At 35.7% G+C, this 70,732-nt stretch overlaps 7 protein-coding genes across 16 annotated transcripts in view; 4 read left to right on the top strand and 3 right to left on the bottom strand.

Moving 5' to 3' along the window:
• LOC117614936 (mannosyl-oligosaccharide 1,2-alpha-mannosidase MNS1-like) overlaps positions 1–4,398 on the top strand; it is a 7,401-nt gene extending 3,003 nt beyond the window's left edge. For all 5 annotated transcript variants that reach the window (XM_034343875.1, XM_034343876.1, XM_034343874.1 and 2 more), the window contains 6 exons: positions 816–881; positions 1,157–1,265; positions 1,345–1,443; positions 2,623–2,703; positions 2,780–2,950; positions 3,671–4,398. In XM_034343875.1, the coding sequence (XP_034199766.1) occupies positions 816–881; positions 1,157–1,265; positions 1,345–1,443; positions 2,623–2,703; positions 2,780–2,950; positions 3,671–3,910 (766 nt within the window). In that variant the 3' untranslated portion in view covers positions 3,911–4,398. The remainder of the gene's footprint in view (positions 1–815; positions 882–1,156; positions 1,266–1,344; positions 1,444–2,622; positions 2,704–2,779; positions 2,951–3,670) is intronic.
• A 15,531-nt stretch (positions 4,399–19,929) lies between these two features.
• On the top strand, positions 19,930–24,493 carry LOC117615277 (protein SMAX1-LIKE 4-like). Its single transcript, XM_034344334.1, has 3 exons — positions 19,930–21,539; positions 22,413–22,620; positions 22,773–24,493. The coding sequence occupies exons 1-3, from the start codon at positions 20,185–20,187 to the stop codon at positions 24,384–24,386; spliced, it is 3,177 nt and encodes a 1,058-aa protein (XP_034200225.1). The 5' UTR covers positions 19,930–20,184; the 3' UTR covers positions 24,387–24,493.
• A 4,304-nt stretch (positions 24,494–28,797) lies between these two features.
• Positions 28,798–40,908, bottom strand: LOC117638486 (protein TRANSPARENT TESTA 9). 5 transcript variants are annotated; one of them, XM_034373607.1, is made up of 21 exons: positions 40,692–40,908; positions 38,702–38,753; positions 38,536–38,612; positions 38,323–38,456; positions 38,112–38,208; positions 37,931–37,988; positions 37,405–37,513; positions 37,176–37,299; positions 36,897–37,092; positions 36,484–36,809; positions 35,578–35,666; positions 35,398–35,468; positions 33,251–33,367; positions 32,346–32,411; positions 31,703–31,840; positions 30,919–31,024; positions 30,768–30,839; positions 30,609–30,667; positions 30,206–30,365; positions 29,859–30,025; positions 28,798–29,556 (listed from the first exon to the last, which is right to left on the bottom strand). In XM_034373607.1, exons 1-21 carry the CDS (start codon positions 40,742–40,744, stop codon positions 29,227–29,229), a joined length of 2,601 nt encoding a protein of 866 aa, XP_034229498.1. In that variant the 5' UTR covers positions 40,745–40,908; the 3' UTR covers positions 28,798–29,226. The 5 variants fall into 5 exon arrangements, 4 of the variants coding, with proteins under 4 accessions (XP_034229498.1, XP_034229506.1, XP_034229504.1 ...); XM_034373615.1 differs by having other exon boundaries at positions 38,536–38,596; positions 40,692–40,727; XR_004587292.1 differs by having other exon boundaries at positions 29,440–29,556; positions 30,174–30,365.
• A 16,030-nt stretch (positions 40,909–56,938) lies between these two features.
• Positions 56,939–57,470, top strand: LOC117614735. Its single transcript, XM_034343634.1, has one exon. The coding sequence runs from the start codon at positions 57,049–57,051 to the stop codon at positions 57,250–57,252; it is 204 nt and encodes a 67-aa protein (XP_034199525.1). The 5' UTR covers positions 56,939–57,048; the 3' UTR covers positions 57,253–57,470.
• A 6,095-nt stretch (positions 57,471–63,565) lies between these two features.
• LOC117620876 (zinc finger CCHC domain-containing protein 10-like) lies at positions 63,566–65,144 on the bottom strand. 2 transcript variants are annotated; one of them, XM_034351148.1, is made up of 3 exons: positions 64,969–65,144; positions 64,818–64,883; positions 63,566–64,688 (listed from the first exon to the last, which is right to left on the bottom strand). In XM_034351148.1, exon 3 carries the CDS (start codon positions 64,603–64,605, stop codon positions 63,808–63,810), a length of 798 nt encoding a protein of 265 aa, XP_034207039.1. In that variant the 5' UTR covers positions 64,606–64,688; positions 64,818–64,883; positions 64,969–65,144; the 3' UTR covers positions 63,566–63,807. The 2 variants fall into 2 exon arrangements, with proteins under 2 accessions (XP_034207039.1, XP_034207108.1); XM_034351217.1 differs by having other exon boundaries at positions 65,020–65,143.
• A 1,907-nt stretch (positions 65,145–67,051) lies between these two features.
• Positions 67,052–68,750, bottom strand: LOC117627643 (60S ribosomal protein L7-2-like). The gene is made up of 6 exons (XM_034359816.1): positions 68,392–68,750; positions 68,195–68,292; positions 68,028–68,085; positions 67,832–67,911; positions 67,621–67,723; positions 67,052–67,518 (listed from the first exon to the last, which is right to left on the bottom strand). The coding sequence occupies exons 1-6, from the start codon at positions 68,572–68,574 to the stop codon at positions 67,303–67,305; spliced, it is 738 nt and encodes a 245-aa protein (XP_034215707.1). The 5' UTR covers positions 68,575–68,750; the 3' UTR covers positions 67,052–67,302.
• A 122-nt stretch (positions 68,751–68,872) lies between these two features.
• Positions 68,873–70,732, top strand: part of LOC117627637 (lisH domain-containing protein C1711.05) — a 4,954-nt gene continuing 3,094 nt past the window's right edge. Inside the window, exons 1-4 of the mRNA XM_034359803.1 lie at positions 68,873–69,245; positions 69,655–69,713; positions 70,401–70,441; positions 70,612–70,732. The exon at positions 70,612–70,732 is cut by the window's right edge and continues 598 nt beyond it. Of these exons, the coding sequence (XP_034215694.1) occupies positions 69,000–69,245; positions 69,655–69,713; positions 70,401–70,441; positions 70,612–70,732 (467 nt within the window). The 5' untranslated portion in view covers positions 68,873–68,999. The remainder of the gene's footprint in view (positions 69,246–69,654; positions 69,714–70,400; positions 70,442–70,611) is intronic.

Genomic DNA, 70,732 nt, shown 5'->3' with positions numbered 1-70,732 from the left:
GGAATCACAGGTTAGCCATGCCAGGCTTTATATGTGTGATCCAACCATTCTACTATTAATTGAGGCCTTGTAGATTCTGGGAAGAATTGGCTGTTGAACCAGAGTTTATGACTCTAGTTCAAGCTAGTGCTTACTTCCCTGACCTTTGATCCTGAAACTGTATTTCGTGAATTAGATTGAATTTTTGTGCTATTATTGGGATTCAACTGTAATGAGTTGAAATTGAATAATTATTTATAGATAATTTTTAAACAACGTTGATTGAAGTTGAAGGAAAGTTTTAGGTTATGAAAGTAAAACCATCAATTTTTGATTGATTTGCCTAGTTGAAATATGAAGTCAAATTATGGATTGTTTATTAAAAACTTCATAGTAGAAGACCATGACAGTCATGACTTTCACATGTCATGATCTCTAGAATTTTTTTCATGTTTCTCAATTATAAACAAATTACTAGGTTAAAGTATTCTGCTGTTGTTATTAAATATATATCTATCTATATCGTAAACTATCGGATCGGGTATTACTTAGATGTGAAACTTGCAGACCTCATTGGTTGTGATATTGATCTTTTGGGGGGAACGAAATCAAAGAATATATAGACTTGTAGAGAACCTCTATGTAGTTAACTATTAATTAATTGGACCTTCAAGGAACGAGCAGAGTACAAAAACGAAAGGTTTGAGTAACCCTCCGAGCTAGGGATATAAAAAAGGCTCCAAATTGAAAGCACATATTACCCAGTAACTTTCGGAGGGTTTATATCCATAGGTATTGCTGGCCAATTAATTTTCAAAATGTCTTTGTGGATGCAGCTTTTATGAATATCTACTCAAGGCTTGGATACAAGGGAACAAAACTGAATCTGTAACGCGCTACAGGTGAGAAGCTTTAGACATCAGTTAGTATGATGCATTAGTAGTATTTTGAATGACAGTTGATCCTGATGAATAGATGTACACAATTTTCATCATTTCACAGTTGGTAATGCTGAGACATGTCAGTCTTTTGCTTTTGCGCATGCCTGTTCATGTGTGCTCTCCTTCTTTTCTCTGATGAGTTATGACGATTTGTTATGACCTTTATTAATCTCATCTGAGGCAGTTAATTGAATCTCTGTTATGATAAAATCATTGCCTATCTATATTGGAATCAGAGAAATGTGGGAGACATCAATGAAGGGTCTGAAAAGCTTGATTCGGAGGACAACACCATCCTCATATGCATATATATGTGAGAAGACTGGAAGCTCGCTGTCCGATAAGGTAGTGTATGAATTAGCAGAATGTAGTGTTTGTCAATTAAATTGTGAACACTTTGGAGGGCTGTGCTTGGTGTATGCAGATGGATGAATTAGCTTGCTTTGCTCCTGGAATGTTGGCTTTAGGATCTACTGGCTATGGCCCTGATGAAGCTGAAAAGTTTTTATCCCTTGCTGAAGAGGTACCTTGGAGAAAGTATTTGAGTAGGCTCAGTTTATCCTCTTATGGATGGAAGTTTTGAAGCACCTGATTAATAATTGGCATGTCACCCAAAAAGAAAGAAAAAACGTATTAAATACTATAGTGTAGTAAACTGATGCTCCATAATTCTGATTAGGTACAGGGTACACTGATTTATACAAGGAGCGTAAGGAATAAATTTCTCCTCTGTCTTGCATAAAACATGTAAGAGTTGCTTTTATTTGAGACTGACACAAAAATTGAATAGAATATTCAAATTTCAGGGCCCATTTGGTAAACTTTTCGTTTTATTTTTGAGTTTTCATTTTTTGTTAGAGATAGAGAGGAAGTATATGGAAGAAAGAGAGGAATGAGGAAGGGTGAAGGAAGGGTGAAGGAAGGGTGGTGGGAGGGATGTGGAAGAAGTATGTATGGAATGCCATATAAAATAAAAACAGTTTTGGTTTGGAGTCATATGATGTTGTACAAAAACATTAAGTCAAAAAATAATTTGGTTTAACACAAATAAGTCCACAAAAGGCTGTGTACACAGGAAAATCAAACTGAACGTTTTTCATCATTTAAGGGGGAGATTTTCTCTGCAGAATCCCAAAGATTACCGCAAAAAATGATGTTATTGATAGAAAAGAAGGGGAAAAAAGCTGTTCTAGAGTGGACTGGAGATTAGAGGATTAGCAGTAGATACAGGAGCTCGAAGTGTGCATTGTCATACCTTACTACAGTCTACCCTAATGTCTTGGATTATCTTACCTTTAACTCTACCCTAATGTCTTGGTATGCAACCAAAATTGTTCATCTGTATTGATTTCAAGTGTTTGTAATGTTGCATCATTCAGATTCTATCAACCATAACATTATGGATGTGGATAAACCCTGCTCTTATTATTTCCAATTGTTTATGGATAACTTACCCTTTAGACTGGGGTAAAATTAAAATTTCATTTGCGAATGAAGAGGATTACTTAAAACTTAACTCATAGTGTCTATAACCACCTAAACTATACAGCGCTGCTTTCAGATTGTAATCTAATTTGGCTAACAAAGTTTCACAGCTTCTTAACCTTTACTATTCCAGTTTCGACAATCAATAAGCACAATCAAACGATAATTTTATCAGGTATCCAATAGCTTATGTCTTGAATTGCTATTTATCATGTAGCTTGCATGGACATGTTATAACTTTTACCAGACAACACCTACAAAATTGGCTGGAGAGAACTATTACTTCCCTGCTGGACAGGTCTTGTACTTCCATCCTTCTTATACTTTACACTAAGATGTTTTAGTAATTTTAGCTTGATATCAGAAAATTGCAGGACATGACCGTTGGAACATCATGGAGCATTTTGAGGCCGGAGACGGTGGAGTCACTGTTTTACCTATGGCGTTTAACTGGGAACAAAACTTACCAAGAATGGGGTTGGAATATTTTCCAAGCATTTGAAAAGAACTCTCGAGTAGATACAGGATATAGTGGACTTAAAGATGTAAGAACATGTCATGAAATGAACTTTATGTTATTTTCTTTGAATTCTGAGGTAGGTACTACATAGAAACACACGTATAATCAAGACTCACATGACTAAATGATTTTCATCATCTTGCACTATTATTTTCATTTTGAAAACTTCATTATGTTGCCTCCTGCTGCACCCTCACTACGTTCATGCAAAAAATAAATCAAAAGAAAATAGAAGGAAAGAAAGAAATATAAGGGAAGGTTACATATAAATGGACTGAAACCCTTTGCTACTCCTCACTCCTATGGTGTTGTAAGTGTCCATATATGTGCAATGTGGCTGGAATCTTTCCTAGACTGTGCAGTTTGGGATGGAGTTTTAGTTGCTTGCATGAATTGGAGATTGCAATTTCTCAGACTGGTTGGTTTGAATGAGAGTTCCCACATCTGAGTTGTATTTTCAGCATGTTTAAGAGTACTCTCTTTTCAGATATATGCAGCACTAAGTTAGGTTGTTGGTGAACTTAATATATGCCATGAACAAGAAAATTTTCTCATATTCCTTGGTGTGCTGCATATATGCCCTGAACCACTTGTATTTCTCATGGCATATATCTTGATGTGGTTGCAAAATAAATAACCAAATTGTTAAGATTTGGACTCTCTCCTTTTTTGTTTATACTGTATATGTTTAAATCCCTGAATACATTAATATTTATACTGAAGTATTTTAGCCAATTTTGCTCAGGTGAGTTCAGGTGAGAAAGACAATATGATGCAGAGCTTCTTCCTCGCAGAAACGCTGAAGTATCTCTATCTCCTCTTTTCACCTCCATCGTTTATCTCTTTGGATGAATGGGTTTTTAACACAGAAGCCCACCCTCTAAGGATCGCGACTCGACATGCTAATGGAGAGACTTATAGTACAATTGGACAAGATAGATTACAAGAAAGGTTCCATGGAAGGAAAGGTCGGTCAGGATCCTAATTAGTTCCCATACTTGATAAACTTCAAGTCCATAGGTCCCCATTTTCAACCAGATTTGAAGGCAATCAAGCAATTCAGTTATGTGGGGGTGATGGTGAACTGCTGTGCCGGAAACAGATGGGCTGCCCTTCAGCTCCTACTTGGTGTGTAACTATAGACTGTAGAATATTAGAACGGGTTCAATCCTCTATATTTCTATTCTGATGATGTGCTTATGGCCAAAATCCAGGATTTTGTTTCAGCCTTTCATTCTCTTTTCAGTATAAATCCTAAACCCTATATACCTCAAACCCTACGATTAAGAGATTTTGTTTCGGCCATAAGCATTGTATCATCACAGAAAATTTAAGTAGACTATATAGCAGCATTGTTGTAGTTGCAGAGGTTTACATCTTAGGATCAGAAACATTAAGGATGCCATGTAATAAACATTCGGATGATTCAACACCATATATAACACGTATTCTATGATCCATTGGATTCGATTAGATAGATTATGAACACAATGATCCAAACTTATGTCCAAAAGCAAGGGATCTTAAGGCCAGTTTCTCTCTCTTTTTGTCCTTTTTTTTTTTTTAATTATATATATTTTAAGATCATCACTCTCACCGGCCCCAAATAAAATTTGTAATGCTTGTTTTCTGTGAACACATGGTATATATCAATGATGTAGATACAGCTTTATGCATGGATTTTATGTGTATAAAGTTGTACAAGAATCAAAACTGTTGATTTGTAATCAGTACATAACTGAGTGACTGCATATTTCACAACTGTAACTGCAGCCAAAGAAGTCACTTTGTTTGTTTTTCTCCCCCTTTCTTTTGCAGAAAGGAGTCTCTTTGTGCTCATAAAAAAATTTCTACAAACAATCCCAGTTTCCGTATCATTATTAATGGTTTTGCAAGTTATGATTTCGAAGCCGAGACCTCTTTTTAACATGGAAGAAATTAAAATATCACTCACCTAATTAAGAGCTAGTTAATAAACCTTTTCATGAATTTTGGTCATCAAATAATGTGACATCTGACTTCATCATCACAGTATTTTGTTCATATATGAACAAATGAAACACAACATCATCAGAGAATGTTAATGATCAAAGGAATAGTTCCAGAGCAAATGATCAGAATTGTATATAAATAAACACTGCAAATTAATGATTAATTAATTAGATAGCGACAAGCAGAGCTTGTGCCTGAATGTTCCTCCATTTCACACACAGGTGGTCAAATCCAAGACAAGTGGAGGCTCAAAGATAAAATCGAGAAAATTTACAAGCCCAAGCAAAGAGACATTCCCTTCAACAACCCTACCAATACCAAAGAACCAAAAAAAAAAAAAAAAGTATGATCGAACAAAGCAAAAAGCAGCCCATCCATCCCCACCCACCTCACTTGCAATGATGACTTCAAGAGTGGGAGTGGGACTCTCTTATATATAAAAGTTCTTCAACTATCTATGCTCTCTATATATTATTGTATACTGACTCAAAAGGATCGATGATCACTAGCTAGCCCTTAAATTCCCATGCAAAATAAAAGTAGACGATATAATATATAATCTCTCTCTCTCTCTTTCTCTCTCACTCTCTCTCTCTCTCCTCACATAAGTATTTAAAGATGATGAAAGGAGAAAAAGTGTGATAATAGAATCTAGTACTATCTCTTGAGAGAGGTGATGGGTTTTGCACTGGCAAAGAGAATCCATGTTGGGAGCTTGAAAAGGTGAGCCAATATATACATGAGAGAGAGAGAGAGAGAGAGAGAGAGAGAGAGAGATATGGGCAATTTTTACATTAGGGGGATGTGTGTGTGTGTTTTTGTGTCAGCATGATAAGGCATGCGTTCTTCAAACTTCAAAGGGACCTTGTTTTGTTGTGTGGCATCAGAGACATTAAGGAATGTTAGGGGAATTGGGTTCTTTCCCCTTGGCGTTTTCCCACATTCCCTTCTATTCTCCCACATTCCAAAGGTTTATTTCATCTTTCTCTATAGTTGATTTATTATGTAACCTATAATAATATGTGCAATAATAAGGGGTTTATAATTGAAGTGGTTAAGAGCATTTACCCATGCATTTAAGGTTCTACATTCGATTTTCCCCCTCCCAATATCACTTGCATTTATAAAAATAAAATAAAAAAATAAAAAAAGTGCAGTCTTTGTGTTTAAAGTATAAACACTAAATTCAGTAACAATCCATACACGTTCGTGTTGATAATTTTCGAATAATCTCTATCAATATTTCGACGATTAACATTCTCTTTAAAAGTATCACATGCAAATGACACACAACTTTAAACCAAAAAATTGACAAAGTTAGATTATAAAATGGTACATTGTAACAAAATTTTAATTGATCTTTTACTAATAACCCTTCTTTTTAATTGCTTTGTCCTCTTAGTGGGAATTCATGTTTAAGACAGAGAAAGGGAATTAACATAGCAGGGAGAGCCCAATATATAGAGAGCCTCAAAGACATAAAAATGTGAGATACGGATAAAGCTTTTTTCGATTCGATCCTCTATCCAAGGATTTAAATAAAAATAAAACCGAAATATAATTATTATTTACTGAATAAAGAGATCCAAAAACAGATGTAAAAGGTGGAAGAAAACTTTTGACTATAATAGTGGTCTGTACACTTACAGTACCTTTTTGGTCCTAATTGAATAACGTGACCTCCAAAGCTTTTGCCTCAAAGTTACTGCCACACATATATATTAGGGGATTATTTGGTCATTAACCATTTTTTTGGTATAGTAGATCTTCGAAGAACTGTGTACTTCGGATATAGAAAATACTTCCCTTCTTTTTTTGTAAGGAGGAATTCTTACATTCCTGTCAATGACATATTGTGTAAAAGTTTTGTATTTTTTATTTTTCATGAATTAGTTTTGTACATGTATCAAACCGTAATTTGCAGGAAGGAAACACGCAATATCCTTTGAATTTACTGGACATAACAGTTTTAAATATCTTCTGAATTAGTTTGCTAATTGACCAAAAAAAAGAGTCTATTATTTGTATGTGGTTTATATCTGATTATGTAGTGCAATTAGTACAAGTTGTTCATAACAAAAATCCACTTTCTCTTTTCTTTCTTGCTTTCACTCTAACATTGATCACCATGACTGCTAGGGGTGAGTATGTGAGCTGGAAACTTCTGATTGGTTCTCTTCATATCTCCAATTATACCTAGCTAAAATTTAACTTGAAATACATTTAAGTCTTCTTGTTGTAAAACATACAGAAAATAGAATAAAATTGTGTTGCTCTTTTCTTTTTCCTTATCTTATCTTTTCCAAGCACTTAAATGTATGGTCCTTGAGAGGAGAAGAGGGGAAGAGGGTGCCATCATTGGCTATATAGCCTATAAATGTGTTGACTTGGCGACATATGCAATAGGTGTCCTTTATTCTGCCCCCAAAATGTTAACTGTGTAGCAATGTGATGTCTAGTAGTGTAGTGGCTGCAAACCATACCATCTCATAGTAATTAAGTTGAAACATCTTGAACTTAAATAGTTGGATATGTGTTTTACAACTTAAGAATTTCCATAGCTATTAGGTTCATGTTGTGCATAAGAATATTATAACATTTATGTTTTATGTCTTCATCTTAAAATAGTTGAAAGACTCGATCCTCTCTTCTTTTGATTCAAGGGAGGGAAAAATAAAACTTAAAACTTGAATTCTGACCAATAATGAGTGTGAGGAATAAGTACTCTACTCTTGGAATTGTATAAGCCCTAGATCGACTCCTCTATATTTTATTTTATTGTTTTTTTAGAATCAGCGATAAGTTTTATTGATGGGGAAAAGTAAACAAGTACAAAAACCGGACTATGTTCTACAGGATTAGGCTAATATCTCTACACATAAAAGTTCAGTCATCGGACTAAACAAGTGGTCTACCCTCTCGACCACAAAACAAGCCCTGATAGAGCACACCCCCCCCCCCAAGTCCCCTAGAATCATACCCGAAAAAACTACTTGTTACAATCCTCAAATAGAACATCTAAACTAAAATCATATGGTTTTTAAAACCAAATAGAAGGACTTTCGCAGTGCAGTGCAAACTTCATACGTAATGGCATTACATGCGTGGGTATTTTATTTGTAGCTTGATTCAAGGTTTTAATTACTACAATGGCACCAAACATTATTGTGATCGCATTAATCTATATTTCAATTGAAAGATGTTAATTATTTGCTTTAATTCAAATATTTCATCTAGTCAAAAATCTCAAGGCCTTCATTCTGTTATTTTTTTTATATTTAAAAAAAAAAAAAGGAAGAAAAAAGTAAGAACTATTGTATTACACTCAATCATCTTTACTTCTCATTTAAGGGTAAGAATTTTGTACCACGGGTAGTTGGTATCTCTCAAATCTTTGTCAATGTCACCCCGACTGGTCTGAATTAAATATAGGCATACAGGCAGTGACATGCAGATTTTTATTCCCGTTGAGATTTACTCTATATATATATGTTGTTTTTTTTCTTTCTTGACAGAGATGGATTGACAATATGTTGATGTAAATTTTATGGAATCTTTTCAGATTAACATCGTGTTCTTCTTGTCCCTTCAGAGACATCGGATAACGCCTTTGTTTAACTCTTCTTTGCTATTGACCAAAAAACAAAAACTCTTCTTTGCTTTCTTCGATTCAATAATAATATAATACCAAAAAATACAAAATGGCGAAGAATAAGAAGACCTAATTTTTACGATTTTGATTTGGGTCATCACCTTCTAATATTCTTCTTTTACTTTGACTCAAAAACGCTCTCCTTCCGTTAAAGTATGGGGTAAAGGCTGAGCAATGAGCTACATTGCCCGTTCATATTACCCCCTATATGCTTGAGTGGTTATGTGTTGTCAGTAGCTACAAGTTTGGAAGCTTTACTATTTTTGGATGAATCTAATATATTTGCTTAGTTTAATCATAACGATTATAGAATAGTACGGTAGTACGATTACATGGTACATCACGTCCGCCTATATTTAGTGAATAAATTTGATGACTCTAACATTATTATTAAGTACCGAGATTACATGTATATATATTGGGGTGGTCCATGTTAATTGTATGGCATGCAATGCAATGGGGGATTCATTTACGCAACATATACTGCTAACAAGCCCCGTGAGAAGTCTATTCCAAAGCTAGCAACTTGACGCACATTGTGGGAAAGGCCTAGTTTAAACCCATCACATACTTCTGAGCAGTGATCAGTTTGAAGGGTCTATTTTAAAACCAGCACAAGTCTGAGGCAGGTTTTGTTTTGTTGTGGCCTTTGGCTAGCAGCTAGAAGCTTAGACTTAGAGGGTACTTGCTAGCTAGGCTTTGTTTTGTTGTGTACATATATGCCATCCCAATGTCTACTTCTCTGCCTTTTGTCCTTCAATTATAAATGGAGGTAGCTAGCTCAGCAGATCAGACATGGAAGTAAGCTTTTGTCCATCAATTATTATCAGCTCACAGCTGCATATCGGGAGAGTTCTAGCTACATGCCTGCCTGACCATCTTTCTGTTAGCAATTTGCTTTTTTTATTTTTGTATTATTCCTAACTGTCAGAAAAATTGGAGAGAAAGAAATGCCCAAAAGAGAATAAAACAGGCTATATGTACAAAAATATATCTGTCCTACTGTCATGAATTTGGGAACTTGCTCTTTTTTTACTCTACTTTTTTTCTTTCTTTTTCTTTTTTTTTTTTTTTTTGGGGTTGACGTAGGAACTTGATTGTTTTGGTGTTTTACTTGCTCAGGGATTGTAAGTTTTAATAGGGGATCTGACCAAAAAGGAAGAAGAAGTTCATTTTAGGAGTAAAAGGCATTGATGTAGAGCAATAAAAGACATTGTCTCTCTCTCTCTCTCTCTCTCTCTCTCTCTCTCTCAACAATTTTTAGGTACTAAAATCTTTTAAATTTTTTTTAAGTTTCAGTCAAAATCAGGACATAAGGAATTAGTTTAGCGCTACGTACGGTTCTCCAATCGTAACAACAGTAATTTCACAAGGCCGGGGAGAAATCTTTCTTCATAGATACAAGACATTCGTTGCTGGTCTAAAAAAGATCTTATCCTGTGGGCGTTAGCGGACGTTTTTCATTCTTCAACCGGTCCTTAGTAGCGTTTCCAAAGTCAACCTAACCGGTTACTTTTTGTGGAGACGCTCTAAAACAGGCCTATAGGAGTTCATGCATGCAGGACCTCTACTAATTTTGTTTAAGCATATATTGATTCCACAAATGCAACTTTATAACTAAGACTGATCTATCAACTCCCCAAATCCTCAATATTATAACTAAAAACTTATCATCAATTTACAAAAGCTGATCTCATCCATTTGATGAGGAGATGTAACTGTGAAGCCATCTTTGGCAAGCTTGTTTTTTTTTTGGGTGTCAATATCTGTAAGACTATAGTCATTAGAATCTCCTTTTCCCTCATCGATCAAAGCCAAGGTGTATGATATAAGTGTCAGCAAGTTGTTCCATAAATTTTATGAAGTTCTTTTGTTTCTTTTTGGAGCAAAAAAGATGAAAAAGGGTGAGAGAAAATTCATGTTCAAACTTCATGGGGATTAGGGAGCAAAAGAAGATACAGTGGCAGTAATGATGATATGGGTTGGGCTGTCAAATATTTGTCTATCGGCAATCGGCATGCAAATATGCAAGAGAGAGAGAGAGAGAGAGAGAGAGAGAGAGAGAGAGAGAGAGAGAGAGAGAGAGAATTGAAAGAAACTGGAGAAAGAAAAAAAAGCAAAGAAGGGAAAGGAACATACTTTGATCAAAATACCTTTTTCTTTTCTTTTTTATGTTTTCTTTCACTTTCTTTACTTTCCGGTCACCCACTTTAATCGGTCTCTTAGATTTCAGTAACAAAAGCGTTAAAAACTATCTGCACTGCACTGCAGGAGGCCTCTCTTTCTCCATTTCCTTTACCCCTTTTTCCATGGCTTATTATTCCATATTGCAATCTGTCTAGCTATTATATTTTGACTGTAAATCACCAATATTCCTACCTTAATTTATATACTCTTTGCATGGATTAGATCATTTATGGAAAATTTTCCATGAAATTTAATTTAATTTACCATCTTATTTAAATTTTTTACCTTTCAAACACTCTAAACGTTGCCCCTTTAAACTCACTCAATTTTCGACTGAAAGTTTTGACTTCATTTATACTCAACTCATAGTGACATGTTACCTGATTAATCAGATGTTAATAGTGACATGTTAAGTTTTCTTATGTTCTGACTCGTTGTCTGAGATTGCGCATGCAGTCGCCGCTTATGTTGGAGAAAAACTTACTTATATCAGGGATACCATTGTAACGCTATCCTGAGTCAATCACTCATTGCCATATATTTTAATTTTTAGACTTGGCAATTCGTAATAGATTTAGGATACCGCCACGGTGTACTTTTAATTTAAGTTCTTCTCTTTATGTTGCTAGAAATAGTGGTTGTCATCAAGATGTAAACCTTATTACTCGTTTTTAATGAAAGTTTCCATCACTTTTAACCAAAACAATAATAATAAATTAAAATTAGGTGTAGTGCAAAGTGTAAGTTTGATTCGGTTAATTAGTTCAACATCCGGCCTATATACAACCATTTATTTATTTATGGTATTAAACCAAAATACTTGTTTGCAGTTCATGTCTTATTTCTAGGGCTTTTTCACCAAATGATTCAGGATATGATTTCTGGATCATAAAAATCATGAAAATCATGTCCCTTTGCTTCTCATGATCGATCAAGTTAAAAAAATTCAAGCACGTACCATGTTATAATTCTGATGAAGAAAAAGGTTGGAATAATCACATAATTATGCCACACGTGGGACTCAATTATTTCAGTCACAGTGGCTGTCTTCAGATCTCCATTCTAGACGTGCATGCCACATTATCAAGAAGGAATAAGTAGTTTAGGAAAGGGAAGCAATACAATATATATTTGTGGTGTGAGTATTAAAATAGGCCTTCTCAAGTATATTCGCATGAAAAAATTTCGGACGAAATTCTTTTATTTGTCTTTAAGTTGAGAAAACTTATTCTTAAAAAACAATTATTCATGCGTGGTTTTTTCTCAACCAATCAAGATGGAGTCAGTCTTGGTCAACTCTCCCTCTAGAGCTTTTCCTTTTCTTACTCGAGTGTTTTTTAAGAGAGGTGTATGTTTTGAGTCACCTGGAATGGCCAAGTGACAAGAGTTTCAGTTGTCAATCCTGCAAGAAGACAAGAAATGGTCACTGAAAAGTGGTGGTGGGAGAGCCACTGTCACTAGGGTTGTGCATTAAAATTGGAATATCAAAACCGAACCAAAATCATGCTAAATTATGCCAATTTCATGTTGCTTCGTTTGGTGTTGAAGTGTAAACGGGATGATATCGTGTCATCCCGTTACTATTTGACACAACATCGGTTCCATATTTTTGATCCCGTTTGGTGTCATACCGTACCGAACAGTGTTTTGAAGTTTTAATTCCCATTTTCAATTTCCTTCTCCCCCCATTCGTTGTGATCTTCTTCCTCCTTCTAATTCTTTCTTTCTTTTCTTTCTTCTCCTCTTTCTTTCTCATTTCTCGATTCCAAGGCTTGATTGAATCGATCGATCTTCTTCTTCTCTTCCTCTCTATCTATCTGGGAACTCTCTCTTCTACTCCTATCTCTCTCTGTGTGTGTCTGTGTACGGTGTACGTGCCCTAATTCTCAAATCCCCAATCGATCTCTCTCTCTCTCTCTCTCTCTCTCTCTCTCTCTCTCTCTCTCTCTCTCTCTCTCTCTCTCTCTCCTCCTCCATCAATTTGAACCCTAATTCCCAAATCCTCCATCAATTCAAAATTTGGAGCTCAACCCTAGCCCGAAGCCTAACCCTTCTATGTGAATGTATATATCATATAATTTGGGAGGTCTTGAATCAAGACTCTTGAATCTTGATTGTTTGTAAACTTTGTATCAGGCTTTATTTATAAAAATTGCAAGATTTCTGAAAATTTTGCAGGATTTTTTACGAATCATACTGGTCCTGTTTGGGTCCAGTATGGTTTGAACGTGTTCTCAAAAACTCTCATCCCGTGTCATCCAGTCCTGATTCCCTTATCTGGGATTGACACTGGGATGACCTCCATCTCGTGTCATCCTGTACCGTGCCCAGCCCTAACTATCACCCCCCAAATTCACACCAAATTGACTAAAAGAACAATTAAGTCAAACTCATTACATTCCTTATGTGTTTAGTAACATGTGCTTCTCGTATGTAACACATGAGTTTTGGAATGATTCAAATTCCTGACTTATCCTGCGTTAACTAACACATAAGGAATAAAAAAAAATTATGTGGTTTCCAGGTTCATAATCAAATACCCTCAAAATCTGGAATGAAATCAACTAAGAGGAGTCCAATTCCAATTCCTTGATTCCCTATCTAAGTTTCCCGATTCATGGTTTCCCCCATTCATGGTAACTAAACATACCCTAAGGCCTCGTTTGATTTGCTAAAAAGATTTTATGGGAAATAATTTCCCATGTCTTTTCCAAAGAGATGTGAAATTGATGATTCTTTTATCATATTTGGTAATGCTAGGAAAATAACCAGGAAATACCACTTTATTTTCTTTCCCATATTTGGTTTGCGTAGGAATGTAAACAAAGTTTGTTTAATTTTTCAATTATACCCATATGAAATCAAATAAAAAATAATAATGCATTTAATGTTATATTGTAATTCTAAATTGTTAATGGGCACAAAATGATCATGAAAAATGTGCATTTAATGTTGAGTCATTTTCCTATATTTTCCCATGTATCAAGTAACACTTACCAAACATGAGAAATCAATGATTTCCTATTCCCAAGTCTCATTTCTCATTAACTAAACGCACCCTAAAAGTAATGTGAGTATGATTGATAGAATCCATGATTGATATGGGATTGACGCATGGATAGTGTAGATGTCCAAAAATGAATTCAACTTAGGTGAGATGTCTTTAGCCTCAAGTATCCTTTTAGTTGGTGAGGCTGGATCTGAAAGGTATTGAAGGATCGATGAGGGTAATGATACTGGTTTGGTGAGAACCTGTTATGCTTATGTATAAGTCTAGAAGTAATGTGGTAGAGGAAGGGCAAGATGAGGAAAACGTACATGGGGGGCGATGCTCTATACATAGAGAAAGGGTGCGAGACCCTTTGTAATATTTCAATGTGGGATTATAGACATGGCACTAGGTGATGATACATTGAGTTCTTTGCTTGGGATAAAAATGGGTCTTAGGGGTAATCGGCCTACATGTCGTTGAGTTGGAGTGGGCGGCAAGGGGCTCCGCGCTCCTCATGTGGTGTCGTTCGGCAACACAGATGCGGGGCTCTAATGTGGTTTGTTTGACATGTGAGGTTGCTCGGTCGGACAAATCCTCCTGGCAAATGACAATCCAAATTTTCGAAGGGAAAAATATTTTTTGTCATGCTCAGTCAGCCAAATCTTAATACTGTATTATAGTTTAGAGTTATCTATATTGTAATATTGTAGTATGTATGCCCTCAAAGCCCTACCAATAATATATAGCATAATTTTGAGAATTTTCTCCATGACATTGGATTTCAGATTGGTTTTCTTTGTGAATCCAAGGTGTCAGCTCAGTTTTTAGTTTATATGTGATAGAAGGGCTTAAGCTGCTGCTTTGGCATTCACAATTTCTAAATAGTGTACACCAATTTTGACCATAATTTTGGCATTCAAAAGGAAAAGAAAAGGATAACGAAAGAGCTGGTCCTGAGGCAAGAGATACCACAAATTATTAACAGATTTCAAAAACAATACGACATATTTATTTATTAAGAAAATGAGAAAGAAAAGAAAAATAGATAAAGGAGGCAGTCCCCGAGGCAAAGGAGTTGGAATGTAATGTGAGTACGTAAAAAAGGGTGGGGAATTGGAGTTGGAATTGGAAAAGAAAAGGGAAAAAGCAAAAGATGGATTGAAGAGAGAGAGAGAGAGAGAGAGAGAGAGAGAGAGAGAGAGGCAGAAGGCAGAGGCAGCCATAAACATGTCATATGATAGGATTTGTGTCCGGAGACATTTATTGTATAAAGTTGCACGCTTTCTTTTCACCTCTTCAAAAATCTGTCTCTATTCCCTATTATTTACTTTTTCAGTCACCCACTCAGCTGTGACTCTTTGACTGGAATTGTACACATCTACTATGCTGTGCAAATCCCTTCCTCAAATATAAATATTCTACACAAACATTAACTTATTTATCATGCACAAACGTCTTGTTCAACATGCATTATTAGGGTTAAATGCGATTAGTATGTGATGCGACTATCATAACATGTTCACATTCAAATTAGGGTTTAAATCTTAAAGGTGTTAAATGTGACTATCATAACATGATTACTTTCAAATATTTAACATATTCCAAAATTACTTCTTACCAGATTCTCCGATAACATAATATATTTATATTATATGGTATAGAAAAATTTAGGAGAAGGAGAGGCTACTCCCACACCCAGAACCATGGCAAACCTGAGACCTAGAGCTAATTGACTGACGCAAGAAACCATTATCCCCCTCTGCACCCCGGTATGGAATTACAGAAGACATTTTCTAAATTACCCACCAACATGGGACTGCTGGCAATGAGTATCAAACTCGATTGGAGCTCAACTCACACCTTGCACCATACCAACTGAACGAACCCATGTTGGTCATAACATGTTTATATTGTCAACTCTAATATAATTAGTATAATTTGATAACATAACATAATTGATTGTTAAGGAAATTACTCTGGCACTATTCATTTTGCATATATATAATTTCGTGTTTTGCAAGATGCATTGTTCACGTGAATCAAAGGGTCCACTTGCTTTCCTTATCAAACACTGTCTATGTGTGACCCCATGCACCAACATTCTCATCTCTCTTTTTCTTTCTTTTCGTCACATTCCCATCTAGAATTCAGAAAGGTAGGGGGTTTATTTTTGTTCATCGGCTAGCAACAGCCTATGGCAATCACCCGATTTAATTTGTATTGTGTCTCTTCCTCGAAATGACCTTTGGCAATAAGAATTTTCTTGCATCATGCTTTTTTATAAAGCTATTATCTATTTGGGTGAGGCCCTCCAATTAGGTGTCTTAGGTCAGAGCCATAGCTATCCCTATCAATCACTTTTTTTTTTGGGACAAACAGATCAATTTAATTTCAATTATCAGGGAAGAGCAAGTTACTTGAATTCATGAGCACCATTGCTTTGCTTGTCAAGAAACCTAAAGAAAAAACAAAGTAAATTGAATTATAGTAGGGAACTGTTAATAGGCTAAGAGCTCTTCAAAAAAGTAATCCGGCACTCCTCTAGATGCAATTTTCCTCTTACGTTCCTCTACGAGAAAAGTGTAAAATGACTTTTTTAGGGTGCTAATAACAACTCCCTTAAAATATCATTGACCGAAAACTTCTGGTTACTCTCTTTGCATCCATAAAATGCTCAACACACCCAATTATTTTCTACCTCCATATCCTAATCATAAAAAATAACTCTTTTACTGAAACACACTCTAGCATATCCTCAAAGAACAGTTGAAAATAGGAAACATTTTACCCAAGCTGTTAATATTCCACTTACTTCCCCTGAAGATCAGTTTGTAAATTTGGGGCAATTCTTCTTCTGGGCAGTTTACTATTAATTCTGATACGAAATACTGATCTTGATTCGAAGATTCTTATATAAGTCTTGCAGAAACAGATACGGACTCCTTGGTCCTTAAGATTCATCATTGAAGATATCATGCACACCTACTACAAATTCTTGTATGTGGTTCAGTAACTTCCCGTTGGATCTACTGAATAGGGTTAATTTTGACTTGCATGAGTGTAAGATCCTGAGAGGATCTTCGTTGTAATAGTTTTTTCAGTACTTCAAAAAAAAAAAAAAAGGGAACATTTTACCCAGGTGGTAAATGGGTAAATGAGTTACCTACGTGGTGGTACACTGGCTTTTGGCATGTGGGCCAAAATGTTTCACATAGTGTAGCTTGTAATTTATACTTTGTTGCTTTGTTGAAAACGTGTTAGGGAAAATCTAAACCAAATCATAAGATGACGCATTCATACAACACACGAAATTTCGTAATCCCAATTAATCTCATAAAGGGATACCTTTCTTCAAACTAGAGCAAAACTCAATTCTCGCCACTTTGAATAAAAATAATGTTCCAATTATTTGGGCACTCCCTTTTTTCACTAAAAAAAATAATTAAAATTAATCTCTTAAATTTGGGGTAGGGGCATTGATGAACTATAACCCCACAATGAGCCTGTAATTATTATGTAAAGCATAATAATTGCATAAAGCTGCATATGATGAAGTGCCCCATTTGTTAAAAATATGTGGGTGCTCATGAAAACAGACAAAAATGCCCCAAACTCATCATATATTATGACATTTATTACTCACTGTCTTAAAAACTTTTTATCTTTATCATCACAGAATGAAAATCTCACACATGAAGTTTTCAATCATGAGATAGGATGTAAATGACAAAGAGTCATAAATTAAATATAGATAAAAGGGTATTAAATTAGTTAATTTGATTATTTTTGGTAAATGCCAACGGATTTTGCATGAGATTTTAACCCAGCTAGCTAGACGATATCTATGACTTTGACTGCAAAAGTGGTGCTCATTGTTAAACTAAGCTCAAAAGTTCAACTTCGATCTCATAAACCTTGTTTGATCCATATCTGCTTCTACTTTTTTGACCCAAAAAGTGCTTTTGGCTTATGATGAAGCTCCATTTCTCTTGCAGTGCTACTATTGTGTACACATTGCAATAGTAGTTCATTATCATTACTCTGATTTTGCTTGTAATGGAAAATTAATTCAGGGCAGCTATTTGAAATCTTAGCGAAAGACTGAATTTTTTTATCTGATGTTTGCTTTTCATGAAAAATTACCAGTTGAAGTTAGAATATTGGTACATTTCAATCTTTTATAAGATTGATTGAATATGCTTTCAAAACACTTTGAACTGAAGCTAGCTCTCCTGCCTTGCTAGCTAGGTGGGTTCAGCAAGTTTCCTTTGGCTCCTTTTAATGCAATAGAAACTGGGAAAATCACCCTTCAATATCTTCCTTTTTATCACCCATATTTAGATGCTATTCTTGAAATGCACGCCTAGTGCTCGACTATATATATGTCTTGCTTTTTTCTCCTTTTTTTTAAATTTATCTTTTTTGTGTAAATTACTGCTTCTGTGCTTTAAACTTTCAAAATATTTCAACCAGATAGATGGCAATATTACTGTTTAAACTAGCTTAATTAACATGGTCTGCAAAATCTCAGTAGTCATCAGCAGATCATTTTGTCTGTTACTAATTAATTCAACTAAGAGGTACAAAAGACAGTAAAAAAATTCAGACAGTTCAATTGGCTTCAAACTGGAATAATTTAAAATGAAAAATAAAGCAAGCACTATAGAACAAATAAGAGAAGGTTTTAAAAGCAAAGTGGTCAGTAAAGGGTGGTGAAAAGTTGATACCAAAAACCAGTCAAAAAAGTGACTAAGTAAAAGTTATCCGGTAAGTAAATTGTTTGCATGCAGGACATGTTTGTTGGTCGACGAGTATGGCAAACCAAAGGTTTTGAGTTGTTGTGAGTCTTTCATGAACAAAGAATGTGAAAACATCTTCTGGTTTATTAAAACTGTAGGTTCTGCTTAACTTCATTTAGTAAAACATGAAAGTTGATAAGTGAGAGGTTGGAAATGAGATGGGATTAAAACAAAAGGTAATTTTGCAGTTTGCACAGCAGACACAGAGAGAGAGAGAGAGAGAGAGAGAGAGAGAGAGAGAGAGAGAGAGAGGCTGAGAGCCTCAGAGCCTGAGAAAGAAGCAATAATGCTATGTAGGATAGCAGACAGAGGGTTGCTTTTTGGGTACTTGGGGAATAAAATGCTGTCTCTCTACGAGGATTAGCGTGAAGAGAGAGGCTCCTTTTCTTTTTCTTCTCTCTCTCTCTCTCTCTCTCTCTCTCTCTCTCTCTCTCTCTCTCTCTCTCTCTCTATGTTAAGATTAAGAACAAGCCAATATTTGTACATATCTGTCATGCATGTAAAGAACAAATGATAAACATGAGAAAGGAAAATTTGGAAGGGAAAAACAATGAAATAAATATAAAATAGGAGAGTGGCCTTTTTTATCTTTCATCACACACTCAGCTGGCTTCTTTCCACCTTTCCCCTTTAGTACTGTTTTTGAATTTCTGCTGGCTTTGTCTGTCCATTCAAAGGCTGATGTGTAAAAAGGAGGGAAGCTCTCTTTCTCTCCTTGTGCCATGATAAAAATTTGAATTTTGGGTCCCATCCCATGTAATGGACCCTTTTGATGAAATCCCATTTGCATAAAAATGATACCATCTTCCACAGCAGAAAGGGCTTGATACTGTTACTATATAGTATATATCCTAAGATTTTTTTATTCTTGTTGTGAATATTTATGAAGCACATTGATACTATTATCATTGAAGTAACAAAGAAAAAAAAAAGAGTGAGGGTCGGATTGAAATCTCCCTTTTGCAGCTTTTGATGATCATAATGAATGAGGGAAAAATTATTTGATATATAGATATATATAAGTGCATCATATGCCATTAAAACTTACCATGTATATTGAGATTTGCAAGTCCCAACAGATGAAAATGATTATAAAAAGTTACTTCTTTTATACTAATTGTCTCCAAAAACAATAATCTTAATGACATAAGAATGGGTGATAAAAAGATGGCGCAGTACTGTTAACTCTGAACAGAAGAGAGAGAAAGAAGCAATGGAGTGGAAATGAAAAGCTAACGAAAGCTAATCACAAAAAAAGAAAAGATAAATAGTAATAAAATAAAATAAAAACTCAGGAGCAGGGAGTATAAAGAAGGTGGCCTAGTCTAGCCTGGTTTTCTCTAAAGCTCAACTAAACTCCCTTCTATCAGCTGAAAGCTCTTCTTTCTAAAACTCACTCTCTCTCTCTCTCTCTCTCTACTTCTACTTGAGCTGGTGGTGTGATAGTAGTTTGAAGCCTTCCAAAGTTCCATTTTTTTTCCTTAGCTTCTTCTTCTCAGGTTAATAGTTGGTGGGGGTGGTGTTGAGGAAGAGGGGGATTATAAGAGAAGGAAAAAAGAAACCAAGTGATATTCTGGTTCTGAAGATAAGTTGTCACAAACTAAGGGGTGGGTTGGGGGGTGGGTTTTGGTCAAGTGATGCGCTCAGGAACTTGTGCGGTTCAGCAGACCCTCACAGCGGAGGCTGCTTCAGTTTTGAAGCACTCTCTCAGCTTGGCAAGGAGGAGAGGCCATGCTCAGGTCACTCCTCTTCATGTGGCTGCCACTTTGCTCAGCTCAAGGACCAGTCTTTTGAGGAGGGCTTGTCTCAAATCTCAGCCACACCAAACTTCTCATCCTCTCCAATGCAGAGCTCTTGAGCTTTGCTTCAATGTGGCTCTCAACAGGCTCCCAACAACTCCTGGCCCTCTGCTCCATGGCCAGCCCTCTCTCTCCAATGCTCTGATTGCAGCACTCAAGAGAGCACAAGCCCACCAGAGAAGGGGCTGCATAGAACAACAGCAGCAGCAGCCACTTTTAACCATCAAAGTTGAGTTGGAGCAGCTTATCATCTCCATCCTTGATGACCCAAGTGTCAGCAGGGTTATGAGAGAAGCTGGTTTCTCTAGCACTAATGTCAAGAACAACTTAGAGGACACATCAACCTCTTCTGTTTTTCAGTGTTATAGTAGCTCTGGTGGGGTTTTCTCTTCTCCTTGTTCACCTTCTCCTCCCACTGATCATCATCATCCTCATCATCATCAAAATAATAATATTCCTGGTAACTTTTGGCAAACCCATTTCTTGTCTTACACTTGTGAGCAAAACCCAGTTCTTTTTTCCCCACAAAAGACAAAACTTCCATTGATCAACCCCACCAGTACCACTACTACTTCCACAGAGCACTCTGCTTCTAAGGAAGATATCAAGTTGGTGTTTGAGGTCTTGTTGAGGAAGAAGAAGAGGAACACTGTGATAGTTGGTGATTCTATGTCCATAACTGAAGGCCTTGTTTCTGAGGTTATGGGGAGGATAGAAAGAGGCATACAAGTTCCTGAGGAACTGAAATCAACCTATTTCATCAAGTTCCAATTCTCACCAGTTTCTCTGAGGTTCATGAAAAGAGAAGATGTTGAAGCAAATCTTTCAGAGCTGAAAAGAAAAATAGACTCATCTCTTGCATCAGGTGGAGGTGCAACAGGAGGAGGAGGAGGAGGTGCTATCATTTACACAGGAGACTTGAAATGGACTATTAATGATGATGAGAGAAGAGATCAAGCCTCAAGTGGTTATAGCCCAGTTGAGCATTTAGTTGCAGAAATTTCAAGGTTGGTCTCAGACTATGAAAATAGCTCGAACTCAAGCTCAAAGCCAAAGGTTTGGTTGATGGCAACTGCAAGTTACCAGACATACATGAGGTGCCAAATGAGGCAACCACCTCTTGAGATCCAATGGTGTCTTCAAGCTGTTTCTGTTCCATCAGGTGGACTTGGTTTGAGTCTCCATGGTTCCAGGTAAATCATCATCTCTTGCTCTACTGTATTTAATATTATTATTATTATTATTATTATTATTTCATGTCTGTTATTGATAGATGATGCATAAGTCCTCCATAGATCAGTTCTTGAAGCTTTAATGTTTTGTACTATTCTGTTACATGGTCTGCATGAAACCAGAACCACTGAGGCAAAGGGAGACAGATATACGAACGAACCAGTGTCCTTTTCTTTTCTCTTTGTTTTGTCAGGATGTATATAGCTACTGATCAAAATTACAGTTTTCACTGATAGATGTTTAAGATGGAAAAAACAAAAAAAAAAGTTTACAAGGTCTGCTTTTTTTTTTTTTTTTTTCCCTTTTCTTTTGTTCACCTTTAATAAACAAAACAAAAACAAAAACAAAAAAATCAGAAACCCTGTTTACATTTCAAAATGAAGAACAGTTTCTGTTTATTTTGGTTGTCTTACTTGAAGGAATAGGACTCTGCAAGTTCCAACTTAACTAAGCAAACTATTTTGGAGAACCCTTAAGAGCATTATAGTTACTTAAAAGCAAAAAGTATATATTTTTTCAGTTAAATGAATTTGTCCTCATTGACAAGGGGCCCAAAAAAAAAAACTAACATAAAAGTACAAAGGTGTACAGATGTCTGAGATAATGGAGAAAGAATTCCAATAGCAATATAGCATTATTGAGTTATCCCCATTGCAGCTAATTTTTTCTCGAGATAATTGCATCTGTCCAATGTATACTATATTCTTTATCAAGCATGTTCTTCAAACAGTTATATTTTGTATTAGCAAAATAGAATTCTTTTTATTTAGCATTGATAAATGAAGCTGCTATTTACAGAAGCTGATGTGTGTTGCATTTTATATGTTTGACAGTGTCCATGACTCGAGAATAATCTTCTCTCAGAGCCCATCTGAAGTGCTGGAACCAAAACCATTCAACAGAAAGGATGAACAAGATCATAACATCACTTGCTGTGAAGAATGCACTTCAAATTATGAAAAAGAAGCTCAGCAGCTGAAATCTGGCCAGCAGAAATTGCCTGCCTGGCTGCAACCACATGGCACCGAAGCCCGTCAAAAGGTACCATTTCACATTTGTGAAAGAACTTTTTGACTTATGGATCACAACTTTAGAAAAAGAAAAAAAGAAAACCTAGTGATAACTGAGCCAGCAAGATTGATTTATTATTATTTTTCTTTAATTTAATTCTGATATATCATTATAATTTTCAGGATGAAGTGGCTGAGTTGAGGAGAAAGTGGAACAGATTATGTTACAGTCTGCAGCACCAAGGAAGGCATGCAGTTCAGAATCATTTGAGCTCTGCTAATTTGTACAACAATCAAGGCTTAGTTGGAAAGAACTACTCTTATGCTTCAACATACCCTTGGTGGTCTACCCGAAATGGGGTCTCCCCGGATTTGAATTCAATCTCCTTTGGTCATGATCCAGCTTCAGACCCCACCCATGGCTCTAATCTCGTGCCTCGATTCAGGAGACAACAATCGTGCACAATTGAGTTCAATTTTGATAATGGGGTCCAAAAAAATCAAGTGGCGGAACCAAGTTTGGATTCTCTGAAAAGCACTGAAGGCAAGGAAGTAAAGATCACCCTTGCTCTTGGAAACTCTGTGTTTTCTGATTCAGGGAAATCGGTGGAAAGAAAAAGAAGTGAAAGAACAATGCAGAGAGCTGACATGTGTAAGCTATTGAAAGAGAATGTTCCTTGGCAATCAGAATCCATTCCTTCAATAGTAGAAGCCATCATTGATTCCAAATCGTCCCGGCAGGAGACTTGGTTGCTGATTCAGGGGAATGACTCAATTGGAAAAAGAAGGTTGGCTCAGGCAATTGCAGAATTAGTTATGGGTTCTACTGATTCACTTCTCCATTTCAACATGAACAAAAGAGACAATGAGATGAACCCAAGAGCAGAAGTCCTAGGAAGAGCCTTGAAATCCAATGAGAAACTTGTTGTGCTGGTAGAAGATGTTGACTTGGCTGACACCCAGTTCTTGAAATTTTTAGCTGATGGTTTTGAAACACGAAAATTCGGAGAAGTCAGTAGAAGAGAAGGGAATTTAGGCCAAGCCATATTCATCTTGACTAAGGGTGACTCCACAAGATATGAAGACAAGGCAAAGTACCTGAAATCTATAATCCAAATGACATTGAAGGTTGACGAAAAACATAGTACTAGTCCAAGTTTTGGGGGAGTTAACTTCGATCACAAGCGAAAGGCTGAGTGGGAGCTACAAATCAAGACCAAGACTCCAAGAATTGAAGAGAAGGAAGATCAAAGTGTGGTTTCTGTTGAGAATGTGAATAGCAAGAAGGACTTCTCAAGGCAATCAAGCTTCAACACCCTTGATCTCAACCTCATGGCTGGAGAGGATGATGAAATCGAAGACAAAGCAGGGGAGCTGAGCCCCATTTCAAGTGACTTGACTCGCGAAACCACCACCGATCTCCAAACCCCACATGGGTTCCTCGAATCGATCGAGAACATGTTCGTTTTCAATCGAAGTCCGGCTAGAGATCGAGAGATAAGCGAGCTCTTCATGTCCAAGATTGAAGGGTGTTTTGAAGAGGTATATGGGAAGCATAACGTGGTTAGTTTTAGTGTGGATAAGAGGGTGTTAGAGGGGATTTGTAATGGATCTGGTTATTTTCCCAATAGCTTGTTTGAGAAATGGCTGAAAGACATTTTTCAAACAAGGTTGAGGGCGGTTAAACTTAGCGGGAAAGAGGGTATACTTGTAAGGCTCTGTTTGGGTGACAAAGAAGAAGGCATTTTGGAGGGTTTCTTGGGTTCTTGTCTTCCTAAGAAAATCCAAATTTCTTGAGTGGGAGCTATATTCTATATATGCCTCTCTTAAGAACAAAACTAGCCATATTGTCTGCTTCTGTAACAACTGCTAATTTTCTAAATAGGATGTGGGGTTTTTTTTCATTCTTTCCTTGTTAATTCACACTGTTTTCTCCATATTTTGTTTTTCCATCTTCCACTGCAAACTAATTAATATTGTTCTCCCACTTCATTTTATTTTTCACCAAATTATAAGGACCAAAGATTATCACCAAAAGCATAGCTTCTTGTGCTCTCATAGCAAATAATTCAAAGATTTCAAATATATATTATTGTGAAAAGATTCACACAAAACACACAAACATTGCAGCAGAAGTATAAGAAATGCAAAGAGAAAGAAGGAACACACTTTTTTTTGGGGTTGTACTTACCCAATAAGGAAAAGCAATTGCAAAGATTTCCAACAACTCTTTAACCTCAAAACCCAAAACCCCACCCAAAACCCCAATACTCTCGAAACTTTCTCACACATTAAAGCCTAAAGCTCCCGAGGAGCAAAACTCGTTTAGTCCCCAAATCTCTCAGAAGAATAGGTACTGTTATAGAGGAGGCCGAAAATCCTAGGGTCTCTTTGGAAGTGCTTCTAGAAGGGGTACAAGCGTTTTCTGATAAACAAAAGCACTTCTGAGAGCTTTTGACAAAAGTGCTTATGGATCTAGAAACTCTTTATGGAGAAGCACCTAGTATGTGTTTCTTTAGGAAGTAGTCTCAAGTGCTTTTCCAGTAAACTCTTGGATTTCTTATGAAAATTTTAACATTTTTATAATATAAGCACTTTGGCTAGAAGCGCTTATAAACATAAGTACTTCCTAAAGAAGCAGTCCCAAATGAGTTATTAGTTTCTTGTGTCCATGGTAAATAGTTTTAAGTTTTTAACTATATAAAATATGAAGAAAACTTATATATATATATTAAACTCTCACACACTTCAAGGATGTTAGGACTCGAACTTAGGACTTAAAAAGCAATTGCTCTAAATCATTACACTAATGAATTCTTTTCAATTTAAAACTAACTTAAGTGGCGAAGAAGGGTGGGAAAATATGTTCCGATTCAGATGGATCGAAAGATCATCCTTTTTAATATCAATATAACCAAAAAGAAAAAAAAGTACTCTTTGAAGAAAACAAATTTGACTATTTTCTCTCTCCCTCCCTCTTCCTAACTATCTAGGGGTGTGTGTGTGTTCTGGTGTGTACGAACCATACATATAGAATTGGTGCCGTATCATAAAATTGAAAATGTGAAATCCCAACGTAACCTTTCAGCAAGCATGCTTATTCACAAGTCACAACCACCATACCACAAAGAACCTTTTTAGGCTTTTGAGGAAGTACTTAAATTAATAAACATACATATATAAATTGCAAATCTTTCCTTTACAAATGTAATCTGTATGTGTATCTATCTTGCTGGACTATTTAATCCGCAGTACCTCACCATCCTCTATAAAGAGATTTGATTCCTGTGGCATTATAAATAAATTAAATTAATTTAAATTAATTTTTTTGTTTAGACACTAATTAATTACACCATTAATGGACATTAACAAACTTGACACTAAAAAAAAATTATATATGGTCCTACACTTGTTTGCAAGATAAGGTTACGATGGAGTACAACCATTCATCTTGTTCATCATTACATCGTAATAATAAATTATTTGTATAATCCTCATTACATATCAACTAATTATAAAGAATTTGTTAGGGAAAAGGGAAGAGAAAAAGAATGCCCATGTCCTTCGAGCAATGATTACTTTTTGAGACATCAACAACTCCCATTCATAAGAAAATGAATTAGGCTCAACTATTCTATACAAGATTATGAAAGTGGAAGATTGTAGCCTAGGGAGGTGAGTTCCATTTCCACTCACCGGTCACCACCAAGCTTTTCTCAATCACCTTTTGCTCAGTATGACCTTTCTAATTAATGGTATTTTTTATTTTTTATTTTTTAAACTTTTAAAGAGAGAGAGAATCAATTATAACATAATTAGCTAGAAATAATATTTTAAATAATATTTTAGGGTTGGTTAATTACAGTTTGTATTCGGTTTCATCCTCAACTTTTTTAAATTAACAATTTACAACCACATAGTTATGAATCTTTACACCATTGACCCCTTCGTAAGGGTAACCGTGAAAACAACCTTCAAATTTTAAGAAATTATTTGTGTTGTAGCATTATATAACCTCACCACCATTGTCTTTTCCCCCCTTACTCTTTTGACCATAATCAATGACTACATATGTCGGTCATTATTGCCACGAAAAAAATGAGTAATGATACATATTTCATTGGGCTTCCTCACAAAACAAATATTAGTCTCGAATCTCCACTACAAGCCAATGACACTTTATGGTTCAAATTTGTTTTCTTTTTTGTTGCCATTCTGCATGATTACTTTGACCTAAAAGGGTTCATAATAGCAAACCATATGATTGTATCGAACGGCGGATGTGGGGACTGTCTTCCTATCATACAACATGATCATATTTTTCATATTTGTGAGTTTATGATATGATCATTTTATTCTTGGCCTGCTTTAGTAAAGTTTCCAAGTCGAAGTGTAATCAAAACACTGGTCTATTATAGGGGAATGATGAACATATATTTCCTTACAATTAGTGGACCATAATAACACTCACATGCCCCATACAATTAGTGGAACATAATAAGAGAAAAAGGCCCAAAATAATATATATATATATATATAACATTATTAATTGCCAAAAATAAATTTAAAAAAACCCTTTCATAAGATGGGGAGGGAGTCAGCAAAAGAAAGGAGAAAACACCATCACCATCTTTATTAAATTTCAGTAATAATGCCACCTGATAGGGGGGATTCAATTTGGTACCTATTGTTAAATGAATAGCTAGTTGATAGTAATGCTATTATATTTACAAAAAAAAAAACCAGTAGACTAATAGCTAGTCGGTAGTAATGCTAATATATTTGCTAATTATATTGATGAGTCTGTTATCGAGTCATTTGTTGGAATTCGAATATGTGACCTTATCTGACATTGGAAAGCGAAATACCGGTAAATGAAAAGTATGAAGTTTAATTGGTTTAATTTTGTAATGTTTGCAAGTGTCGTAGTCTTGTTGCTATTTGCTAATCTACCTTTCACTGCTTCAATAGGAGTGTCCTTATTATTAGAAGAGAATTCGTAGAGAATCATCTCTCTTATCACTAGTTAGGTCTAGTAATGATGGGGAGTCTTATTTTCCTCCATGGTAGGCCGTTCTTTAGTAGTGTAATAGGACCCCCACTTTTGTTTGTTCAATAATTGCTTCCAAAAGAGGCATTAATTAATATCTTCGATTATTATTAACAATGTTAAGAGCATAATAAATTGTTTTTATGAAAAAACGTAGCAAGTTAATTAAAGAGCATTTATTTATCGTTACAGTGGAAAGGAACAAGGCATATAATCATTAGAATTGTACTTCATTGTTCTTTATATTATCAAAAACAAGGGGAATTTTACACTTCTCTCAGATGCACTAAAATTATTATTATTTCAATTTGCACTAATCGTTCATGTAGTTTACATGAATTTTCACTTTTGTCCTTGCAGAGCTCTCTCTTTTTCATTTTTGACTCGTAAAAATTATGTTTCCACCCACGAAATTTTGAAGGGTTTCAAAGCTTTTAACAACAGCTTTCAAGATCAAACCCTAAGAAAGTTTTGAAGCATGATCACTCAATCATATAAGCATGAAAATCAAAATTGAAAATAGATTTAGAATTCCCAAAGAATACTTTTAAAAGATCCCAAACTCATTTTAAGAAAATACAAACAGAGAAAAAAATAAACTTTTCAAAGGAGAAGGTGTGCACAAAAATGGATGGAAAAATTATCTAACTTTACATGGGCTATTGATGCATGCCACTAGTCCATGCTATTATCTAATATCACAAGCCCATGTAAAATTCATAAGAAGATAAGAAATATAATACGAGGCACAAAGCATTAGCAACCAACAAGACTGCCTAGCTATTGTTATTGTAGATGGCATTGGTAAAGAGGAGAGAAAAATTAAAGCATTGCATCCAATCAGATGGGAGCGAAATAAATTTGATTATTCAAAGAGGAGCAGATGAATCAGTTGGAAAGGGCTCGAGTCTTGAGAGAAGGTTTTGCTAAGGCAGATGAATCTTTTTTTTTCCTTTTACAAATGAATGATTGAATGAAAGAGAAGGTGAAACCGGAAATTTCAGGAGTAGGGCTGTAATTCATTTTCCTCACTGACGAAATTTTCAATAACCTGAGTCTCCCCTTTTTCACTTGAGTTTTATCATCAAAATCTGTGGCATCGGATTATTTTTCAGTCTCTACAGATGCCCCGCTTTAAAGAACACATACGAAAACAAATGCACAAAAAGCCTTCACTAAAGAAATCACCTCATTTATACACTGTTGTTACAGGGATAACAAAATTATGGAAGTAAAAGCCTAGGGTTAGAGGAGCTGCTAAAGAATGAGAAGAACAAGCGGATAAACTCAATAATCAGGACCAGTGGAAAGCTTCTATACAAAGAATGGTACAAAAATCCCGGTGCTACTCTACATTTTGGGTATGCCTAAGGTTGTTTGAACAATATACAAAGGGTGACTAAATATTCCCACCCCCCATAAATAACTCACTTCTTGGTCTTCGACCCCCTCACCAACACGCCCAACCGGTGCAATATACAAAGGGTGTGCACATATTGATCTCGAATCTCGAATTGGGACTAGGTTTGAAAAAGGATAGTGTGAGTATAGCAAACTATTATTGGGAAACTCAAGAACGTTGGAGACCTATAAAGAATTGGAAAATGTTGAATAAGAAGAGGTAGCCTTAGGAGGACCTAGAGAAGAGTTTGAAGATTCTACAATGGTTTCAAGGTCAAGTAAAGGTTTTAGTCTTCTCTCCACCTCATTGCTTTGTAGGCTTATCTCCTCCAAAATCATAGACAAAGCAGAGTTGCAAGATTCTTCATCCCTGAATGCTAGGGTCCATCTGCCATCAACCAAAGCTTTTGTCTTCGCTTTCCCGTAGGCACCATATCTAGCAGGCTCCACAAAGGGGAAAGTGGATGGACGGATCCGCAAGTGCATCCATCTTGAATGCTTATCGTCAACTTTTGGCTGAAAGCAATGACAAGAAAAGATTAGATACATGTGAAACTATAGCAGTCTGAAATTATTCAAAATAATAAATAAACTAAGTCATTATTACAAACCTTCCACAGAAAACATCTGGTACTGTTTACCAATATGAACTGTAGAGAGAGTACCACAGAAATAATATACATACTGAACATATTCTAAGCTTAAGAAAACCATAAGATTGAATATAAACAAACGCAAAGGAAGCATTGATGCTATAAATGCTACACAAAAATGTGAAATCAAAATAGGAAAACGAAGCACTACAGCTATAAACATACATCGGTACCAGCCAAAGGTGCAACCATACGGACAACTCCATAAGGCTCCTTTAAGGGTAACTCTTCAGCTAAAACAACCCACCCAGATGCACCCAAAGAGATTGCTAGAAAGCAAAAATGACGTTCTTTACCCCTCTCAAACGCAATTCTACAAGGCACAGCATCAACTGCATATGGCAGCAACAGAAATTAATCAAGAAATACTCCATGTTGGGTTAAAGAAATAAAATATTTTATATGAAGTTGAAGTGTATGATGGCTGTCAGAAAATTAAATTAACATGTACAGGTCATATGTACTATAAAACTTTCTTATAGTTACAAATATGTGCAGGATAGAGAACTGACCAAGCCTTAGCTCAGTGCCAAGCTTTGGACCTGAGGAATCTACGCCAGCACTTTGTGCACGGGAATTTTCAAAAATATCAGCTGGAGGGTTAATAGGAGGTTTCTCAGGCAAAGATCTACCAACAGAGAAAATTTGGAGTTGATGTTGAAGCACAAATACCTGTAGTATGATAAAGATTAGCCGCCAGAACAATGTTTCAGGTACCACAAGGGGCTACATAAGACAATTGCATCTGACGTGCTTATGTATTTGATGAATAAACTATAACGTTCTCTTTTTACTTCTTTATTCAAGATTCACAGACCAATGACAAAAATACTAAGATATTGAGCTTCATGGATGCTCCAGTATAATCGTCTATCTGACAACATCGTAAAATTTTTATAGGGTACCAACACAAACCTTGACCAATTCACACATCCTTTCACCAGCAACAAACGATGAATCACTTGTTATACCATCTGTTAGGAAAACAGAGACATTAATTCAATGTCTCCTTAAAAAAACATTGGAGGTTTCAAAATCCTTTAATTAAATATCCACAACAGGTCTCCATCCTACCTTCAGAAGAGAACTTCGGAGATGATAACAGAATGCACTTGGGCTCTTTCCGAGGGGAGGAGGCCTCTATTGCTACAAGTTTCCAGAAAAACATCAATAAAACATTTAAAAAACCAACTCATAATTCATAGAATTTTTTTTTTTTTATTACCTCTCTTGCACCTTTTCCATTCATCAGAGAGAATTGTAATAAGTAGATCTGGCCAGATTCCTCTGGTCTCTTTGAGAAGAGCACTAGCACAGTTCTTATACGAATCCTGTATAAGAAAAAGAATATTTGTACACAATATGTTTAAGTATTTTATCTGGAAAGTTTGGAAAATATGGACTCTACTTTAGATGCAATAAGAATTCAAAGAGAGGTTTTTTCTTGTTGAGCCTATGCATTGTTGTTCTTTTCATGTGGGGAGGTCCACATCTATGCTCCATGGGCGGAACATAAAAATGTAAAAACAATGTCTAGGATCAAGATCCCTTCCAGATCAAAAAGTAGAAGAAACATTGGCCTGCATAGCCTTAAAAGAAACATTTCTATTAATAATTTTAATACTTTTAAGAATATTGTCCACTCCCTTAAGAAAGGAAATAAGTCTTACGAGCATAAATTTTAAAAACCTCGCCAAACAGTACACAACAAAATTATAAACAATATAAACATAAATGAAAGAAAGACGATAAGAAAACACAGAGATCATACCAAAAAGAGGGCATCAATAGATGGTTCCATTAACCCAATTCAAACAAAGTACATGAAACTGTTAAGACTGCCATGTCCTAGCTAGTACCTAAATTCTTATCCACTAAAACATGAACTTTAGTCATGTACCAACAGAAGTACCATACATATAATATGGGGTTCTTTATAAACCTATATAACGAACACAGATAATATGCTATTCTTCTACTATTCTGTCTGTCGTAAGAAATGAGCTTACATTCAGCAACTTGAGATGATGGCTGTTAAATTCTGCCTGGCTATAAGGAAGTAACTGGCGCAAAAGCCAACCACCATCCCATAATGTCTCTGCAGATATATTTGAACGGCAAAAAAGACTAACCAATGCGTCAAGCACCTAGGCAACATACCAAGAAATATATTAGCGTCGCAAATTTTAAACAGACAACACTGTTCCATTTCAGTTGAATGATACAAGGGGAAAGAAAAAAGGGTCTGCGTGTATGGAAGAGAGAGAGAGAGAGAGAGAGAGAGAGAGAGAGAGAGAGAGAGAGAGAGAGAGAGAGAGAACACAGATGTGCTTACTAATTGTATAAAGAGTAAACTGTCATTTTCCCCCTTAAACTATCACTAAATTCTGAATATACACCCGAGACAATTTTTTTCCAGTAAATTAATGACTTGCTATATATTCAGGACTTGCCGTCAACTTTCACAAAGTCCATCTAATTTGCCGTCAACAAGTGTCATGTGCACAGCATGTGGTCACTTTTTTAGGGCAAATTATTTTACAAGATAAAATAACTGTTAAAAACAAAAACAAAAAAACAAAAAAAAACATAACTCATCTTAGCCCCTGAGAACTTCCCCAACCCCAACAACCATCCCATTCCTAGAATTACCTGGAATCTGTGTACGCGAGGGCTAGCTCTCACTTCCAGAAAAGAACACACAACTCCATACTGCTCCTGTAAGTTAGAAAAGGTTAACCAACCAATGAAGAATTTATAATGACAGGCAACAACTAACAATGAAAACAAGCTAAAAACTTAAAGAAAATGGAACATTCTAGAACTCGAAACCTTAAATTTTTATTAGCTATGAAATAGATAAATAACCATAATAATGATTAACCCAAACTGTTGATTTATTGACACAACTTGAAAGCTTGGAACCAGTTCCGTAAAATAATTGGCACTCAAGGAAATGTTAGCCTCTGGAAAGACACATAGTTACAGTCATTGACAAATCCCTATTACAGGAAGACACGTAGTTACAGTCACTCAAGGAAATGTTAGCCTCTGGAAAGAAGGTGGATGAGCACACACTTGGGCCTGGAATTGATGATATTCAGGGAAAACTTGGAACCCCTCGGGTGGTTACATTTTGGTGCATAATAGAGGTAAGAGGAATAGACAACAATATAAACATCGTATTTAAAGAATATGTGTGCACACACAGAATGTAGCGTTCAGTTAAATGGTTTACGAACACGATAGCACTTTCACTCCAAGGGAATGCAATATGGATGGGTTTTAGAAGAGTCAACAACTAACTTCTACACCCATGGATCTGTGTAAAAAGTTGACTTACCATTTTTAAACTGACAAAGTTACTATGGTAAAATAAAACGACTAAACTTTGCCATTCGTTCCCACATAAAAAAGGGGAAACGCTTTGTGTCTTTTCTAAAGAAGAGATTCAATGAGTGCAATGAATGGTTCAGTAAACGTAGCTCTCTCTGGAATACTCTTTTGCAAGCTAGGAAGAAGGATGGTCACATGTTTACTGTAAAAAAAATTACTACCTTAAGCTTTTGTAGACAGGTATCAAGTTCACTACCAAATTCGACACCATCTCTCGATGAGCCACTTTCTGAAGAAAATAGTTGCTCTTCACCTGAGCCTTCACCAACCAAAGCTTGCTGCAAGAATGCAACAAGAAAACAAGAAATTCAATTAAATTTCAAACTAAATGCAACAACATTTTCAATCATATAAAGTAGTCGACAGTGCAGATCTAAATAAAACCATCAAAACCCAAAAACAAAACATGGATAAAGATAGCAGAAGAATAACTACAAATTGTGGCAAAGCATTGCTCTAGGCATGAGTTATAAGACCAAAAAATGGTGGAAAAAATTTCAGGCTCATATCAAGTAGAAAAACTATACATGTAGCTACCCCAATTCTCTGGTTAACTTTAAATACTCCCTCAGTATGCAAATTACTTGGACATCCTTTGAGCTATCATTTTCTTTATTTATAACTATAACTCTTGTGACTCAATAAGGGGATAAATGACGAGTCATAAGTGGAAAAGAGGAAATTAAGGGTCCGTAACATTTTCTAAAACCATTTCTGCAAAAATGAAAACGAAAAAAAAAATTTGTATTTTCAAGATTTGAAAATGCGTCTGCTAACTTCATCCAAGACAATTTCAGAAAACAAAAACAGTGAAATCTGGTACAAAGATGTGAAAATAACAGAAATTGTGAAGAAAAAAGCGACCCCTCTCCATTAATACCAGTATTTTAAAATGATAAATACGCGCACACACAAAATTCATCTAAAATTATTCCAAAACTCTATTCATTTTTTCATTCATAAAAAGAATTGTATCCCCATATTTTCCTTCTTCAAAACTATAATCCGAACCAAATTTATTTATTTTCCAGTAAATAATAAAAACAAAAGTCTCATTATCTTCTCTCTTCACTTTCAAGGTCTAACCCTCCCTCTCTCTCTTCACTTTCAAGGTCTACCCCTCTCTTCATTGTCTCTATCTAATCCTGTCTCTTCATTTTCATTGACTAAAAAGCCTCTCTCGTTCTTTTTTTGTGCCTCATTATCAAAATTCAGGATGATATTCTCCATCCACCGCAAAATTAGATAAGATGGGTTTTCTGAAGGTCACCCTTCTGGTCTTTGATTTCATTGTTTTGTCTCTATGGAGGTTGAACAGAGAGAATTTCTGAATAGACCAAAACGGCGCAAATGAATGTGAGACAGAGATTGGGAATCCACATATATAAATCCATCAAATAAAAATAGGAAATTGGAATCCTTGAACAATCTCTATTTCACCAAAGAAGAGTGATGCGAAGAGAGTGAAAAAGGCATAGGAAAAGAGAGCCAAACGGAATTCCGACTCTCCGTGTTTTCACCTTCTAATCTCGCATTCTGAAAACATTTTCAAAAACAACGAAAATGTCCCAGGGATGTTGGGGAATCTAGTCTAAATTTTATCTTCCGCATTTTTCTAAATCTGCTCACTGTACACATATCTCAGCGGTTTTAAAAACAAAAACGAAAAATGGAACCTAACATTGGCCTATGTAAATGACAGTACTTTAGTTTTATTTTTTGTCCATATAGCTCTGACCCATTTCTAACCAAGGAATTCAAACAATAAGATTGCTATATCTCGCTGTTCACTAAATTGTCAAAATTAGGTCATATTGAGAAAGCATCTATGACGAAAAATACAATTATTGCTTAAAAGAAGGGGAACAGGGGAAGCTTAGATCGAACAGTACCCATGGAGAAAATAAAAGGCACTGGACATATGAATGCACAGACATCGCCATTAACTCAAGGAAGTCTTGTGTAATTGGGGTATACCCAAGAACCAAATAAACTGCTAAAGCCAACCATTCCAAACTAAAGTTACCAGTTTGGTTCTGTTTTCAAAATTTATTAGGGTTCATTTGATTTTTAAAATTTCAAAACTTGGTTTAGTTTTGGTTTTCAAAATTTTGAAAACTATATTATCAAACCGACCCAAAGGATGCTAAACCAGACCCTTTGCCGTCCACATGTCATCTAAGTCCTTGAATGACAAAGATATCAACCATTCTATTCTAATAATTCTCTTGTTTTCTGAGACTTTGATTACATAACTCATTTCTCAAGCAGAAAAATATCACAAAGATACTTAGGAGGAATGGCATACCAGCAGGAGTTTCTTATGCTGTTTGCGTTGAGGAAGAATTCCAAGAGAATCTAGCATTGATTCATCCAATTCTACAAAAGTGCATAAGAAACAGTTGTGTTAATTTGACAGAAGTGGAATTTGGTAAGGAAACAGTGATAAGAAGCAGGTGCAGTGAGATCTGCATTTCAGCAATATAACCTTTTGTCTGCAACAAAGTAGCTAGTACACTCAACGAACCCGCCACTTGTACATCGTCCCCACTAGTAATATAAGAAATCAAAGCCTCCCTACACAGATGATCAACATAAAGATAAATAACAAGAAGATAGTTGGAAAGACTTGGGATTAGGCCGAGTCAGTTGAATTAAGTTACTGAGATTGTTTCACAGAATTTTATGTGCATGGATTCATCCTCCTGAAATAATCTAAAGAGGATAATGCATGATTTCCACGGGACAATTCTTAACAACAACTTAGCCCTGTTCTAACTATAAGGATCGAGTGTTCTTATCAAGTGAAAGAAATTTAATAAAATTTGTAATCAAAAGCACAGTTTCAACTTCAAAATGAACAGCAATATCACTTCAGGAAGCATAAATCAGCACAAACATGTTTTCAAACTTCCAAAAATCTCTGCTCCACTCATAAATAAGACATGTATCCCAATTTTAATTTTCTTTCCTTTCGATTTCCCATGTCAAGAAAACTTGATTTCATACGTCTAATTTGCAATTTATAAGACAACCAAAAAAAAATCTTCAAAAGAAAAAAGAACGTACAGTTTAACAATCAAGAGAAAACAAGTTACTTCCAATAAATGAACTCCAGTGTGGCATAGTATATCATAAGGCAAAATTTCAAGATCAGACAAGCACGTAAGTGAACACAAATTATCTTCCTCTTTATCCTTATTATGTTTACCAGAGTGCCAAACTAGAGAAACACATTATGAATTTGATTTTGGCAGGCTAATAAAATCAAAATAATAAAAACGATGTCACTGAGCAGAGCAGAACAGTCTATCAGTAGAGACTTACTCTTATTGGAGTAGGAAAAATAAAAATAATTTTTTTTTTGTAGTTGTAGTCAATCTCATCATGTTACCTCAAAGACAAATGAAAATCACAACAGTCATTTTCTCTTGGGACATCCGCTGAGTGGATTTTGGGAGAGCTTGACAAGTTTGTCACATCAACTCTTAGTATTCCAGCATCTGCCTTGGTTAGATTATTACTGTCTGGCGGTTGACTTTCATGTTCAAAAGCACACAAAGACGTATAGCCATTGGGCTTAGATCCGAACTTTGGTACGACAGCATCTAATGGACAGAAAAGAGCAGCAGCAATGGTATTTGCCAAATCCTTGATTTTCACTATGCGCAGGATGCAACAAACTAAATACAAAGAAATGGCAGCGCCAATTTGTACCCCCTGGATTTACAAAGCTAGCAAAGGTTAAATAAGAGCACGTTGCATTCTTGTAATTATAAAAGAAGCAAAAAGGGTATGTTTCCATACTTCGACAGCTTTTCTTGTAAGAGAAGGAAGAAGCAATGGAAATATCAAAAGCTGCAAGATGTTATCTGTAATTAACCTCCCAACATCAGGAATTCCTGCAGAAATAACATCACTAAAATAGTAGAGACTGTCCTCAATCTCATCAACAGCGGCAGAAATTAATGTGGTTGTCTCTGCAGATTCAGCACCCAGATTTCTGTCTCAAAATTCAAATGAAACTTTTTAGGAAAATGAATGGAGCCTGCTATGGTAAAATTAGAATGATGCTATCACTCTTACTTCATAGTGTCAGAAACCAATGCATTTAGATTGATGCACTGCTTTCGGAAAAATGTAACTAGGTTTGAAAAATAATCTGCATGAGGGGCACTGGTGACATATCTATTGACAGACTCATCTCCAACTGAAAATCAGAACAAACTTTTATGTATCAAATAAGTTGCAGTGAACAGGGTAACACTTTTTAGTTGTGTGTGTCTTAAGTTTATTAAGCAGAGACGAAACTCACCATGATAAACATTAAGCGTCAAAGCCCGTATGGCAGTGCGGACCATGCTCTCCTCATGGAAGGCAAAATGTATTGCCTCAACATAGAGGGGAAATGAAACCACTTCATCCTAGATGCAGAAAGAAAAAGAGAGATATGCAGGAAAATTAGCAATTAAAGAGATTAACTAATCAATGAAGCCTTTACATACAAAATTTAGAAGTTATAGGTGATAGGCAAGCAATGTGCAAAATTTAAGGCAGGACAAGTAAATCATAATCCTCAATTCCTCATACTGTGTCTGCCTGAACGTATTTTGTAAAACTGGAGGCTATTTTCAAGGAGTTAAAATGTCAATCTTGGCGCCTAGTGATACAGAAATTGGAAAAGGATCTAGCAATCTTCCTTAGATATTCCATGCAACTGCATTCACGTAATCACTAGCTACGAAACCACATACATAAAAAGTTTAAAGTGACTTCCATTTGAAAGATAATTGTAAGTGCCATAAACACAATAAAAGAGAAGAAAAAAAAATATTACTTACATTGTGAGTCTTTACAAGCAAAGAAATTGTATTCCTGTCTAGCTTTCCACTTATTGCTCTTCACAGCCCATACCACACAAACATAGCACCAAACATGTCAGAAAAAGTACTAGTTGCAGAGAACTTGTATATAGGGTGATCATCAATTATCATAAGGACAACAAAGAAACCAAAAACAAACCTTAAGAAGGATATGTAGTATGACAGTAGTTCTTCATTTTGGAAATCAAACGAATAAGTTATCAAGTAGTTCATATGTTCATTACTGAACATGTAGTCTGCAAAAAAAAATTAATTGGTCACACCACCAAATCCATCAACATGGTTATAACCAACTGGAGTAGCTAGTGCAACTGCAAATTTATTAGTATCTTTCTTCAGAAACAACTTACATATGGCATGTTCATTTTTTAGGTTCTGGATCATAATGCTGATTGTTTGCAGCAACTGAAGTGAAACACTCACAGTTCTGCTAACCTTCAATATTCGTACAAACTCTCCCATGACTTGCTTCTCCATGAAAAATCTGGAAAATTCAGAGGACAATGTGAAAAAAGTACCAGTAAAACATACATCAAACAACACTAAGTATTGAGAAGTCCTACTCGAAAAAGGTCGAGTCATGCTGGTCCCCATATGTTATCAACTCCGCAATTGATCTCAGCGCTTCAATAACGAAATCCTTTATAACAGACTAAATGTTGGTACATTGAGAAAACAATTTCAATAACAGAATTCAGCTGAAAGAGGAAGAAGATTGACTCCAATTACCTTGTTCACTTCATTCACAATCTGAACTTTTACCAGCTGGTCAGTTAAATACCTACTCCAGTAAGACAAATGTTGATTAACAAACATATCTATGACAAATATTTAATGCCAAAACATCACATAACATGTGTTTAAATCAAGGTCCAAAACACCACCCGTCCTCTAATGAACCAATGCTCCTGAATGACAAAGAAAGAAATTATGCACCAATAGAACTTCAGGATTGGAAAAACTGTGACTAAAAAAAGGTTCTTTGTTTTTTATAAGAGACCAAAAAAAGGCATCTTCAGAATCGGATGTTAGGTACCATCAATGTATTAGAAAAGCACAAGTATTGTAACCAGATAGATACAAAGGGATTCTTATAATTACGAAGAGAAGTTTTTGATAATACAGCTAAGGTTTAATAGTTATATAGCATATCCTTTTCTATGGGTATATTCCTACCACAGAGTATTCTAATTTTTTCAAGATCCAGCATGTCTGTACCTTGTCTTATCTAACTCCACCACTATTGTGTTGTATATATACAATTAGTCTTGTTTCTCAGCCATGGGATCACACATGGACCATTGAGATACCCATTCATTATTCATCCATGTGGCTCAGAAAAATGGCTCATTTAAGGACCCCATTTGAGTGAATGCTAATAAAAATGATCTCATTTAAAGGATGTCATTTGTCCGATAAACACTGAAATTATGATCATAGCTAAACAATTTCGGTTTTATTTTATTTTTGAAGGAATGATTATTAAAGAGACCTAAAAAGTTAAGGGTTTGAAAACAGACCACATTGTGAGGTTGGCCTGAGCACCTCCTGGTCCTCAAGTTGCTTTGCCAGTGACGACAAATCATCCAACAGGTAATAAGAACTAATCTTCTAAAGGAGCAAATTAAACCCTTGTTCCTTTCCTCTCTAGTTTTTTATTTGACAAAAGATGAAATCCTTTTCCACCCTTATTGATTTCAAGCTCTAGCCAGTTAATTGTACGCCTTTTGTAAATCGTCATGAACTCCTCCCAATCAAGATAAACCTTCACCATGCTAGTCCTAGAGCAAGCAGCAGGCTTCTTTGTGGCTCTTTAAAACTTATAACATGTATGACTTGCATTTCAACTAGCTTACCACCTTATTATCTTTACAACAACAGCAGAGACCCAAGTGGTTAAAATTGCGTGTTCTCCAAAATTCAAATTTTTTTCCACAGAACATTCAAGCCGGTCCAGCTTCCCCTTCACGTACACAACATTTTTTTTTTAAAAAAAAAAATACAAGCGATAGTCTAAAGTACAAGGAGGAGGGGGGTTTCACACACACACACACACACACACACACTACCAAGGTGCCATGGGGATTCAAACCCCTGTTGGCCCTTCATGTACACAACATGATTCCACAACCTTGATTGAAACCCCTTTCTGCATCCTCTATCACTCACAGTCCAAAGGTACAGTCTCTAAAACTCTTTTTACTTATGTCAAGCTGGCTTCCTACTTCTCAGTTCGAATATTTGGCATCTAAATTTCCCTCAGACAATAGCATCCTCTATTAAAAGCTACAGAACAAACAATGTTGTCACCGGCAACAGAAAGTTCTTTACTTATTTTAGCATACAGAACTTGTATCCACTTAAGTTCTTTACCCTTCACACTAATTTTACTTCTAGGAATGCTAAACTAGCTAATTTCTATTTCCCTATCTTTCCCACCACTTTCTCAGAAATCAAACAGAACAATAAACATAAAAACAAAAAGAATCATCTTTGTACCATACTTAGACTTCTACATACAAATTAACTCTGCAAGTCCAAATTATAATCTAAAATGTAAAAATTTCAGTCACAATATAATCAAATTCATCAAAGTGACCACGCAGTAGCCTGTAATTACCCTAGTTAAGCATTAACACCAACTTAATTATAAGAAAACCAACGAAAAATACAAAATTGGAGCTAAATTGAGCTTGAATTCAATATGGGGTACACAAACCTGAGCTCGTCTAAGGAGAACCGATCCCTGGGCTTCCAAAACGAAAACCACATGATTTGTTTTCCGAATCGTTCGGATTAGAGCACACTATTGGAATTCATTCCGATTGGGATTTCGAAGATCGACCGCGAAAGGCAGCGCTATATACACCATCGAAGTTCTCCGAGCAGCTTCGGAAGATGTGTTTAATTTTGATCAGGAGATGGAAAGAAACAGAAATTTTGCCAGAAAGGCAAAGAGGCCTTTCATGCTTGCGGAGCTGGCAAAAGTGGGTCACAGTATTTTGGGCCGGGTTGAAGTTCTTTTGGGCATGGCTATGGGTTCATTTGCTAGGATCTTTTGGGCCTGATAAAGCAGGGATAAGGGCATGAAAACAACAAGTAAAAGATAAAAAGGAAATAAGATTACATTGCCTAATAAAAATTCTCCACTTCGACCAAAAAAAAACAAAAGACAAGGACAAGATAAAAAATGAATAAAAAATTAAAAAAATTTAAGTGTTATAAATCATGTAAAATATCATAATCCTATATAAAGGAGTTTAGTAAGAAGGAAGCGATACACCATGAATTTCCCAAGTTCTCTCTTATTCTCTCTATCCTTTAAATCACTTGACAACATGTTTCCGACACGCGAAATTTTTTCTTCTAGTAATATTGCATCCATAAACTGCCAAGTGTTGAATGTGAATAATAACTAATATCGCATAGAGCAATTTCACATGTTCATATGATTGGGCATTAACTACTTTGTTTCATGGATATTTGTTGTAAATTCTAATACGAATGCCGACATAGTTTTTTTTCAAATTGGGTGGGCAAGGTAAACACTAAACAGTAAACAAAACAAACGGAAGAAAAAACTGAAAGAGAAAGGTTGGAAAAGTGTCTAGTTGGGTGGGCAAGGTAATCCATCCCGTGAAAGTACGTAGACCAGGGAAGTTGGAGATCGAATGATCCAAGCCTCAGCACACAACCCCCTAAACCCCCTTCATGCTTGCAAAGCCACCCAGTCAGCTGCATGGTTCGCGTCTCAGGAGTCCATGCCCACCGGAGAAAAGAGAACGAAGCTTTTAGCATTCTAATGTCATAGAGAATAGGGTAAAGAGTCCAGTTAGTGAAACCTCGTACATGTGCCAACTCCAATCCACTCTTGCACAACTGATAATGACTGGAAACAATGTGCAATGCCATTGTACAACGAGTTTTCTAAATAACCCAGCTAGTAAAGGCAAAGTGAGTAATAATCCATCCTTTCTCCTCCAAATTAAAAGTCTCACACAACCAAAGATCAAGATTCCAGCTATCCAACGAAGTGAAAGCTTGAGGCAGAGGTCTGTAAGCAATACAACTAGCAAACCACACTTTGGCAGCCCAAGGGCAAAGGAAGAGTGTATGCTCAATGGATTCAGGTTGATCCTTGCAAAAAGGGCAAATGGGAGATTGGCAAAGCTTGCGTTTGAAAAAGATCTCAAAAGTGGGAAGGAAACCATCGACAGAACGCCATAGGAAAATTTTGATTTTAGGGAGTCTTTTGCAATTCCAAATACGAAACCAGACATTAGAATCAATCACATGAGAAGAGCTTGCCTTCATCACAACCTGATTCTTTTTATGCTTCATGAGGTAGTAATATCCAGATTTAACTGAGTATCTCCCATTCATAGGGAGAGCCGAATTGCTGATAGGAATTGCCATGATTGCTTGGTCATCCAGCGAAGAAATAAACGCTCTGATTTGAGAAAGGTCCCAAGTATGATGATCTTTATCCATCAGCTCAGCAACAACAGTTGGAGCATGTAGGGGCACAGGACAAGAGGCCCTAAGATACCCAGGGTCATGTTGAGGTAGCCAAGTATCAGACCATATATTAATGGCATTGCCATTCATGACTTGCCATCTTGCTCCTTTGATAAGAATCTCACACCCTACCAAAAGGCTATTCCAAGCCCAAGAAGCCCTGCCACTTTTTCCAGCCTCCAAGAAACCACGGTGGGGGATAATAAAGACTTTTAAGAACTCTAACCCAAAGTGCAGTGGGGTTCGCAAGAATTCGCCAACATTGCTTAGCTAAGAGTGCTTTATTAAAATCGTCCAAGTCTCGGAATCCCAAGCCGCCACAAGACTTTGGTTGCCCAAGGTTAGTCTAATTTCTCCAATGAATTTTATCCCCAGAGTAGGAGGAGCCTCACCAGAAATTAGCCATGATCATGCCAATCTCATAACATAGAGTAGAAGGTAGTTTAAAAGCATGTCATTGGGTAGGCAGGTATTGCCGAGGCTACAGCCTTAATCAGAATTTCTTTCCCTGAGAGGGCAATGATCAAATCCAATGTAACGCCCATGTAAAACATGTGCCTCTGGCCAAAGTTGTAACCAATTGTCATTCACTATTGCCCGGTCAAGCCTTTCTTGGATATGGACTACATTATTTCGAAAGCATCTCCATGTGTACTTGGGTCTTTGAAAACCCAAATCAGTAAGAGAATTTGCATTCAAAAACTCCAGCATATTACGTTGACGATTATGACTGAATGGAAGGCCATCATCTTTCTCATGTTACCATAAAAACTCATTAATAGGATATTGTGATAGTGATTGGAGTGGAAGCCAAGATGACATGAAAAGCACCTCTGGCTATGCTTTCTCTTTTGGCAGTGGTGTGTTTTCTTGCGCATCCGTCAAGCAGCATAGTGTAGCTATTTCCACAGCAGAAGCAAAATATGTTGGTGCAAGTGAAGCAACCACTCAGGCTATATGGTTGAGGTTTGTGCTTGAGGATTTTGGAGAGTTACAGACAGAGGCAACTCCACTGATGGTAGACAATACCTATGCCATTGCAATCACCAAAAATCATGTGTTTCATCAAAAGACAAAGCACATCAATCGCAGGTATCATTTCATTCGTGAAGCTTTGCAAGAAGGAGTTATAGACTTGAGATACAAGTAGTCAGAGAAGCAGATAGCTGATATATTCACAAAAGCACTACCAAAGGATCGATTCGACTATTTGAGAGGGCTGCTAGGGGTTAAACCAGTTAACCATTTAGAAGGGAAAGTTAAAATGTAAATTCTTTAGAGGTTTAATCTTTAGCTTGACAAGTGTAGGGCTTAGATTCAATCATGTATTGTAGGACTCATATGTCTTAGTTTTGTTCCAAGTGTCTAGCTCATATTGCTGACACTATTGTAAGGCTGGATTTCATTCCTTTTCCTTGTAATAGGATCTTTCCGTTGGAATGAATCAGTGTGAGAGTGCATTGCAATGATTGGTGATCAATAACAAACTCTCTCTCTCTCTCCTCAACGACTCTATTCTTCTCTGCAACGTTTCCTATTTTTCTTCTTCCCCAAAACTAAGCTCTGTTATTGAAATCTCAACACAGAGTACCCCCAATTTTTCTGGCACTTGCCTCACACATTTTTTCCAAAGGCAACTTACTGACTAGTACCCAAAACGTAATAACACAAGGATTGACATCTTCAATGGCCAAACCTTGTGTCCAACTATGAACACTCAAAAGAGTTGCTCATGATTGCCCAAGGACCGCCTTGAAGGATTCGATTTGCCATGGTTTCATCTGTCACAGTGATTGCCAGAAGGTTGTCCTTAACAATTGTAATTTTTGTCCCAAGATTTCTTTAAAATCCCTCTCACTGCTCCTCTGTTCAAAGGTTTATCAGCGATAATAAGGATCCCAATAAGGGGGACCCCATTACACATATCAGTGAATTCAAGATTGTCTTCCAAATGGATAACAAGTTATGTTGCGTCGTCTTCAATCAAAAAAAGTTGCAGGAAAGAGCACTAAAAATTTGTATAGATAGACACAAAATAAAAAAGGGGTGTAGGTAAAACAAGAAAAAGTAAGTAGGGAGAATATGAAGCTTTGTTTTTTTGTGCTTTATTACTAACAGGAACTATCGACAGGGTAAGAAGAAGTGAAAGGTTGTGGGAAAAAGTACAAGAAAAGGCGGAAGGGGCAAAAGAACAAGAAGGTTAAGTGTTCTTGGAAGTTACCACTCAAAGGGGTATGGAATTCTCATCTAGAGAGACAGCGACAAAAAAAACTTCAATTCATTCTTGGCACTTGTCGAAAGGCACTTGCGTGAGGAAAATTGCAGGCCGACAATATTGTCAATCAGATTCTAGTAAAAATAACGCATGCAACAACCTCTTTGGGGCTGAAACAAGCCGTTCAATTTTTTATTCTCAATTCCATATAATTATATAATTGTTATTATTTTCAATTGTATTTTGAATCTCATGCCTTGAATTAAGATTCTTTCTTGGTCCAAATTGGAATATTATATATAATCTTATGTGATAGCTTCCCTTCATGTTGTCAAGGGTATTTTTTTACTTGTTGATTTGGTTTTTCTGGACTTTTGGAATCAGGAAGTTATATGTGTTACATAGTTTGCAAATTGACAAACATAATGCATATAGTACATGAAGAAGCATGCCTAAGAGTCTAAGACTAAGGGGTAAGACATTCTTTCAAGGAGTTTAACCTAGTTTATTTTTGGCTACGTATTCTTTCTCTTTAACTTATTAGAACATTTATGAATGATTTGTATGAATTCTGTGTAATATATCAGGCGAAAGAGTTGTGTATTGTTTTTATAATACATGTCACTCTAGAAGTTGAATAATTGCAAGCATAAATGTTTCTATAAAACGTGACTACTCTTCAAATGTGCTATTGTTCACTCATTCACTAGCTTGGTATCCGATCGAAATATGAGGCCCAACCAGTCCCAGGGTACATTTAGACCCACCAAATGACAAATAGGACTTTAGTACATTTTAATTGGAGAAGTCTGGTCTAGTCCAGCCCACCAAACGAGACCTAATATTCTTGCTTACTAAATTCACTATGTTAGTTCTATCTACACCATAATCAAGTACTTAAGGTCTTTTGATTTTGTTGCATTCATGTGGTTGTGCAGTGCAAGTTTTAGGACAAGAGTACTATCCAAGGGGAATATATATCCATTGGTTCATTATTATACATGATTTATCATGTTATTCACCCAATGTTTTGAGTTAGTTGTTGAAAATTTATAGCTTTATACTTCTTTTTTGTGTTTTTATAAGTTTTACCTTGGTTGGAAGAAATATGAGCTAAAAGTGCATTATTTAATATAAATTCTATTTTTGCTCATTTTCGTAGGTCAACTTATTGGCTTTGGATCACCATGTTGCGGTGCTCGTATGCAGTAAAGTTCTTCATGAAACTTGTTCCAATGGGTGTCGACTACAACATATCTAAAATTTAGCTCCATGGAACAAGTATAACCTCCCCAACCGATTCACCATTAATACTAACTCTAAAAGTCTGTTTTGGGTCACTTTTACCTCCCTTTTGGTATCATCTCCCCTTCTAATTGTTACCACACCTTGGTAACAATTAATTACATTATAGAGATTTGATTTCATATTGGTAATAAATTAGAATCTCTCTCTATGTATTAATACCAAAATGAAATGATAAAAGTGGAGACAAGTGGAGCATGTGCCAAAGACTTTAGGTAAAAGGTGGAGTTTAATATTGAAGAATGAGTTGGCAAGATAGAGTAGGCAGCCTTGACAACAAATGATGAATTACTCTTCACTAAAATAATCTATCATTGATGTATGTTTTTCTTTGATGGATCACCCTTGAAAGCATGCTTCTTGAGATTGTTGGGATTATATGTACCATCATGTTTTCCTAAGTAACTAATGGATGAAGTAGGGATGGGCATCTCATCCGAATTATCCATGTACCGACTGTACCGTACCGACAGTTTGGTTTGGTTTGGTTAAATAAATATTTTTTAATTTTAATTATTCCGATCCAATCTGTACCGAAATGTTTGGTTTGGTTAATGGAAACAAAATTCCTAATCCGACGGAAACCCGTACCGATCCGATATTTATACTTATTTTATTATTTAAATACAAAACAAGAAATCAAAGGTAAATACAATCAACATTTTGTATCACTACTGTATCACTTATTTCTCACCATTGTATCACTGCTTTATCACTATTTTATCACTATTTTATCACCACTGTATCATTTCTTGATCACCATTGTATCACTTACTCGGGTACTGTAGCACTTTTTGGTCATAGACGAATTTATGAACTTCCTATGTTTTTCAGTTTCAACCTTTGTCCAGTTTTTTACCTATAACTTTCCAACTGTTGATCCAAATTTTATGTTCTTTATATGGTTGGATTCAGCATGAAAAACTAAAGAACCCAACGTGGAACAAATGTCAAAATCATTTACATAAATGTAGAGAATTCAATAAAAAGAACACTCAAAGGTTCAAACAACAAACACAAGTGGCTCCTAGTACATCTTGAGTACATATTGAATGATATAGTGACTAAGTTATTTGATTTCATACTTGGATGAATTAGACTATTGGATTTTTATACTTTACAAAGACAATTTGGTGTATTTTTTCAAGAATTTATGTTATGTTAAAGTATTATAAATTGTATTTTTATTAGTATGTTTCTATTACGGTACTACTGGTGTACCGGCCAATCCGAACCGAATATTAGGTTAACCGATCCGAAGTCTACCGAAGTTTTTGGTTTGGTTAACGGAAGAGAAAATGGTCTACTGAAGTCTTTGATTTGGTTAACGAAAGAGCCTTCTACTATTCGAAACCGATCCGTGCCCAGGCCTAGGATGAAGTAAGAATCATCCATGTGAATTAGTTTCTTGAATACCTAATCTAAACGTCATGCTATTAGGGTTCTTGTGATGTTCATATTCTTTTCAAACTTAATGAGTTTTTCATATGATTAAATCGAAGTACTCACCACACCTAGATTGATTTTATAGGAAACACGAATATTGTAGCACTAAACACGCACCTTACTTATTTTAAAGAGAATCATGCGTCTTGAGCCACTAAACCCGGTCTTGATTGCGAACATCTTCATCAATGCATCTAGAGTTCATAACTTGAGTATTGAGTATCCATGGACTTGAATAGGATTGTTTAGGGTGGATTCCGAAAATACTAGTGTTCGTTATTATTTTAATTTCACACTTTGATAATCATTTATGTTGATCTTGTCAAAATTAGAATTCGGTTACATTTAAGCATTAGAATTATGTTTTTCTTTGATTGATCACCCTTTTGTATTCGTAGTTTTAAAACTTTGAGTGTTTTTTCCACTAAATTTTGCTCACTTTGTTATTTATTTTTCGACATTTGGTCCTCGTTAGGTTCTTTATGTTACAGGTAAAAAAACAGAACAGAGGTCAAAGCTAGAAAACAAAGGAAGTTCATAAATTTGTCTTCGACCTAAAACGAGATAAACTGGTGATACTGTGATGATAAAGTGGTGATACAGTGGGGATACAAGAGTGATACAAAATGCTGATTGTGTTTTCTTTTGGTTTCTTGTTTTTGTTTCATTTCTCTCACCCTTCTTTACTCTTTCCTATTATTTGATTTGTATATTGCCTTTGTGATTGTGTTAAATAAGTATTCTATACGTACTCAAACTATACTTACATATAAACCTCCAATTCTTCTTGGGAACGATCCGTATTTAGAAATCTATACTCCAATAAATTCATATACTTGCAGGTATTTTTAATTAGATAATTAGTACATTAATTTGTGCCAATTATTAATACAATAATATCCTCTCTCTTTTGCGCACAGATATATGTGCCTTTTGAGATTTGTTTAGAGTTATTTGGGCATGATCTTCTCCACAGCTTCGTTTGATTCAATCAATAATCTGCAGTTGGGATCTAAAGTTGTAGTTGTAAGGGTGTTCGATGGAGTGAATAGCCTGGTACTTGCAAACTCCAAGTGCATCTAAAACTTCATCCTCTAAGGTAGAAATCAACCTAGAATTTCAAACTTTTTCACGTAATAAGAAAATATTTCCTTGCACCACCCACCTTTCTTTCTAGACCAAATTTCCATTGCCCACATTAAAGACACGGAAACAAGAAATAAAAAGGAAATAATTGCTCCCTGGAATTACAAAACCTATTGGCCCAAATAGCAATTAGCCAGCTTTTCACGATTGAAAACTCTCCTTTATATAGACTTGTGCAAATCACAACTGAATTCTATATTGCCGGTCCATTTTATTGTAAATTAAATTATCATCCCACCTGCCCCTCCCTCCCCACCCTGCATATGACCGGACTAGGGTTGGTCTTCAAACTTGACCAATGAATAACAAGAACGTTCTATGCATGCATGGATTCATATGGAAATCGATTGATTTGTCTTAATATTGCTTTATTTTCAATTCCAACCAAATCTATCTCAATCTTAAGCCTTCTTATTGTAGTTTAAGATTTTATAATAAAACTCAAATATTAAGATAAACTTTAAAATAAAGTTAAACAAAAAAATACAAGCAAATAAAATTATTCAGATATGTACATTTATATATGATAAGGTTCATTTAGACTCATGGGTTACTTTAAAGTTTCGGTTATATTGGGTTTGTATTGTGAGCTTTGTATGAGATTATGGTTAATTGTGATAATGTGGGCTATTAGTTTTAGTGCGGCTGTTAGTTTTGTTTTAAACATATTAGTTTGTTGTCGTCTTAGAATTGGTATTCTAGATATCATATCGATGTCTTTAATTGTACGATTGAAGTTTCTTTTTTATTTTATATATATATATATATATATATATATATGATAAGGATCTTATATTAATCAAGAACCCTAGCATATTGAAAACTTGACCCCCGGGCCAGATAGTCCCAAATTTTGGTGAATAAGATGACCTTCCCCTTCCATTGCATGAAGCATGCCTAATTGCCTATATTATATTCCACGTAGAGAGCTATAGCCCATCCTCATTGAACTGAGCTTATTAATTATAGTCGTAATTTTTTGTTGGCTAGAGAAATTATTAATATATATATTATGATTATGACTTTGAACGGCCTACCCCAGTAGTATTCTCGTCTGACTTTATTACCCCCAAGAAAAAGGGTGACAAAATAAACTAGGGGTGATTGCAGTTCGGTAATTGTGAATTTTTGCCTAAATCGCAAACCGGCCGACTATTTGCGGTATAGTGATTTTTGAAGCTTTTTGAGTTCAAGCATACTTTAACCCAAAAATATAAATTCACAACCTAAAGAAATAAATTCACAATCTCAATTTCTCAAGCATATATAAATTCATAACCTCCTCAACTTCTCAAGCATTCACAACCTAAAGAAAATTAAAGTTACAATTCCAAGCATTCCAATTAAAGTTAAACTTCTCAAGCATTCACAACCTCAACTTCTCAAGCATTCCAATTCCAAATCCTTTAAAGTTACAGACCAAAAGGAAAATGCAATGCAAAATGAATTAAAGTTACAACCCAAAGGAAAAATCCAATTCAAAGTTAATCAAAGTTACAAACTAAAAGGAAAATGCAATGCACCAATGTTACTAACTAAAGTTACAAACTCAAGTGTTTGTGGTGGTGAGTAGATTTGAAGAACCTCGTTGTGTTGTTTGAGCACCAATGCTATCTACAAATAAAAGAACATAAGTTTAGTACATTTTATTTTATTTTTATTTTTATTTTATAGAAATTCTATGATTGCATTCATAATTCAGCCAAAAAAGCAACTAGCCACAAAGGGCCAATACAAACTAGCCACAAAATGGCCATTACAATAACGGAGCGGTCTAATATCAAAATTAAGACAATTGGGTGTATCTCTAGTAACGATCAGGCAGGATCGAAGAAACTCTGACATAGGCATCCCAACTAAGATTGCAAACTTAGAATAATAAAAAAGAGATAAAGCTTGAAAAAACCAAGTCATAACAATACAAATAAAACTCTCACAAAAGATAGATGAAAAGCTCTCACAAATGAGAGATGAAAAAGTCTCACAAAAGGAGAGGTGAAAACAACACAGAGAACCTAAAGAGTATCTGTAACTTATTCCAAACATAAAAAAATTGCAAAAAAAGATGGTGGTGGAGATCCGACGCCGAAATACAGGTAAAGACCCGACACTGAGCCACAGCCGCCTATAATGGTTGGATGAAAATCATAACAAAACTAAGACAAATATGGAAAACCTTTTGTCTCTGAAAATGGGGGAAGAGATGAAAGGAGGAAGAGAATAAGGGAGAGGGGAGAAGAACAATGGCTTCGTCCCCCTCAAAATGGAAAAGGCTCTAAGAGTGTTTTTTAGGAGAAAAGGGGCTAGGGTTTTTGTACATTTTATTATAATAAGAAGCATAAATAACATAAGCATAAATAAACTAATTACTTACAAGATAAGTTGCCTTATTATACAATGGCTACGATGAAACAATTAAATGTAATTTTTATTTTAAAAAAAATATAGTCGCGATTTGCGGCAATCGCAAGTTGTGAAAATCAAATACCGCAACCGCAACCGCAAATGCGGTTCGGTTTTTCATACCGCAAATGCGGTTCGGTTTCCCTCAATTGCGATTCCATTGCGGTTAAATGTCAGTTGATTTTTATGGGTTTTCGATTTTTCGGTCTAAAATGCCACCCCTAAAATAAACACAAGAGAAAGAGAAGCTAAGGAAAACAAAAGGTTAAATATTTATTTTTTATATTCTTCATTTAAGAGAAGGACAGGTCACAAGTAGGATGAGGTTGTTGTAGTTTATATTTCACGAGTCACTTATTTTTCAAAAGCTACCACCCATATGTTCTGTTTGGTTCATAAGAAAGAAGGTTTGGAGATGGGAAATCAATTGTTTTCCTATATTTGGTAAATTCAGACATGGAAAATGATTGTATGTACATGAGAAAGTAGTGGGGAAGTGAAGCCTTCTTCCCAACTTGAATTTTGTTTTCCTTCCTCATGGTCAGAGGTGGAGCTGTGTTAAGGCCAGAGGTGGCCTTGGCCCCACAAATTAATTTAATCCATTTGAATGTATATATTGGATGTGGTAACAAATGCAAAGAAAAATTGCTATACTTAAGCCTATGGCCCCCTCACCACAAATCAGTACTTATCAAAATTGTATTTCAATATGAATATAATAGTAAAATCATACTATATTTATGAAAGAAAACCACTCATTTTCAATTTAGTGCTTTAGCAATAATTTACTCAATAGGCCAAAAAAAAGTATACAACTAAACTTTTTGTGTTTAACATTTTGGCCTCCTCAAATATAAAATCCTACTCTATCCCTACTCATGGGAAAGTTTGGGAAAATGAGCCAACATTCAATGCACATGTTTCATGACCATTTTGTCCCTATTAACAATTTAGAATTACAATATCTCATTAAATGCACTCTTTTTTTTATTTGATTTAATATGGGTATAATTGAAAAATTATACAAACTGTGTTTTTTTTTTTTTTTTTTTTTGTTGGAGAAATTCTATGATTGCATTCATAATTCAGCCAAAAAAGTCACTAGCCACAACAGGGCCATTACCATAACGGAGCGGTCTAATATCAAAATTAAGAAAATCATATATGTCTCCACTAACAATCAGGCAAGATCGAAGAAACTCTGGCGTAGGCATCCCAACTAAGATTGCAAACTTAGAATAATAAAAAAGAGATAAAGCTTGAAAAAACCAAGCCATAACAATACAAATAAAACTCTCACCAAGGAGAGATGAAAAGCTCTCACAAAGGAGAGATGAAAAACTCTCACAAAAAGATAGGTGAAAACTACACAGAAAACCCAAAGAGTCTCTGCAACTTATTCCAAACATAAATAAATTGCAAAAAAGGTGGTGGTGGAGATCTGATGCCAAAATGCAGGTGAAGATCTGATGTTGAGCAGCAGCCGCCTATAATGGTTGGATGAAAATCATAACAAAACTAAGACAAATAGGGACAATCCTTTGTCTCTGAAAATGGGTGAAAGGAGGAAGAGAGGAAGAGAAGAGGGGAGATAGGGAAAGAACAATGGCTTTCTCCCCCCTCAAAGTGGAAAAGGCTCTAAGAGTGTTTTTTAGGAGAAAATGGGCTAGGGTTTCAAAAGCTTAGAGCACTTGCATGTTTAAGAAATTACAAACTTTGTTTTTCATTCGTACTCAAAACAAACATGGGAAATGAAATAAAGTAAAATCTCCCGGTTACTTTCCTGACATTACCAAATGTGGGAAAGAAATCTTCAATTTCTCATTCCTTAGGGAATGAAATAGGAAGTGATTTCCCCTGATGTCTGTTCCGTGAACCAAACGGGCCATAATATCTACACCAATTTAGCCCTTCATAAGTGTAAAAGAAATAACAGAAGATAAATATTACATATTAGAGCTAGCTACAAACATATATTATTTTGGTACAATAGGTACAAACATATTTAGATGGTACAAACATATTGTAAGGCATGGATTATTGTATCGGGTCCATGCGTATCGACACATAAAATAATTACTAAAAAAAGATAATTATACCCTTAAAACTTGAAAATGTGTGTGACAAACAATGAAACCATGTCTAGTTTGTCTTTTGGTTTTTGGGCCTTGTGGGCAATGAGGGAATTGAATACCCACGTTAATGCACAACATTAATAGCATGTTATCGGTGAAGTGTGTTGGAATGATTTCAATTTATGTTTTTTTTAAAATATTTATTACCACATAAGTATTAGAATGATTTTAATTTATAATTTCTCATGCGTTTATTAACACATAGGTATAATAAATAAAAAATTATGTGGATTTTAGTTTAAAGTCCATACTCAAATACCCATAAAATTAAAATTAGTATAAAATAGGAAAGTAGTTGATTTGATTCCAACTCTTTGATTCTCCTATCTAATGACATGTTTACTTAGGGCTATTCTGGCATTGTTGTACTGTGAAAATAATTGTGTCATATTTGCTGTGAGAGAAAGTAGTTTGGCGTTTGGTAAATTTTTTGTTAAAAATGTTGTTGGTACTGATTCTCGCATAATCAGAAAATGATTGCCGCATAATCATTAAACTTAGCGCCTCTTTGAAACTGATTCCTGCATAATCAGAAAATGAAAGCACCTCATTAATTGTTTTCCCTTATAGCTTTCTCTCACAGCAATTTTTAACAATAAATGATTTTCTTATAGTTTATCAAACAAAGTGGGCTTCCCAAAATTGTTTAAAAAAATCACTTATCACCAAAAATAAGTAATGCCAAACTGGTACTTACTAGGAATGAGAGAATGCATGAATCGGAGAACTTAGATAGAAGAGTAGTTGATCTGATTTTAATTGCTTGATTCGCCAATCAAAAATGTAAAAGAAAAATTGGGTGGAAACAAAAAAATTAAAATTGATATATCGATTGCTATTCATCCACAGAAAAGAAAAAAAAAACCAGAAACATCTAACAGAATGTTGAACCAACCAAGTGAGCTCCCAGAGATATTTTTAAGAGTGATGCCATCAAGTGGAACTGACCAAAACAAAAAGTTGTGAAAGAAGAGATGGTTTTTGTTGCTACAGTAGAGAGGCACGGTCTCAAATCTGACACTGCAACAACCAAGAGAAAGCAGAATGCAGGCGCTCGCTCACGCACCTCCAAACCTGCGTTCGGTGCTTCCGTTTACAAACTCGCCACCAAACTGCCGTTTGGCAGTTTTCTCAGCCGTCAGACTCTGCGTTCACGTGGCACGTGCCGACGCGCCTATTGGAAAGTGAAGGAAATCCATAGGGTAAGCGCTGTGGAAAATGGACCTTACAACACGTGGATCTGCAACGTTGACGTCATCCTCGGGCCCACCCTTACAATACGGCTGCCAATTGACTCAGTGCTGACGTCATGTATCAGAATATGAAAGGAGGGGGAGTTTTCGGTTTTACTGTTTGGCCACAGAATATGATTTTTGTTCTTTTTTTTGTTTGATAAGTTTCTTCGTCATATTCTTCCCTAGTAGACATATAAGTTTGTTGGATAGATCGGAATAGAGCGGATGTACTTTTTACTGTGCACTTAAGTTTGAATATCTTTTATTATAATATTAGATTAAATTTAAGTACAATATTGTTTCTTTATTTATCTATATAATGCAAAAAATAAAGAATAGTGAAACATTCAAAATATTAAAAAATATCATTGATTAATACAAATATTAAGAATTGAAATTATTAATTAAATGAAGATAATATAGTAACTTCATATTTTTTTATATTTAAAAAATTAAAATTAAAAGAAAAATAAGATAATGATCCTATTTTTATGAAACACAACTACTCATTATATTTTTTAATTCAAAAATATATAAAAAATCTCTCACATATGCGGAAGCGTGTACGAAGAGACTAGTTCTATTTAAAAAACAAACCTCGTTAACAATATAGCTATTTTAATTTAGGTCACGGACTACTCTGTGTAAACTCTCCGTTCACCTCGCAAGTATTCAAATCCTAATTGGACTGGTTTTTCTAATTTAACGTGTCACAATTTACGGTCGTGAATAGTGCCTTTATTTATATTTGTTATGGGGCCTCCGATCCCCAAACTCACCAAAAGAAGAAACTCAAATTGAAGATTGATTTATTCTGGTCCCCACCCACATACAAAGTCAATTAGGTGGGTAGTAATCAATTCAATATTAAAGAAGAAAAAATAAGCAAAGAAATAATTATTATTTTCGTTTTATAACAAGTTAACGGGTTTAATCCAGTAAAAAAAGCATTGATTTGCATCTCTTTTTGTTATAAATAAAGCGATCAACTAATCTAGGGTGGGGGCGCCACACATAAGGGAATTGGAACTTGTACCATGGGGTCTGCAAACAAACACCTCTACCACTCACCCACTAACTCTTAAGAGGGTGCATTCAATGGAAAATTTAATGGATTATTTTGAAGCTTAATAGTACAGCGGTATTCAATTAGGATTTTTAAGTAATCAATAAAAGTCTAGTAGTATTCAATTAAGATTTTTAAATAATCAATACAAGTCCATTGTTATTCAATTAGGACTTTTAAAAGATAAGAAAAAGTACCGTGATATTCAAAAACTTATTGATTTTAATGTATCTCATTAAATGGTGTATTGTGTGAGACTTTTGAGTGTGTGATATACATACCAAATCACACAACAAATCATAACCTCCTATGCATGATTCTCATATATGCTCTCATACTTTTTTTTTTTTTCATGCTTTTTACTGTATAAAAAAAAAATCATAAGAGAGGCGATAAAAGGCCCACATCATAGCACACTCCCTATTTTTCCTCCTTTCCCTCTTCCTTTATTATTTTTTTTTTTTTCCTTTCTTTCCTCCTCCCTCCCTTGACCCCTCTTTCTCTGCACTCTCCTCTCTCCCTCAGTGTACAGTAAACAACCACCAATTTATTTTTTTCTCTAGAAAAACAACCACCACTAAACCCCTAAACCCATCTCATCTTCCTCCATATGATTTGGCTGCCCCTATATCCAAAACTAAAATCTTCCAAATCCAATAAACTGCCAAATTATGAATCAATCAAAATATGACAAAAGAAAATACGAAATTGCTTGCTCTTAGTCTTACTCCCAATTTCAAAACTCAAAACTTGCCTCTTTGATTTTTGATTGGTGTGGCTGGTTGGTTACTAGTACTAATGCGTTACAGAAGAAGAGATTCTGAGAATGATGAGGCAGACACCTTTTAAAGGTGGCGGTGAGCATACACCTTTGGTTAATGTGGTGAGCAAAAAATGCTCATATAGAAATATAAAGTAAAATTCTGTAATTGTAATCAATTAAAATCATAAGCAAAATTCTAAGTGAATAAAATCATAAGTAAAATCATGTATTGCAATATATTAAAATCATAAGTAAAATCATATAATTACAAATCTGATTGAAATCTATTACATTAAAATTATGTAATTATAATCTATTAAAATCTCAATTGAATACATCCCCTTAATCTATAAATATTTATCAATACTTTAAAAAGATGTCCCAAATTCGAATTTTACTTCTTATCTAATTTCAACAAAACAACAATAAAAAATGTAGAAGCAAGCTAAATGAGACCATGGTATAAAAGTAAAGGTAAAACACAGTTGTTTTTAAAAAAAAATTTATTTTTGAGAGAAAAAGGTAAAAGCCATAAAGTTTTTAAACTTGTGTGGGGAATATTCTTTTCCTGAACTAAAAAAATAATAATAAAATAACTAAGCCAAGTCTCTTTCCACCTTATAAGTACTCTGACAAGCTTCAGTTGTTCTTTATTGGATTCACATGAATTGTCCAAAACTCCAACCCCCAATCTCTCAAAAAACCCAGACCAGATCAAAACAAAGCTGCCCCTTAAGAACCGACTCAGCAAGATCAAAAAGCAAATCCGAGAAAAGCCTGTGCCTTTTGGTGAAAACCAACCCAAGAAACAAAGATCAGAAGAAACTAAAGACTCAGGAGAAAAATGTGGTTGGTGTATGTCTGTGATGAGGAAGAGAAGGAGCTGGGGAGGCAGCAAGCCCCTGGATCATGCCCACACTGTGGAGGCAAAGTGCAGGCTGTGGATGTTGAGGCCCAGTGGAAGTTTTGCTTTCTGCCCATGTGCTTCAAGATCAAGAGAAAGTATTTCTGCACTCTCTGTGCCAGGCGCTTGGTCTTGTACTACTAACAACAAGTTCAACAACACCAGCATATACATTTAGCAGCAGAGACCAAGAAAATTCAAGCTCTCTCTCTCTCTCTCTCTCTCTCTCTCCATGTATTTTATTTGTGGCCCTTTTGGGTTACAATGGGATTCAGGAACCATGGGGTTTTGTTGTAAAAATGATTGTTGGATGGTTCTTGATTTGAATGCAAGTTTTCCATTAAATTATTTACTGGTTGAAATGTTTTGGGTCCCTTTATATATATATATATATTATGATTCTGAGCTTAAGAAGATCTAATTAAGATGGGTGGTTTCCGTTTTCTTTAAGTTTTAATTTGTTTAGAGGTAAGTCAGTCACTAATCATTAGTAATTACTATACTTTTGTTTGCTAATCCTAATAATTAGTGAATGTGCGAAAATGAATTTTAGAATTATGGTTAGATTTTACCAGATTTAATCATTTCCTCTATGTTTTCCTTTGATTCAGGGGATGGAATATTGAAAATGGACAATCCGTACTGTGGTTTTCTACTACCAAGTACCAACTCTTTTTCTTTTCTTTTTTTGCCGGTCACCGACTTTCCTTCTGCATAAAATCTTTCGTCATGGAAATGTCCAGGCTACCAACTTGTAAAGGAAAGAAGCCCGCCTAGATTTCTCTAGGTGGAACTGGAACGAGGAGGCCTTAATTTTTTATATTTTTGGCCAACTGAATATTCGTTAAGGAAAAGACATGTGACAGAAGTTTTGACTATTCTTGAAGATGGGAGAAATTTGGAGAAACAAGCATGTCATCAAATCCGAATGAGTAAGGTTGTGGGTTAGGAGGGTTTGACTGGCAAATTATTTTATTTTATTTGGAATTAACAGCGTTAAGATATAGCATTAGGAATTTACACGTTATATTTTAAATCGTTAGATTATTAGAATGATTAAATTTTTTGGTGAAATACGATTAAATGCACAATATCTAAAATACAAGGGAGGCTCGGAATCCTTAGCGTTGATTGCCAACAATTAATGTAATTCTTCGATAAGATTTGAACCACACCTCTCCATTATCTACAGAGCAAGAAGTTGATTCATTTTTAGGCCAAAGTCAGATATGGTGGGTGTGAGCTCAAGTTAAAGTTAAAAACTATACATGCAAACAGACAAAGAGGTGAGGTGGTTACGAATCAGATCACTAGGATTGGATGATTTTAGCAGGATGCAAACCACACCCTTGTCGTCTATCTGCACAAGTGGATGAGATTTCACTTTATTTTCCAATGTTTGCCATGTTTAAGCATGCATTACAGTGAAGGGGCCGAACGACTTACATTACACTTCCAGCAAACACTAATTATTTTTCCATGGCAAAAAATAAAAACACTAATTGTTTTTCGATTTTAAGATACTACCAAACTAGGACGGTTCCTAACCATTCAACAAAATGGACACCAAATGAGACTATGGGTATTTAGTGATCGTCTGTATACGAGATTTGAATTTAAAATCTCATTTAACAAAACGGATACTAAATGTCACTAAACTAATTTAAACAAATAATTTAACCTACACAGAACGCAACTTCATATTTTCCTTTTAAAAAAATAACTAAAAAAGGTGAAATATTATCTCAACTGACTGTGAAGTGGTGGATATTTCATTGAAGAAGTTTGTAATGCTGCTTAAAGAAGAAATTAAGGTGCTCCATAATAAAAATGGTATATGAAAGCGAAAGCTTGGACCGCAGCCATGGCCACTTCCCTTCTTAATTATTACTTCCAATTGAATTTCTGGTCACATGGTTCTGCATATCGTCGTGCAACAAAGACTATAATACATGGGAAACCTCAACCCAAGTGTTTTGGTAGCTTTTCTAGAATTAGTGAAGATTTTAATTCTCGATATTCCTTCTTTCATACAAAACTTTGAGTGCAATAGTAACAAGCCGATTAGACATCCAGATACACATTTTTGGTCGATGATACCTTTGCTAACTCATCAGCTACAAAATTTGTTTCGCGATGAACATGACGAACTCGAGAGAAAATTCTCCACCATGGATCTTTTTATCATTAGAACTTGAGAATCACCTTCAACAATAATATTGTTATAACCAAAACATTTGCCTTGTCTAAGGTCATGCTTACATACCAGTTGCTTTAGCTTCTAAAACCGAAGAGAAAAGTTCCCTTCAAAAGGAAGCTAATGAAGGAAGTGAGCAGCAACTTTTGGTGGAATTGAATAACGGATCAAAGTACAAATCATGAATTGGGGTAAAGGGTAAGAAGCCTTTTTGGACTGTCGTAAGTAAGTGTTCATTATAAGTAGTTAGTTTTTTAGTGGTCCACAAGGAGGATAAATTCTCTAAATTCTCATATATATATATACCTTTATTCCGTCAGTTTCACTTGGTTTCCATTTTGAGTAATTTATAACGAATTCACAAAGATGGGTCGATAGAAACCCTAAACCCTAAATGCTTGATCCTACAACTAATGACGATCGATGTCGTTTTGACCATATACATAGTTCTATTATCAACACAAAAATTACGAGTACGTATAGTTCTTTTTTTAAGGAGTAGGATTTTGCATTAAATTTATTTTCCATATGATTTAGTAATAAGGAGGGCACCTTTCTCTTTAATCCCATCTACCTTCTTCATTTTCCTTCCCAACCTGCAATATCATATGATGAGAAGGATTGTTCATTTTCAAGGTCCTTCAATCATTCATGGGAAAAAAAATCAACCAAGCTGAAGATCTTTTAGTTATTTGATTAATGTTGAAGAATACACAATCCCATGTCGGAAACTTAACAAAATAGAAAGTCTCATATAATAAATGGTTCCACTCCTACTAACACCGAGACATTTTATGATAAAACCCCACACCTACTAGACTTTGTAGGTGGTTAAGTTAGGGACAATATCGGTGTAGCTAGACCCGTCCCTGAAATTTAACAATTAACATTGTGATTATTTTAATGCATATAATACTAACACTAGGTTTGTCTATTTATTTGATAACAGTTGGATGCCTAAACGATTCTTAATTTGATTGATTATTGCAAAATGTTCTTTAAAATGGCGACATGAAAAGAAGACGGATCCAATCAGCTAGCAAAACCACGTTAGAAGATGAGACGTGGAAGGAAGAAGGTGGAAGGCGAAGGTACAAAGAAGAACGTAAGTAGCTAGTATTTGGGTAATTAGTCCAAGGCCAAACCAATGATTTATGTGTAGTTTTGTGGGTTTGATCCACGTGTCTGGGATTTACTTGAAGATCTCATACCTCATGCTCTCCTGGGATTGTGGGGGGGTTTTCTTCATCAAACAAAGAGGAAGAATAGCCATCAAGTGATCTTGTCCCATAACAGTCTGTCTGTCCAAGGATATATTTGGTATGCCCAAGAATTTTTGATCTTATCCTCTCAATTATGTGATGGAAAACGTCCTTATATATTATCTAGATATACATTACTCAGAGGAAATTGTTCTATTTGGATCCAATTTGTACCTCTTTGTCTTTGATTGATGCATTCCATTTCATTTGTAACAAACGTTATTCATTTGTTCATGTCTTTTCAAACCAGCCATGCATTTTTGTTCCTATCGGAGAAAGTCGAGGGAATATACATAAAAGAATTTCACCATGTTTTCAGGACAAGACACGTATGGGGTCTGGTGCCTTCGCTACTTCAATAAGTGATTACTACTTCTTTTTTTTTCTGGACAACCAATGATAATGTTGTCTTTGCAATCAAACTTACGTTTATTTCATACCTCCATTTAAATTTATTAATTAAAAAAACATAAGGAGAAACATGAAGTACTTAATTCCTCAGTGTCAAAAAAAAAAAAAAATACACGTACACGTAATAATATACATGCGATGATGTTGAATCTTGCAAAACGTCACGCACTAACACAAAACTTGTCACGCTCACTGATCACTCACTCAGTCACTCAAGTGAAGAGTCAATTTTGTTAACAGATCTGGAAAAGGCAAGAACATCATCGGGGTTTTTAGCTCCTCCACCACCCTCTTCACCCTCATGGCTGATTATGCATTCTTCAATGATTGCTTTGGCCGCTGGGTCAAATCCATCATGGGTTTTCTTCTTGCACAAGCTTTCTGCAGACCCAGCAGCACCATTCTTCTTTCCTCCTTCTTTTCTCTTTGACTCTTCCTCCATCATCTGCTCTCTTCTCTCTTTGCAAGCCTCCATTGCCTCCGTCCTTGTATAAAATATTAGGGTTTATTGTATGTGTCTATTGGGTTGGATGTGTACATAGTTTTCAATCCATGAGGCTTCTCTTATTAAAGAAAAGAGCAGAAAAGAAGAAGAGTATACACGTGGCCTGTGGGCTTGAGATAAATCCAGTGCAGGTATAGGTGTTAACACAACGTGTCTCCTCTGTAGGGCAAAGTGCAAGGAGGCGACACGTATGGGATAGGCACTTTTATATATAATGCTGGTCCCCCTTTGCAAATGTGAAGTAGGCTAGTTACCAAGATTGTATATCCGCTTTTTTACATCCGAGTTCAATCTTCCTATCTCCCTACTTGTACATTAGTATAGTTTATAGCATCGCTTTGTAGAAAAATGTTCGGTTCTCTTTCATTTTAACAAACTAGAAAGCTAATGCTACAAGATAAGTAAAATTTTGTGACATTTTAAGCTCAACAAGCTACAAGGGTTCACCCTTTAAATTGATTTCAACTTATAAAAGCATTGAAATCCTTGATTTCAACTTATGTTGGAATAGCTTAAGGGTGTGGTTTTGAGAGAATATTAATTTGCAGGGAAAGCAACTTGCTTGCTGATGGCCTTGCTAAGCTAAAGTTTCAATTGCAAAAATTGGATGCTTCTTATAATTCTCACTTGAAAACCCTGCCATTTCTGTGGTTAGAGTTTCATTGATGTCGTTAGCAACAGCTGCTACGCCTAGAAAAGAAGAGTTTTTATATAGGCCCGTGGTTGTGAAGGCAGACGACAGAGAGAGCGATGGAATATAAAGGTTAAGACACAATATTTCCTAAAAACACACAACACTACACAAAGCCAAGTACCACATAGAGCTCCCTCACCACAGTTACTGTCAACAACATACCACATACAGCTGCACAAGTATTATACAATCTCAACAAAACATGGCGAATGGTAAATCTAACCTCAGCATTGGGCCAAGGTATGATTTTTTTCATTCCGAAAGGCACCCATGGGAATACCAAATGCATACTCCAATGTCATACATATAGACTTCGCATAATGCCAAAATCACCATTCCAAAATGCAGGCAAATGACTAGCATTGAAATGCTTTAACTGTTTCAAATGATTAGTATTGAGAATCCAGTGCTTTGAAAATCGCATTCCACAACATTTCCGGGTAAGAAAAACAAAACAAAATCATGTTTGTAAAGATACGACCACTTAAATTTAACAATGAAACAGGGGAACTACAAGTCTGATAAAGTTGATTGCCAAAATAAAAGAAAGTAAACACCTCAATTTCAAAAACAAAAATATCAATATCTTGCATTAACCTAATTCATACTCCTGATGCTCTTTGATGTAATCTTCACGGTTTCCAGCAAACCACATTCGACATAGTGGTTTCTCTTCTTCTTTAGACCACCCTTGAGCTTAAGTAAATAATTACATAAAACAAAGGAGGAACTACGGAGGGACCTTTAATCAGAAATTATAATACCCTACAGTACAGCAAAGTGATTAGAGCACAGAGCAACCCGAAGACTCAAGCTAGACTCTAGAAATTAACCCCATAAGAGAAGAAGTTCTGAATAATCAGATTCTTCTGCCATGTACAAATTTTTTGCATGCCCATAAAGAAAGAAGTAAGAGCTAATGGGAACTCTCCAATAAAAAGGTGGTTATCAGAATGGGACACAGTTCTGAAAAGAGCTTCATATGTTAATCCTATTTGCATAAATGAGATTATGATGCATTAGGGCAAGTGTAGCAGTAAGTATTGAGTAGTAGAAGAACAAAAGGTTAACTGGGAGTCCATATTACATAAGAGGCACGTGGGTTTGGCACTGAAATTGGAGACTTTTGAAAACATACAACGCAGAATATTGTTTTAAAAATCAAAATAAAATCCAAGGGGGCATAAGAAGAATGAGCTACCTGGTGATTGCAGTTGCGGCAAGCATAGAGGAGGATCTTCTGGTCCTTGTCCTCTGTTGGGTACAGGATATTGTTGCTGCAAAAACAGAAATTGGAACCCAATTAGGGATAGGCAGGGGCCTAGACCTATCCCCGTATCAATGCAAAATCGCACCTTCCTTGTATAAAGTTAAAAAAAACCAATGGAAATTTAACAAATAAAAACTCTGATCTATAAAAACAGAACCCCAAGTACAGTGCAAGTTCAAATAAAGCAAGAGTTACAAAGAAAGAAACCACAAGAAACATCTACAAAGATTATTTTACTCCACATTGGCAACATGGATAATCCTTCATCTAGGAAGCCCCAAAATTACAACGAACTAATTCAAAACTTAACATATCTTGAACCATACACAAGCGCTCTCCTTTATGCTCCATCACCTCAATTTAACGCTTTCTGCTGTGTCTCCTGCTCTTCCTCCGGCTCCTCCTATCATCAGAATCAGATTCGGAAGCTGACTCTGTCTCAGAAGATTCAGATGATGAGCTGTACCTTCTACGCCGCCTTCCCATCTTTTGCTTCTTTTTCTTCCTTCTGAGCCTCTTCCTTTCCTCTTCTGAATCAGAAGATGAACTGTAATCTGAACTAGACTCCTCTGAAGAATAATCAGATCCTGTAACTGATGATGCCCCACTATCATCAGTATCAAACACTGAAGCCTCACTATCACTGCCAGAATCAGAAGTTGCCCGATGCTTCCTCTTGCTTTTCTTTGACTGCTTTTCACTCTTCTCTTCCTTGTTAATATTATCTGGATTATCCAAATCGTAGGATTCTGAGACCTTCATCTTTAGTTTAGGATTTTTGAGTTGCTGGGTCCTAGACGGTCGCGAAATGTAAACACGTTCGTTCTTGCATTCATATGTCCAATGCCCGGGCTGATAACACTTCTGGCATTGTGAAGCTGCACCAGCAATGGTAGATACATTTGACTTGAGGTCTTTTCGTTCACCCAATCTCACTGCCTTTTCAGTACTCATCAAATACATCTGTCTCTTGGCTTCCCTTTTCTCCTGCCATCTGCTGGGTCCTTCTTCCTTCTGCCCATAGGCATTAACATTGCGGGCAGCAGCAGCTGCCGCCCTTTCAGCCTGAGCTCGACTAAGACCTTTTGCAGCAGTCAAGGCTGCAGCCTTGATCCTTTCAGCAGCAGCCTCAGCTTTTTCTTCTTTCTTACTTGACATGTTCTAAATCACAACGTTCAATTTGGACAATCAATTTGGACGACAGCAAAACCACGAACCAGAAAATAAACCAAAACAAAACTCTGCGTAAAAAAGAAAATAAAAAAACAAAAACCCCACGTATCAGAAGCAAATAAGGAACATCTGCACAAGCCATATCTTATTCGAAGTAAGCGAAGAAAATTCATATAGAAAAAAGGAACTTGACAAACCTGTATCTACAAGGCCGACAACATCCCCTTTCTCTTTCCTTTTGTTTTCAGGAACCAAAAAAAAATCTGCGAAAAAAATGAAGAATAAGAAAAGAAACACCAAATTTAACAACAAAGGTAGTATATTCGAGAACGAAAAATACAGACTTACAGTGCAAATTCAAAAGCTTTGAAGGATTTGAGTTCAAGGCTCAATACTCACAGTGACAGAGAAGAAGAGGAAAGTTGTAACTTTTTGAGACTTAAACAGGGGAAACCGAGCATGAGATCAAATCTTCTGATTTCAGAACCCTAAAGTGCTAGAAATAGAAAGTCAAGTCGACAACTCGAGATTTCAGAATGGGAGAGTGCGTCGCTGAATTGAGGAAAGCGTGAAAAATTTTAGGGTTAGACCCCAAGCCCAAGCCCAGCCCACTAAACAGGCTGGTCCACCCCATAGCCCACAACGAGTTGGGCCGAGTTTTTTCTTGTTGGGCCGGATGGCCCCATCGGCCCGTGAACTCATGGGTCAAATGATGATCCCCTAATTGAATTTTATAACTTTTTTGAAAAAGAAAATATCCAAAATGATAAAGTTTGGGAGGTTGGGGTTTATAGTATGTTTACTAATCAGGAATTGGATTCCACTTATGTAGGATTTCTGCATTTACTTCACGTCAAGGAATTAAAAAGTAAGTGGGCTCACACAAAATTAGAAATTGAATTCCTGATTTTTGAGGAATTCAATTCTTGGGTGGGAGGTGGTATTCTAATTTTTAGAGAACTAACCTATTAGGAATTCATTTTTTTATATCCATTATATCCTCACACAATTTTAAAATTTTAAATTTGCCATCTACTTTAACTCAACAACGAGGACATTTTAGTCATTAGTACCACTCATACCCCAATTTCATATGGTTTAGTAAACAACTTCAATAGGAATTCAAAAATCTAACTCTCCTCAGTCCATATAGTTTAGTAAATAACTTCAATAGGAATCCGAAATATAATTCTCCTCAATCCAACTCCTCTTCAATTCAATTCCTCCAAATCCAATTACGGATTAGTAAACATGCCATTGATTGCAAAACTCATAAAACATGTCCACTATTTAAATATGAAGGGTTTTTAATTATATATTTTTTATTTTTACTTTAAATCAGTGATATTAGAGCATCTTTAACAACCTCTTTAATAATATTGGAATGCTTAAATAGGTTAGTCACATCATCAAAACTCTCTCCAACACCATTATCAACTCAATCATCAAAGCTACAATGTATTCCTCTCTTCACAACTAGTAAGTTGACAGTGATTTTCAAAACATTTCATTTTACTTTGAAAAAACAAAACCTACCTTGAAAATGTTAAAAACATGCACTTTTTCTTTTCAAGTAATAAATACATACACATTCTTCACATGTTTTCATATTTTTATTATTTTCCATAAGATGACATTAATTAAATTGAAGAGTATGTTGGGGCATAAATTATTAAAGTAACAAATAAACCTTTTTAAATTGTCATATAGGTCAACAAACTTTAATTTGAAGAGTTAGTTTGCTACTATATTGAAACTCGAATACATGACCCCTATATTATGTCGTATTGATGCATATATTTTCAACACTTGGAGCTTTTTGGATTAGAGTAAGGGGTGAAAATGGTGGGGTCGATTAGGCTAGGTTATGTGTTCGATTCCCTTCCATTGTAACTGAAAAAGAATTACATGATTTAAAGCCAACCCTGAGAAAGGAGATGTATTATACACCTATATAAAAACACACTTTCTTTGGATGACTAACTAGATAAATAACACCTATAGAATGACAAAAGATGCAACCCAAGTCACTAAAGAGACAAGATAAGTACAATTTTGTGACTTTTTAAGCTCATCAAGCCACAAGAAGCACCGTATGCTTAAAATGCTTTAGGGTCGTGAACATTGGACAATTTGACAGAAGAAGAGTTCTACTAAATACCAATCCCTCAATAGAGGCTGCAAGAATATGTTGGGGCAGCTTAAGTGTGCGGTTTTTGGACGCATTTCACCACAATTGCCATATAACACATACAGCTGCAGAAGTACATATAATCTCAAAGACCATTAGCATTAGGTCAGACTAAACTTAGCATTTCATACCAACTCAATAACGAGATAGTCTCCCACTCCTGTTAAAATAGAGACTGCTATGTCATACATAGCATAATGTCGATATCAACCATTCGAAGGGGTAGGCAAACAGAGCAAGTAATCAATTGAAATGCTTCACTGTTTCCAATGACTAATACGGAGAATCCAGTGCTTTGAAATTTGCATCCCACACCATTTCAGGGTAAGAAAAATCAATAAGACTGACAAGGAAAACCATTTGTAAAGATACCACGACATAAATTTAACAATGAAATAGGGGAACTAAAAGTCTGATAAAGTTGATTGACAAGATAAAAGAAAGTAAACACCTCAATCTCGAAAACAAAAATATCAATATCTTGCATAAACCTAATTCATCCTCCTGATGAGCTCGTTGATGTAATCTTCACGGTTTCCAGCATCACCACCTTCGACATAGTGGTTTCTCTTCTTCTTTAGACCACCCAGGGGTGCCTTGAGCTTAAATGGCCAGAGAAAGTTATTTGCCTCCTTGAAGTGAGGTCCAACAGTCAATATCTCATGGATGAGGTCCTCCACGCAGATAATTCCAAACTTACCCAAAGCCTGTGATTTCACAAATATGTCAGTGAATAGATGCAAATGTGTTCAAGGAAAACTTGATCCAGATATTATTTAATTTACTAATCATATACTCTGTTAACAAACCTGTTCAACAATTGAATTGTCAGTCAAAGCGGTTCTCTGTTTGTTAAGTTTCCCATAACCCCTCTTGTAGATTAGTTCTTTGACACTCTTCAAATTAGGATACCTGAAGTCCATAGCATAATATATTAACAGCAAAACTAAATATATAAACAAAAAAACCTGGAAATAACCATCACCAGTCTATGAAGCTCCAAAAGAGAAAAATGCATACCCATAAGTCACATAGGGTTCAACCCTATGCAGCATGTTCAATGTGGCCTTGTTTACTTTCAAGAAGACACCATTGAATATCTACAACAATCAGAAAAAAGGAATGAAAAATCAGATAATTTAACTATCAGATGAATTTTAATTAGCCTAATTTAATTACCCATTTCAGAAAAATGAAACTTCAATTGAGGTGTTACCTGTCTCAAACGCAGAAGTTGCAAAATCTTCTTAGTTTTTGGGTCAATGGCATTGATTCTGAACGTTTCAGAAACCCAAGAAGACAAAAATCATAATCAACAAACACTCAACCAAAGAGACACCAAGTAGAAGAATCCATAGCCAATGTCACAAAATGCATACATACCCACGAATCCTGACAATGAACAACAGCTTGGCCTCTGGGTTGACATAAAACCCACCCTTCAGCTTCGCCTCACGCTTCAAACTAATCAACTCCTTTTGCTGACAAATAAATTTCAGGATAACCAAGCTCAAGTTCAAGACCGACAAATAAAAAAGAAGGTTTGAACAATATTCAACGATGGGGTATTGTATATGTACCTGTTCATCATACTCCTTGGCATACTGCTTGGCTCGGTTGTAAATCAACTTGCGGTTTTCGGAGTTCTTCTTCTTTGCAGATTCAAGGCCTTGCTTTTTGGCAAGAGCCCACTGCTCCTCTCTCTTTCTCTTCTTCAAAACTGATTCTGGAACCACTGGCCCTGCCTTCACTTCTTCGCCCATCTCTGCAAAACTGGTGTGAAGAGAGGAAGAAGAAGAAGAGTTTAAAAGACAAAGGAGGTCTTGTGCGGCTGCAGGTAGAGAGATGAAATGGAAGGAGCGAAGAAATAGAATTTAGGGTTTTAGGAGACTATAATCGGGTGTGATAAGTGTAAAGAGATAAAAGTGTATGCATGTTTATGACCAATAAGATGACGACACCTAACAATTACAGAAATTTTAGAAAAATATAATTTTTTAATATCAATAATTATTTTCTCCTTCTCCTCCGTGTAATAACAAATGAAATGTTAGTGTGCGTAATTTTACGAAATTTCGGGCCCGAATATTAATTTCACTGCCACAAAATAAACCCTAATACCTCCTAAACCCTCGCGTGGAGTTGGAGCCTTCTCCCTCCAAATAAGCTCAGAGCTCAGAAGCCTCGCATGCCCAAGTCCCTAACAAGCAGGCAGGACACTATCAACCCTACCCTTCTCGCCTTCAGGCCTCGCCAAGTTCAGCTTGCAAACCTAGAAGATATGAAACACAGCAAGCCTAATATCTCCAGCGACAGCACCCAAACTCTAAGTCCCGGCCAGAAGGGTCCACTCCTCCATGCTGTGGCTCGATTCCTGGAGAGCAATGGGTTCTCCAAAACCCTGAAAAGGTTCCGGTGCGAAGCTCAAATCGAGGTGGGCAGCTGTCTATTTTCTGTTTGGTTGCCTAGAAAACAGAGGAAAATGCAGAGCATAATGGAATTTATTTTGATGCGTTCTCTGAAGTTCTAAAAGACACAATTTTTGAAAACCAAATAGACCCTAAATGATTGTAGGATTCCTCCTTATCATTCCTTCCGTTTTGTTTTGGACCTTCTGTTATTTCCATTGTAGAGGTTTAAGTTGCCAATATAGTTCAGTTCATATCTATATGATGTTTTTTTTTTTTTTTGGCGCTGGTATGGTCCATATCTATTATGATTAAATAGTAATGAGTTTGTATAATTGTCCCAGAAGATGAAGTTGGGAAATTTGTTAACGAAGTATTAGAGAGTATAAATTGATTGATACTGAATTACAAAATTGGATATTGACCCTTTTACAGAAAAGTGGACTGAAGGAATATTCACTGGATTTGGAAGAAATGTACTGCAAGTTGATGTGGTACGTTGATAATTCTTTTAACTTTCTTTTTGTCTCTTAAAGAATTTATATCAAGATGGTCATCAATTGTAACATCATTTTCAATAAGTTGGAAGTAATTCTTTAAATCTTTACTCAATCTACTCACTTCCATGCCTTTTGGGTGTCAGTTTTGTTTTGTTTTGTTTTTTTGTTTTTTTTTCCTGAATAAGGGCATGACTCTGTATTTTGACTCCAGATGACAGTTTTTGTTGGGCAGCATAAATTTCTAAAACTTTTGTTTTCTGATTTTTGTAAGTTCAACGATGTGGAGGTAGCAACATCGGTACTGTTATGCTAATCTTTCCTGATATAGTTATTTGTGATCCGATGATTATGTAGTGTTCTCAATAGTATGACATCAATTGTGTATCGCTACTGTGATAGATTTTGCTAATTCGTTAAGTGGTTCTAAATTACAGGATTATCTTTAAAACAAAAGTTGTCAGGGGCTCGTAATTTAGATGATTATCATAGGTTTTTTGTTCAACATCCTAGAATTCTGCTGATGACTATCACTGGCATGAAATCCAATGGAAAGAGTCTCAATGCTGTCTGGAAGACCACCATAATACTCAATGCATTTGGTGGTTCATTCATGCTGCTGTTTAGTTAAGCATTAACTTTCAGTTGCTATTCTAATTGAACTTGTGCTTCTCTGTTATGTAGTAATAATGGAGTCACAAATGTCAACAGCCAGAAGAAGAAAGGTATGCATGAATTTATAAATATGTTTGATATGCATGATCTAATGAGAATTCTCTCTCTCTCTCTCTCTCTCTCTCTCGCGTATGTGAATGTGTGTGCATCAGCGGGATATAGTTATATCTTTATTATTTTTTACATAAGTTCTTATGTTAGACTTGTTAATTCTGCACAGAAGACGTAAAGGAGCCTGAAAAATTGTTGGAGGAGGCTGAAAAGAATTGCATGGAGAAAAAGAAAAGGAAATCTAAGGTAGCTTCTGATTCACTTGCTTCTGATTCTGAGACGGATAAGAA

This window comes from Prunus dulcis, chromosome 1 (assembly GCF_902201215.1).
Source record: "Prunus dulcis chromosome 1, ALMONDv2, whole genome shotgun sequence".
NCBI lineage: Eukaryota > Viridiplantae > Streptophyta > Magnoliopsida > Rosales > Rosaceae > Prunus > Prunus dulcis.
The sequence above is the reverse complement of the archived record's forward strand: the minus strand, read 5'-3'. Positions and strand labels throughout refer to the sequence as shown.

Excerpts from the sequence above, each read along its gene's own strand:
- LOC117638486 (XM_034373607.1), bottom strand. The coding sequence starts at position 40,744 with ATGTGGTTTTCGTTTTGGAAGCCCAGGGATCGGTTCTCCTTAGACGAG. Across the intron at positions 37,093-37,175 it reads TTGGTTTCTGACACTATGAA|AAATCTGGGTGCTGAATCTG; the intron begins GTAAGAGTGATA and ends ATTTTGAGACAG. Across the intron at positions 29,557-29,858 it reads CACCTTTGGCTGGTACCGAT|CCAAAAGTTGACGATAAGCA; the intron begins GTATGTTTATAG and ends CATTGCTTTCAG.
- LOC117615277 (XM_034344334.1), top strand. The coding sequence starts at position 20,185 with ATGCGCTCAGGAACTTGTGCGGTTCAGCAGACCCTCACAGCGGAGGCT. Across the intron at positions 21,540-22,412 it reads TTGAGTCTCCATGGTTCCAG|TGTCCATGACTCGAGAATAA; the intron begins GTAAATCATCAT and ends TATGTTTGACAG. Across the intron at positions 22,621-22,772 it reads GCACCGAAGCCCGTCAAAAG|GATGAAGTGGCTGAGTTGAG; the intron begins GTACCATTTCAC and ends TATAATTTTCAG.
- LOC117614735 (XM_034343634.1), top strand. The coding sequence starts at position 57,049 with ATGTGGTTGGTGTATGTCTGTGATGAGGAAGAGAAGGAGCTGGGGAGG.
- LOC117620876 (XM_034351148.1), bottom strand. The coding sequence starts at position 64,605 with ATGTCAAGTAAGAAAGAAGAAAAAGCTGAGGCTGCTGCTGAAAGGATC.
- LOC117627643 (XM_034359816.1), bottom strand. The coding sequence starts at position 68,574 with ATGGGCGAAGAAGTGAAGGCAGGGCCAGTGGTTCCAGAATCAGTTTTG. Across the intron at positions 68,086-68,194 it reads TTCATTGTCAGGATTCGTGG|AATCAATGCCATTGACCCAA; the intron begins GTATGTATGCAT and ends TGAAACGTTCAG. Across the intron at positions 67,912-68,027 it reads AACTTCTGCGTTTGAGACAG|ATATTCAATGGTGTCTTCTT; the intron begins GTAACACCTCAA and ends TGATTGTTGTAG.